General features: G+C 38.1%; 1 protein-coding gene across 2 annotated transcripts; it reads left to right on the top strand.

Annotated features, from left to right (window-relative positions):
• The first annotated feature begins 45040 nt into the window (after positions 1-45040).
• Positions 45041-52914, top strand: LOC149948165 (putative ATP-dependent RNA helicase DHX34). 2 transcript variants are annotated; one of them, XM_090173092.1, is made up of 15 exons: positions 45041-46072; positions 46135-46382; positions 46445-46649; positions 46709-46990; positions 47050-47254; positions 47313-47527; positions 47585-47779; positions 47837-48025; positions 48088-48629; positions 48699-48931; positions 49012-49173; positions 49246-49354; positions 50632-50765; positions 50826-50977; positions 51044-52914. In XM_090173092.1, the coding sequence occupies exons 1-14, from the start codon at positions 45287-45289 to the stop codon at positions 50966-50968; spliced, it is 3648 nt and encodes a 1215-aa protein (XP_090029218.1). In that variant the 5' UTR covers positions 45041-45286; the 3' UTR covers positions 50969-50977; positions 51044-52914. The 2 variants fall into 2 exon arrangements, with proteins under 2 accessions (XP_090029218.1, XP_090029217.1); XM_090173091.1 differs by lacking the exon at positions 51044-52914 and having other exon boundaries at positions 45042-46072; positions 50826-51018.
• The last annotated feature ends 19175 nt before the right edge of the window (positions 52915-72089 follow it).

Here is a 72089-nt window from a genome sequence, read left to right as displayed (position 1 = left end):
TTTTTGGATAAATATAAAAATGATCCCGTGATTTCAATTATTTATTTTTTATTTTTTTTGGATAAATATAAAAATGATCCCGTGATTTCAATTATTTATTTTTTATTTTTTTTGGATAAATATAAAAATGATCCCGTGATTTCAATTATTTATTTTTTATTTTTTTTGGGTAAATATAAAAATGATCCCGTGATTTTAATTATTTATTTTTTATTTTTTTTGGATAAATATAAAAATGATCCCGTGATTTCAATTATTTATTTTTTATTTTTTTTGGATAAATATAAAAATGATCCCGTGATTTCAATTATTTATTTTTTATTTTTTTTGGATAAATATAAAAATGATCCCGTGATTTCAATTATTTATTTTTTATTTTTTTTGGATAAATATAAAAATGATCCCGTGATTTCAATTATTTATTTTTTATTTTTTTTTGGATAAATATAAAAATGATCCCGTGATTTCCATTATTTATTTTTTATTTTTTTTTGGATAAATATAAAAATGATCCCGTGATTTCCATTATTTATTTTTTATTTTTTTTTGATAAATATAAAAATGATCCCGTGATTTCAATTATTTATTTTTTATTTTTTTTTGGATAAATATAAAAATGATCCCGTGATTTCAATTATTTATTTTTTTTGGATAAATATAAAAATGATCCCGTGATTTCCATTATTTATTTTTTATTTTTTTTGGATAAATATAAAAATGATCCCGTGATTTCCATTATTTATTTTTTATTTTTTTTTGGATAAATATAAAAATGATCCCGTGATTTCCATTATTTATTTTTTATTTTTTTTGGATAAATATAAAAATGATCCCGTGATTTCAATTATTTATTTTTTATTTTTTTTTGGATAAATATAAAAATGATCCCGTGATTTCAATTATTTATTTTTTATTTTTTTTGGATAAATATAAAAATGATCCCGTGATTTCCATTATTTATTTTTTATTTTTTTTGGATAAATATAAAAATGATCCCGTGATTTCAATTATTTATTTTTTATTTTTTTTGGATAAATATAAAAATGATCCCGTGATTTCCATTATTTATTTTTTATTTTTTTTTGGATAAATATAAAAATGATCCCGTGATTTCCATTATTTATTTTTTATTTTTTTTGGATAAATATAAAAATGATCCCGTGATTTCAATTATTTATTTTTTATTTTTTTTTGGATAAATATAAAAATGATCCCGTGATTTCCATTATTTATTTTTTATTTTTTTTGGATAAATATAAAAATGATCCCGTGATTTCAATTATTTATTTTTTATTTTTTTTGGATAAATATAAAAATGATCCCGTGATTTCAATTATTTATTTTTTATTTTTTTTGGATAAATATAAAAATGATCCCGTGATTTCCATTATTTATTTTTTATTTTTTTTGGATAAATATAAAAATGATCCCGTGATTTCAATTATTTATTTTTTTATTTTTTTTGGATAAATATAAAAATGATCCCGTGATTTCAATTATTTATTTTTTATTTTTTTTGGATAAATATAAAAATGATCCCGTGATTTCAATTATTTATTTTTTATTTTTTTTTGGATAAATATAAAAATGATCCCGTGATTTCCATTATTTATTTTTTATTTTTTTTGGATAAATATAAAAATGATCCCGTGATTTCAATTATTTATTTTTTATTTTTTTTGGATAAATATAAAAATGATCCCGTGATTTCAATTATTTATTTTTTATTTTTTTTGGATAAATATAAAAATGATCCCGTGATTTCAATTATTTATTTTTTATTTTTTTTGGATAAATATAAAAATGATCCCGTGATTTCCATTATTTATTTTTTATTTTTTTTGGATAAATATAAAAATGATCCCGTGATTTCAATTATTTATTTTTTATTTTTTTTGGATAAATATAAAAATGATCCCGTGATTTCCATTATTTATTTTTTATTTTTTTTTGGATAAATATAAAAATGATCCCGTGATTTCCATTATTTATTTTTTATTTTTTTTGGATAAATATAAAAATGATCCCGTGATTTCAATTATTTATTTTTTATTTTTTTTTGGATAAATATAAAAATGATCCCGTGATTTCCATTATTTATTTTTTATTTTTTTTGGATAAATATAAAAATGATCCCGTGATTTCAATTATTTATTTTTTATTTTTTTTGGATAAATATAAAAATGATCCCGTGATTTCAATTATTTATTTTTTATTTTTTTTGGATAAATATAAAAATGATCCCGTGATTTCCATTATTTATTTTTTATTTTTTTTGGATAAATATAAAAATGATCCCGTGATTTCAATTATTTTTTTTTTATTTTTTTTGGATAAATATAAAAATGATCCCGTGATTTCAATTATTTATTTTTTATTTTTTTTGGATAAATATAAAAATGATCCCGTGATTTCCATTATTTATTTTTTATTTTTTTTGGGTAAATATAAAAATGATCCCGTGATTTCAATTATTTATTTTTTATTTTTTTTGGATAAATATAAAAATGATCCCGTGATTTCCATTATTTATTTTTTATTTTTTTTGGATAAATATAAAAATGATCCCGTGATTTCAATTATTTATTTTTTATTTTTTTTGGATAAATATAAAAATGATCCCGTGATTTCAATTATTTATTTTTTATTTTTTTTGGATAAATATAAAAATGATCCCGTGATTTCAATTATTTATTTTTTATTTTTTTTGGATAAATATAAAAATGATCCCGTGATTTCCATTATTTATTTTTTATTTTTTTTGGATAAATATAAAAATGATCCCGTGATTTCAATTATTTATTTTTTATTTTTTTTTGGATAAATATAAAAATGATCCCGTGATTTCCATTATTTATTTTTTATTTTTTTTGGATAAATATAAAAATGATCCCGTGATTTCCATTATTTATTTTTTATTTTTTTTGGATAAATATAAAAATGATCCCGTGATTTCAATTATTTATTTTTTATTTTTTTTTGGATAAATATAAAAATGATCCCGTGATTTCAATTATTTATTTTTTATTTTTTTTGGATAAATATAAAAATGATCCCGTGATTTCAATTATTTATTTTTTATTTTTTTTTGGATAAATATAAAAATGATCCCGTGATTTCCATTTTTTTTTTCCAAATATGCAAACTATTTGGTTATTAAAAAAAAATACGTAGAATTATTTGATATTCTAAATTAAGTTTGGTATTTGATTAGTTATCTGGCTTGGATTGTTGACCTAAAAATATTCGACCAAATTATTTGACGTTTTAAATATTCGATTTGGTATTAGACGTGCCTCAAAAAAATATTTGATATTCGATTCGATCCTCAAAAATGAAAATGGTATTTGCACACCTCAAGTACTAGCTAAAAATATATTTTTCAACCAAGTCGGTCTCAATTTTAAAAAATATGTAGATTTAAAGTCGAAAATCACAAAAATCACTAAAATGGACAAACGAGCAACTTGTGGGCCCCCCTAGTGCCAAAATGAATATTGGGCTATTGAGGATCTGATATTTTCTCGCGATTCATTGACCCTTCTAGACCTAATTGTTCAAGAGTTATGTAAGATTCGGCGGCATGGGGGGGCTACTCGGTACGTGTAAGAAATTTGGATCTGAGTGAAGCCACCTTGCGCTATAATTGCTAGAAAAGTAAATTAAATGTTATCCAAAGTTTAAGTGTTGGTTGCCCGAAAAGTCTATAGTAATAAAATCGAACGAATGAGGGCTTGTTTTGAAGTCCTGGAAGTTCTCTTTGCAAAAATGTGGTGGTCGAAACAAATTTTCAAACCTAAGTGTACTAATTATGGGTCAGAAACTGACCTTTTTCGCTCCCCAAAATTCAGATATTTTGCTCGAATTTTTCTCCTCCGTAGCCCGAGTAAATCGAAGCTCTATTTTTATTCCTAAAGTTTGTTTAAAAAAGTTTTAAAAATCGAGATTGTTAATCATAATATTAGGCTTTATCGAAATAAAAATAGTTTTATGAAGAATAAAATAATAACAGTTTTACAAGGCTGGCTTCGGTTTCATATCATTTTTCTACTACGTAGCCTTGGGTATGCCTATTTCAATTACTACCGCGTAGGATTTTTCCTGCGTGTTAAATCAACCTGCTTTTAATCCCAGATGTAAAGAAATGTATTACAGACAATTAGCCAATGATACGATTCGCATTTTCTGACGTCACGGGTGCCGAAAATAATTTTAAAAATCTGGAAATTCGCCGAAAAACTCGATTTACACCATTTTGACTTCTTTACATAATTCAGAGACCGCTTAACCGATTTTGATGAATTTTTCTGTACTTGCTATAACATTTTTGCTTTTTTTAACGAATCATTAATTATCCGTAGCTAAAATTTCGTGCAACCAACACTTTAATATAACTTTTAAAATAATTTCTTCAATTGCAATTGACCCAATCCAGGTTTTAGATTAGGTTACCATTTAGTGAAGTTAGGTTTTGGTGCAGGGTACGTTAGAAAAAGTAGCCATAACCCAAAACTGAGTCAAAACATTCAAAAAGTTAAAAATCACCGTTATACTAAGGTATAGGGAATTTCCAAGCGCTATATATATATATACTTCTAAATTTTACTGAATTTAGGAAGTATTTTTTTTGTGTTTTTTGACTTATTAAATAAGTAAAATAAAGCCCAACCTACCTTTATCACGTTAGTTTGGACTAGACGACGTTAGGTTAGGTTACATTAAATTAGGTTAATTTTAGATTAGATTAAGATAGGCTATAAGTTATGGGAATATTACGCTAGCTTAGGTAACTTTTTACGTTATGTTAGATTACGGTTTGGTTAGGGAAGGTTTAAGTTATGTTAAAATAGGTTAGGCTACTATGTATTTTTATGTAAAACTGTGTTAGAGTTTAGGTAAGGTCAGATTAGGTTAGGTTTTCTGTTAGATAAGGTTAGTTTTAAGGGTTTCTAATTTCAGTTTTGATTACGTTTGCATTAATTTTTAATAAAATACTTGCTCAAATTTTCCGATTTATTTCCTTACCCCACTTCATCGAAAATACTTCGGAAATTATTGTATTAGCAATTTTCCTATTGCACAAATATACAAAAATTAACGAAATCATAAGGTCCCTTAAATGGGCCAATGCGCGGGCTTCAGTCGAATGGTGGTAGGTTAACAAAGTCAGACACAGCCAATAAATCATTGTTTGTAGGTGGGACGGGGGGGGGATGAAAAATGCCGAGTTTGAACCCTTAAGCCCTTGTCCCTCGAAAAAAAATGCAAAGAATTTAAGCCTGATTTTGAAAAGGCCTCAAAAATAAAGGAATTATTCCAGGAATTTTAGGTGAGGAGATTTTGTCCCGAGCAATGTAATAAGCGTTTGAAAATGCCCAGGCACCGATATAAAACGAGGGAGGCTTTAAAACACTATACAGAGCTGATGATTTCCTGTGACGTCGGATTTTAAAACCGTGGGAATAATCAATCAAGCCGCGCTCATGGCGCGCGACTTAACACGAAAGCGCCTTCGGAAGCCATCCGCGCCGCTGGAAAAGTCCAAGTCTAACCTGACAGTGAAGTCGAAACTTCGGAACTTCGGGCTTGGGCGCGGAAAGTACGCGCTGTAGTGTCGGGTAAGACTTAAGTATTTGTTAGGCGTTAGCGAGTTAAGATGGCGCTACTTGACGTTACCGTTTAGTCGCGGCGATATTGACGTCACGCTTTCGCCTTCTTATCTTAATGTTTGGACGCGTCTTTCCCCGCGGGAGGGAGCTTCCCCTCAAGACAAAACTTTTAAACTTACAGCCTCCGTCATTCTTGGAAGTCCGTAAAGGAATCAGCCTACGGTACGCCTTTCGAGCGCTTCGAAGTTAGCTCGTCCGCATTAAGGCTTATTCTAAAGTAGAAAAGGACACGTTAGGGTCCAAATGACGCTCCTAAAGGGAGGGGGGAATGTTAGGCTTAAAAGGACAAGTTGAAAGACGGGAACTTCAACCTGGGCTCTACCGCTGTACAAACAGACAGCTCCAAGTCGGCAACATTTTTAATAAAACCACGCTCGGTGTAATTTTAAACAGCGTAGCTATAGCTGGGGCGCTCGATACCGTATACAGGGTATTAAATTGGAGTCAGACTTACCTGGCGGAATTTATTTTAGAAGCCAATTATAGCGAAACGTTTCTATAGAGAAGTTTGCATCAAATCAAATTTAATCAATTCCACTGATATTTAGTAGGTACAAATGTAAATGAAGTTATATTATGTTAATTGAAAACCATGGTATAATAAAAAAGAACGCAAAAAATATTAGCGTATCAAAAATTACTTCAATCGCGAAAGACTCATTTAAGATAAACTTGAAAAATAGGCTTACCATTTATAAACACGTTTTCGAATAGGAAGTTTAACAATTTAATTCTACTATATAAATTAAAAGTGGGACCCTAATAGGTCGAAATACACTTCTTACGGCTAAAGATTAACCACGCGAAATTTAAATTAAAAATAAACAATTACACTGCTTAAGGATTAGCACTTCATTTTAAATAATAATAATGTATTTAGCACCCATTAATGTTTATTCCGAAACTAATTTTGAAAAAGCAACGGTATTATGGGAACCAAATTATTTTAGCAGAAAAGCAAGAATAATACTTCCCGTATGATATATATTATATACTTCTGCTCTTAGCTAAGCCTACATCAGAAGGATGCTTAGGGCTCTATCCACTATTCACTCTTTTGTTTTTCAATATTTTGGGGGCGCGTCCATGTTTATCCCACTCCCCCTCCCTTTAACCAACATTACCGATTTCCTCGAACTGAAGAGCCGAACCTAAACACCGCTAAACACCCACCGAGTGAAGGAGTTATAAGAGCGGTAAGGAAAGCCAGTGTAGAATGGCCCTTGCATTCCACATTAATAAGTATGCCACCAGGTAAGATTATAAATACGGTCCAAAATGCGTGTAGTTCTTTTATTTGATAATACCCAAAATTGAAACCTTTTTTTCTGATTTATTTATTACGTTTAAGAATGTTGGACTACAAAAGGTCCAAGGCCACTCACTCATACTTTGTAGCGGAATTCCGTCGGCTTTCACCACTCTTTCGTGACCCTCTTTCAGGCAGACGACAGCCAGCTAGGTTTGAGATTTGCTATAAAAAAAGCAGTTGAACTTTCACTGTAAGGCACGCGAGGAGGGCAGAAGAGACCCTTACTCTAAATGCATTCTTGGTGTAACCATAAGGAACGTAATAACCCTAAGTATGACACTTCCTATTTTATCAACGCTAATTTTTGAAGTGATAGACTGGAACGACGCGACGCTCAAAAATGCACCACCGTCGGCTTTTTTAGGCTTTTTAACTGATCAACCAAGGCTTACTGAAAATTGAAATGCTTGATAATTTTTTAGCATGCTCAAGCAATAGTCTCCTCCCCCTCACCAAAAATCCAATCAGCGTGGTATCTCATTGGTTCCTTAAAACTGACGCGTTTGAATCTCACGCAGGTGACCTTTTCCCTCCCCCCTCTCTGGCCGGGGGAACAGTTCCACCATGATGGCCGCCAATCGTTTCAACATAATCATTCTTCCAAAGTAGAAGCAGGGAACACTTAAGTGTTCCCTGGTAGAAGTAAAAAATATATAACTTTTTTATAGACTATTCAGTCGCTTACGATTATTTCATTTCCAGTTCAGTCGATAGGTCGAAGGTGGATCCTTATTTTGAGATGGCCCTTTGCGTTACGTCTGAGCTTATTTTGGACGAAACGGCTCGAATGAACTACTGTCTTTACTTTTGAAAGCGTTTCAGTTTTCATCGGGGCTTGGCTTCTTAAAAAGCTAGGCTGGTGGACACCGGTAGCTGGCTGTTTGTCCTTCCCTACGAATTTACTGAAAAAATATCCAAGGAATAATAATTGGTGACCAATTTTTTATAAAGTTTCAGCGGCACACTTTCCCCAGTCCATCCCTCTTGAGTTTCCAACCCTGATTAAGCTCCAACAGCTTGAGTTCCGAAAATAGAAAAACTCCTCCTTTTGAGATATGAAATCTGAGAAGTTTCGTCAGCACTTCCACCCTTCGGCTAGAGATTTCAAGTGCCCTACCATGGCCGCACTTCAGTTTTAAAGCTGAAGACGGTCTTGTTTTTTTTACCTTCTATTCGTCGGTCATCGAGGCAAAATTCAAAATTAAGGTTTGGTTTTCACTAGGGCAAAAAACGGCACGACGGCGAGCGTCGACGCAGAAATATTGTATTAGCAAGAACCGATCGACGCGACTGAGAACGACCAAACATACTTATTTTGAAAACCTCGCCTACTTCAACTTTTGTGTCGACTTCTATTGACTGATATCATATCGGGACTAATTTTCACGTGGTTTTTACATAATAATGGCGGGTGTAGAAGGAAGTACAGATTTTTCTAACTTCAGCTTGGCTCCAAATTTAGTAGAAATGATTATTAGTAACGCAATTATTAATGCAGGATTAACAGATCTGAGTGTAAAGTTAGTGTATACATGGATTAACAATAACTCACAGGGATAGTTCTCTTACATAGAACTATCATTTCCAGCCAAAAATACGTTTGCTACAAACTCTTCCCCCCTTACAGTCCTACACTCCTCACTTTCCGCCCCAAAAACGATTCAAATCCGGAAATAGTAACGCCATCTCGTGTCTGAAATCGACACTATGGTTTTTTAATATGGTTTTTAAAAATGGCGATTGTCAGTAAAATTGGTCAGCAGATTTTTTTATTCGGAATTTAATAGGATTTGTCATTGTTTATTGTTTAAGCCGTAATTTTTTATATTGCATAGGTAAATAGTAATTAGCTTTACATTAATAAAAATTCAACAGTTATTGGATTCTATTATTATTATTATAAAAAAAAATTTACCTGATGAAAACATTTTAAGTACTAAAACAGAAACGCGATGCAAAAAATTCATTAGATTTCGTGGTACCACAAAAAATGCCCGTGACCCGTCTGCTCGCAGAATTGAATCGTTTCCGCTTAGGCCTAGTTCTGATTTCACCCGCTAGGGCCGATGGCGTTTGAATCAAACTTATTTTCGAAGAAAACTATCCCTGTGAGTTATTGTTAATCCATGGTGTGTAACGCTACGGTTATACTCCCGTTAATCATACAGGCAAGTTTTCACTATAGAGCAAAAAAATATTAGACCGAACGAACCAGTTTGACATATGATGACTTATGCTACTTATACCGTAATTAAAATTACATAAAGCTTTAAATAATTTAAGATGTTTAATATGTTCGTCCTTATTTAATTTGTTTAATGTTGAAGTCTTAATTGGTTCCGATGTACGAAAAAAAAAGTACGAGTTTGAAAATTCCCCATATCTTAGGATAAGTAAAAACGATGAATTTTCAATATTATTAATATTTAACGAGTTAGTTAGGGTTTATGGCCGGCAATTCAAAATTTTGCGTACGGGATTTTGAATCTCAAAATAATTTCAGAAATCCGATTTCCAGATTTGGGAACAGATTTTCGCCCAGATTTCAGAATTTTCAAGTTGATTTCAAGAAATTATAAAAATCTTTTTTCTCTAGAGTATACGGGATTTGTACGAATGTCGGACCCCTCAGCTATGGCCACTTTATCTAAATATCAAATATTCTAAGTAGTTTAATATTAGTTTAATTACGTGGTTGGAAACTGCTTTGTTTACGAATTGATTTGGTTTATATGTAAAATGATAGAGAAGAAGACCTAATTGTAATAGTGAGCAAAGCAGTTTGAAACCAAGTAATTAGCGACATATTAAAATACTTCGAATATTTGATAAACAGAAAAAGTAACCATAACCCATAACTCACTCTCAAAATATTCATAAAAATTAAAAATCACTGTTATACTAAGCTATAGGAAATTTAAAAGCGCTACCTATAAATTGTACTGAATTTAGGTAGTATTTTTTTAGTGTTTTTTTGGCTTATTAAATAAGTAAAATAAAGCGCAACATACATTTATCGCGAAGTGCTCAGAGTTTGCCAATTCACTTGGATTTTTTTAAAATTATTTATAAATTCAGTTTTGAAGCAATTTAAAATTTAAAATATGGATTTCTAATCTTTTTCGTGATGACGAGTTTTTTCAGGTACGATGTCTTTAATATTCGCGAAACCTTATTTACGGGGCCACAAATCGTTGCCGCGAATAAAAATTAAAACTTTTTAAAATGAACAAGTTTGGGGGGGGGGTCGTTTTTTAAAGTCGTACCATTTTCGGATCATTTTCTACAACTTTGAAATATTTTTTATGACATTCTACAGTTCTAAAGCTTTAAAACGAGGTCTTCCTTGTCCACTTTGATTAAACCAATTTCAAAATTGAATTTTTAAACGAAAGGTATTCGGAGTTAGAACTGTTCAGAGTTACCCACTCTGACTATAACCAAAATTTATCCCGAATTATTTTTTATACACGGGAACCGAATTAGCGGATAAACTTTACAATTTAAAAAAAAGTGATAACCCTAATGATTCGGCATCTAAAAGTGAAACTTATACGAGTGGTCATAACCGTCTTGTTGTCGACAGTAGATTACGTGGCTGACCGAAAAGGGCATCACCCTGTCAAAGAGTGTCTGGCATCGTAAAAACCTTTGCGCAGTGAGCCAGGAATAAAAAGATAAGGGGACAGGGAAGCGATAATCTAATTAGACCACTAATTAAGGATCATCAAGGTCCGGGGGAAAAAATGGCATGTTTTCTCTATCAACTTCCCTCGTTAAATAAAAAAAGCCGGAGGTGTTCGAGGCCGGGGATTCCAAATCACTCTTTTTGGGGGTGCACTCCTTACAAATGGAGAATTTGCCGCGTGGTTTACCAAGTTATGGTACTGATTTCTAGTTTTCATTGCCAAGATGGCGCTGGTAACTGTAAATATGATATCATTGTCGTTTTGGTAATAGTAAATGTAGGGAGCTGTTGGTTCGCGTATCATGAAGGGCTTTCCACCACCCTTCTACGCGTTGTAACCGGGCAGCTAATTAAAGGCAATAAATAGGTGGTTTTTTTCGCCTATTCTGTGTTTTTTGAGCAGGTTAAAACGTGTAGCCATATGACGTCATTTTACTTCAATTCTGTCTTGACGAAAAAAACGAGTTGGAGTAAGAAGGGAGTAGTTAAAGGTTAAACGTTATTTATAAAAAGCTTGCCAGTCATGTTTTCGTGAAACGAAATTTAAGCAGACGACAAAACTAGATTACTCCATCTACAGCTCCTTTCGAGGAGGAGTAAAAAGTGTAACCTTAGAGCTCTGGAACAAGCGAACAAAATTCGGGACAGGGTAAATCTTACCCCGAGAACAGCCGAATAAAACGTCTTAGGGTAAAAAGTTTACACTTTTTGTCCCCGGACAAGCGAAAAAAACCATCTATTATGTAATATGTAGAAATATTTACCTATTAATAAACCATATTTTACCAATGAAAAATCAACGGGTAGGCAAGTGTAATAATATTAGGTAGGTGAATACTTCTCCGCAAGTATTACTTTTGGTATTATCATTAAAATATTTAACTACTAAAATGATTTCTCCAAAGTGAAATGTAGGAAAACTTGGGTAATCGTGCGATTTTATAGGCCCACGGTGTTTACGTGAAAGTAGGAAATTACTCATTTATATTTTGAGATTTGAGTTTGGGGGGCTCATCCATTTTGTAGACCTCCGATAAATATAAATCCCAAAACAAATAAAAATTCGTCCGTATTTTCGAAAGTCGCGATGGTGGAGGATAAATTTTATAAAAGCGCCCTTTCGCCGATAACTCAATTTGAATTTCGAGTGAAAAATAAACACCCGCGGGCTTCCATAAATTTCAACCGCGACGACTCCTCCGAAGCGCTTTTAAAATATTTGCCATTTCCCCAATAGGCAACTCGGTCTTACCGCCACTTCCTCACCTTGACTGTACGACCATCCAGACAAAAGGGATTCTCTCACCCCGCCAGCCGACCCCTACGCCAGCCAAAACGAGCATTTCTGCTCGCCTTCCCGCGTTGCTAATATTTATATGGCCAATTAGACCGCTAAATAGTGGCGCGTCGAGGGACCATCTCCTTTCCACTTAATTATACGGGCAAACAAAGAACTTTTAATTGTTCCACGAGCGAAGCTTATGCCAAACCCTTCCATTCCACTCGAACAAGTATAACATTCGACTCTCTTGGCTTAGGTAAGAAAAATCGACGCTGTAGGACCTTTTTTTTGTATTTTGACAAATTATTTTGCTCGAACGAGTCAGGGAGGAGATAGCGTTTTTAGATATCTTCGCTATTTTAGAGAGTTTTTGGACTAACATAGGTGTTTTCTTTAGATCTCAGCTTCTATAGGTGTTTAATTTAGGTCTCAGCTTCCATTGGTGTTTCCTTTATGTCTCAGATTCCATTGGTGTTTCCTTTAGGTCTCAGCTTCCATTGGTGTTTCCTTTAGATCTCAGCTTCTATAGGTGTTTCCTTTAGGTCTCAGCTTCCATTGGTGTTTCCTTTAGGTTTCAACTTCCATAGGTGTTTCCTTTAGGTTTAAACTTCCATTAGTGTTTCCTTTAGGTCTCAGCTTCCATTGGTGTTTCCTTTAGGTTTCAGCTTCAATACGTGTTTACTTTAGGTTTCATCTTCCGTAGGTGTTTCCTTTAGATATGAAATAGCATAGATCCACAATTTAACGAGGGGTGAGCACGAAAGTGTCAGCTAGAAGACAATCGCTAATGTCCTACACTGTTAAAAAAAATTGTTCTAATTTAAACAAATTGCCGTTCAGAAGGTTGTCCCTGTAACAGAACGCCTTTTTGTTCTAATATGAACAAAAAATATTCGTTCGATAAAGAACGATGGTTGATGGTTCAATATTGAACTTAGATGTTCTATATTGAACAAACCTTCTTTGTTCAAATTAGAACGTTTTGTCGTTCGCGGTGGAACGCTTTGTCGTTCGCCGTGGATCATTTTCTCGTTCGCCACGGAACTCTTTGTCGTTCGCCGTGGATCATTTTCTCGTTCGACTTGGAATGCTTTATCGTTATCCAATACAAAGAGTCCATGAAGTAATTGCTTTCAAAATTATAGCTCATGTCTCCTGCCGGCAGTTCATCATGCTTAATTAATAAAAGTAACCTAACCTAACCCATTGCCTACCGAAAAGGAAAACCAGGCCTAAAACTAGTTTAATTAAATTTAGTTCCAACCTCAACTATCTTATTAAGCTTAAAATATCTACCACGAAAGTGATATGCGTAACATCAGGTGACTTAAAAAAACCTTTACATAGTGCAAGAGATATTACAATCTTTTCTCAGCCGAGAGGCCGAGAACTGGTAACGAACGATTATATAATTTATTTATATGCTAAAACGTCAAACCAAATTGCAGTATATTACGAAATATTTTCTGTAAATTTTAATTCTGGAACTTGGGCAATTACATTTCCGAACGAATTTCGTCTACCTTGCCAATCAAATAAAAATATACTTAAAAAAAACTGTGCGTGTCCTAAAAAATCGGACCTTTCACAACCCTTTTTCGTTTTCACTTCGTTAGGACACGGAGGTTATTTATATCGTTATTTGTGTGAAGTTTCTTTTCAATAGGTGCGGTAGTTTCTGAGAAACAGCGTTACAGATCGAACGCCATTTGAGTCGCTAATGAAATTGAATCTTCGGTAAATTTTCAAACACACTGTACATACAGCTACAAAAACAACTTCATTACAACCTGTTCTAACTCACCCTGTAAATAAACTATTACGAGTAATAGTTTAATCAACCAGTACACTAACTTAAAACAACATAATAATGTACGAAAAAACTACCTATAACAAAGCGCACTCTAAACCACTCATTTATTACTTTATGGATGTTATACTTGTTTGTTACTTTTGGCCATACGAAGTTTTCCGCAAAATAGTGTAACACTTATTTGTTACTTTTGGCCTTACGACGTTTTCCGAAAAATAGTGTCACTTATTTGTTACTTTTGGTCATACGTTGAAAGTGTCACGCTTACATGTTAATACATGTACATGAAACCAATACAAAGAAATCCACATAGGATTGTGTGTAAAACCTGTTCTAAGGGGAACGAATCTATTCTATTGTGTAGTTTACAAGCATTCCTCCAGAGGGCGAAAGAGCATTCGTTCTTATTTGAACGAAAAAAAATATCTTGAACACACGGTTCTCTGTTATATACCTTTAGAACGCTATCGTTCATTTTTGAACAGACTGTTCTAAGTTGAACGTCTTCTGAACGAATTTTTTTAACAGTGTAGAGAGTTACGTATAAGGGCCATCTGATGGTTAACTTCCTGAGGTGATCAAAAATAATATAAAATGTCATAGTTCAGCTTGGCGGACGATTTTTTTTTTCCGAAATCTCTGGCGCTAAAAGCTCAAAATTAAATTTAATTTTAAATCCAACTTGTAAATAACTCATGAAAAAACAATAACTAAGGCAAATGAATCTTTAATTATAAATCTACTTTGTATTGATTTAAATAAGGTTTCGCTAAGGCTTAGGGGAATGAAACTTTGGAATTTGATGGGAATTAGAATGAAACAGCTGTACAAGAAATTGTGAGGAGTTATTGCCCTTTGAATAATATTAATTTTAAATATTTGTGTCTGATGGCTTCACCCTTTATTTGTAGATTCTTATCTTTTGCTATTTTGTGTAATGACGAACATTATAAAGTTGGGGATTGTGTTAGAAAATAATTCCAAATGATCTTGAGAAAACTTGTAGGTTAATAAATAACTAAAAAAAAAGGTTTTAAATTTTAATTTTCGGTTATGCTTTATCCAGATATAGATTACTTCCATTGAGGTTTTTTTTACAAAGCTATTTCTTTGAAATCTCCAACATGCAGGTAATTGAAGTGGCTAAACCTAAGGGACCGGTCTTCCGTTTGCCTTTAAGCCTAATTAGTGCCTTTTTTGTAATGTAATTAGTTTCACCATATGTAACATAATTACTCATAAGTATAATTAAAAGTTTTATAAAAGACTGATACTTCATGGAATTAAAAAAATTTTATTTACTCATAAGTATGCCACTAGCTCTATTTCTTCACTAACGGTTTGTTTGACAGATATTGCGTCATCCGTACCCTACGTAATATTTGACGTCATATTTGATGTAATATTTGACGTCATCGAATCTCAAATGCCGATTATGCCGTGGCTCAATTAGCTCTACTTCTGATAAACCGACGGCCATTATTTTAGTAAACAAACCGGTTTGAACAACCAAGGCTTAGGAGCTAAAATGAACTTGATATACTGTCAAGTGCTGTTAATGCAGTTAATAAAGTTTTCGGAGACACAGGTTCTTAAATAAATTTGCATTGTCAAATAAAAGAAGCAGGTTTATTGAAAAAATAGTTGAAATTCAAGTTGAGCCTTTATGGGGCATCTACAAGGTTGGAGTCTTTGTAGATTGGGCCTAGGCCTAACTCTGCTAGGCTTGGTATGGGTTTTAAAAACGCTGGTGGAATATCCCACTTCGACGACTTGTTCCGTTTTTGGAAAGTGATCTCTGAACCAAACCGTATTGGTCATTTTCCCCAACCTTTTCTTTTTCTAAACTACTCATTATTTAACTTTATCCGCACAAAATGAGCGAGTTTATAAATTTTAATAAAGCTACATTGGGCTGACTAAAATTCCGACGCAAAAAATTCCTTCTCAATTTAGAGGTTTTTCATTGTCTTAAATAAATATGTTAGTAGCCAATAGTGTGATTTATAAAATTACTAGGATGAATAAAAAGGTAAAAATCTAACGTAGTCCACCTTTTTACTTTTTCGTGGTGAAACAAACCGTTAGTGAAGATTTTTGAATGGAATAAAGGTACAGTGGCATACTTATGAGTAATTATGTTACATATGGTTTCACCAATAGATGGCGTTTTTAACATACTTCTCCCGGAACTCTCGATCTTCCGCTATAGTTGTCGATCCCGCGTCTTTCCGACCAGCCTATCACAGCGTAAGGGATCTTTACTATTTCATATATCTATGGTTTCAACTTCCGTAGGCGTTTCCGTTAGCTTTTGACCTCCATAGGCGTTTAATATTAATATCCGACCTTTTAGATACCTGGCCTATCATTTGATACTTCGTAACTAGTTTTCAAATCTTTCTAATATTGGCAAATTGAAACTTTGAGATATTTGAGCTGATTATATCTATTACTTTTTAAATCTAGGTAATTTAAAGACTTCAATCTCCATTTTATATTATCAGGTTTAACATCCGGTGTTCCGTAAAACGAACATCCGGATTCAGTTTAAATAAAGGTTTTTGGGTGATCTAACTTATTAGTATCTGATTTTACTTTCATTTCATTTCCAAGTTTACATTTCGTAAGTTTGAATTAATATAAATCCAAAAAGGTAAAAGATTTCGTACAATAGACATGGATGGAATTTACGAGAAACTGTACTACAAAATTGTTGAATTTTGTCTAAGAGTAAATAAATTTATCTCAGCAAAATCGGGTATAGCCCTCTCAACCGCCCCCGTAGAGTAGTAACTTTAATTAGAGCCTTCTCCGCTATCAAAACAGATTCAAAGTTCGAAAACGCATCAAATGTAAAGAGGTTATTGGTAGACTATCACCCCCCCCCCCGGAGTAGGGCTAAGCCTGAGCCTACTCCCGCGGGTATCAGTCAGAGTTCCCCCCTCCCCGGCCCTTTATTTGCCCATCTCTCCGGCATTATGTCAGAGAGCAACAACTTATTCAAATTGTCCATCTCGGTCGGAGTGTGTTATTGTTAAAATCTAAAGAGAATCCAACGGGAGTGTTATTCTTAGCCTCACGCGCCCGATAATCCGCTTCGGTTTGCAGGTCGTGCTGGTTGCCCCCCTTTGCCCTTCCCCCAAACAGTCCCAACTTCAAAGGAGAGCGCTTTAATTCGCAAACAAAACGCTTATCCGGAATGTCACGCGCGCCTACCAGGACAACGTCAGCCTAATGCGCCTCGCGACGTTTTCGAGTACAATGCAAAACAAACAAGCCCGTCACCAATATTCGCCGAATAAAAGACTATTTCGAGTTGAGATTTTATTAGTCTGCTTAATCCTATACTGGAAAGTGCGAGGTTTGCACTTCAGTTAGTATTTTGGTCTAAAACGCGAAAGATTTCGTCCAAGATTCCCCCTTTAACCTCAAAAGAAATTAAAGTTTTAGCGGTTACAGGGAATTTCTACTACATTGTCAAATTCAAAATTTAAAATCTTTAAATTAATTCGGTAAGTTTTGGGGATTAGCGAGCGTTAATGGCACGGGTTAGATTCAGTTCTATTTTTGCTCAACAAGTGCCTGTAGAAGTGTTCCACACTCGCAACGTTTGTGTTCGGGGAGCAGCAAAACTACAGGGTTAGGACTACTAACGCCATCTGCACGGGAACATCAATACCATTATAAGGAATTAGCTTATTTTCGATGGTAGCTGACGGACAGAGCAGTCCTATAAACCTTACTCTCAAACTACACTAAAACATTCGTTACTGCGTATAAGAAAATGAAACAGGAAATGGACGGGGGGGGGGGGGGACTACAGGCAAAAAGGAGAAAAAAAAATTGTAAGCGAATACGTGAGAGGAGTTGGGAAATATAAGGCTTCTTTCAGAGGGCGGGTGCAGCATCTCTCCGTGAGAATCGCATCTCGCAACGCCTTTCTACAACAACGAGTTAGCTCTCTTTCACTCTTTGGCCCGCGATACTAGAGACTCCACTCGGTGGCCAACGGTGGCATAAAAATTCCGACCACGACGAAATATAAAAAAAGAGAAAGTTTCTACTTGTCAGTTTTATTTTTTCCTGATCAGTTCACCCGCCCGGGTTCCCCCCTCGAAACATTTCTAGCTCCTAAACAACTTAGGCTTAAAGTTTGTACAGGTAGTCTCACCTCCACCCCTGCCTAAAATGAAATACCAATAACTACTAGCCCGAATATAATCCCGTTGACGCGACCGATCGTCGAAATAATAATAAAAAAGTCTCCGAGAAAACTACAGCGAAATAATATTGTCCGCGTGTCGTGCGATTGGGCTCTCCTTGAGACGTTGCTAATACGTGGAAAGTGAAAAATTACCAAGTTCGAGTTTTAATATTGCGCTTTTTTATTATAAGGTACGCGAATTTGGAGATAAACATCGTTAAAAGCGCTTTTAATTCAGTGGCGTAAATAGCGCCCCCACAGACCCCGCGGCGCGGGGGGGGGGCGAGAACTAGGGGCCCCCAAACGTTTATGATTAAAATCGGTGCTATTTAAAAGGGCTCCGAGACGTTTTTGGCGGGAGGCCCCGGAGTTCTTAGTTACGCCACTGGCTTTTATGGTCTTTTAAAAAATTATCGGGCCGAAAATCGTGACGTCATGGGAAACTAGAGATAGAACCTTTAACGTCTACACACGAATTTCTCTGAACCTTTAGAAACAAGAGCTGTTTTGAATACAGTACTGTATCGGAATATATATGTATAAAATATATAGTCGCTAGAAAGAGCCAGGCAATCGAATGGCGTCAAATACTGTAGCGGGGTCTCGCAACACATTGAATAATGAAACAACCAATGAGAAGAGGTCACTGACACAGTCTTCCGTTTTCGGGTGATGACGTCGAGCGGCTGGATTTTTCTCATCCGCCGTTGCCATGGTGACGGTTCATCCCCAGCCGTTTCTCTCTCCCTCTCTCTCTCTCTCTCTCTCTCTCTCTCTCTCTCTCTCTCTCTCTCTCTCTCTCTGACGCTTTTTCTTTCTGGTGGATTCGAAACTCGCAACTGCCAAAAGCGACCCGAGTTCCAGTAATTATTAAACTTGCGCGCAACTCCGAGAGCTCGGTTTGGGCCTCCCCCCCCCCCCCCCCCCAATCCACACCCGCTTCTTTTTTACATCCCCCTCAACGCTCGCTGGAGCCTCCGCTGCCTAACGGGGAAAAAAATGTAATAGGTGGAAATACACTCGCGGCCACCATGAACCGACTATAATCGTTTTCACTGACACTCTATAAAACGCGTAGAAATGAAACTACTTTCGAGGAACTAAAGTCCTACGCGGCCAAATCCCGCTCGCCAAATCCAGGTTCATTTCTCAATTTTTCCAAAACCGCGGTAGAACTACTGAAATAATGAATACATTTCCGAGAGAGAGAGAGAGAAAGAGAGAGAAAGGTTCGTATAAGCGCTAAAAGCACTAGCAAACGCCATCTGGTTATAAAAACGTTAAATGCAATAATTTAAATAATTGTAAAGAGAAATATACAACATATCTCTTATTACATTATTATTATAATGAGTTTTTTAAACTACTTCATCTAGACGATTTTTCAAACTACGTTTTCAATTAAAAAATTTAGAAGGACGAAAGTTATTTTTTTAAATAATAAATAGGAAAAATATTTTTAACAAACGGGAGATATCGCTATGAATCGAAATTTTTTTATATTTTGCGTTGTCAGGCGCAGTATTACGCGCTGAAATTTGGAGCCGTCGTTCGGTGTATCCTTCCGCGATTTTATGGGAATATAGACGCCCTTTGTAAACTGTTTCATGATTCTCGGAAGATATTATCCGCCTACATGGAGAGAGAGAGCCTGCTATTGGAGGCGGAGAGGCGCCATTGTAAAGTGTTTCATGATTCTCGGAAGATATTATCCGCCTACATGGAGAGAGAGAGCCTGCTATTGGAGGCGGAGAGGCGCCATTGTAAAGTGTTTCATGATTCTCGGAAGATATTATCCGCCTACACGGAGAGAGAGAGAGAGAGAGAGAGAGAGAGCCTGCTATTGGAGGCGGAGAGGCGCCATTGTAAAGTGTTTCATGATTCTCGGAAGATATTATCCGCCTACATGGAGAGAGAGAGCCTGCTATTGGAGGCGGAGAGGCGCCCATTGTAAAGTGTTTCATGATTCTCGGAAGATATTATCCGCCTACACGGAGAGAGAGAGAGAGAGCCTGCTATTGGAGGCGGAAAGGCGCCCATTGTAAACTGTTTCATGATCCTCGGAAGATATTATCCGCCTACACGGAGAGAGAGAGAGCCTGCTATTGGAGGCGGAAAGGCGCCCATTGTAAACTGTTTCATGATTCTCGGAAGATATTATCCGCCTACATGGAGAGAGAGAGCCTGCTATTGGAGGCGGAGAGGCGCCATTGTAAAGTGTTTCATGATTCTCGGAAGATATTATCCGCCTACACGGAGAGAGAGAGAGAGCCTGCTATTGGAGGCGGAGAGGCGCCATTGTAAAGTGTTTCATGATTCTCGGAAGATATTATCCGCCTACACGGAGAGAGAGAGAGAGAGCCTGCTATTGGAGGCGGAAAGGCGCCCATTGTAAACTGTTTCATGATTCTCGGAAGATATTATCCGCCTACATGGAGAGAGAGAGCCTGCTATTGGAGGCGGAGAGGCGCCCATTGTAAAGTGTTTCATGATTATCGGAAGATATTATCCGCCTACATGGAGAGAGAGAGCCTGCTATTGGAGGCGGAGAGGCGCCCATTGTAAAGTGTTTCATGATTCTCGGAAGATATTATCCGCCTACACGGAGAGAGAGAGAGAGAGCCTGCTATTGGAGGCGGAGAGGCGCCATTGTAAAGTGTTTCATGATTCTCGGAAGATATTATCCGCCTACACGGAGAGAGAGAGAGAGCCTGCTATTGGAGGCGGAGAGGCGCCCATTGTAAAGTGTTTCATGATTCTCGGAAGATATTATCCGCCTACATGGAGAGAGAGAGCCTGCTATTGGAGGCGGAGAGGCGCCCATTGTAAAGTGTTTCATGATTCTCGGAAGATATTATCCGCCTACACGGAGAGAGAGAGAGCCTGCTATTGGAGGCGGAAAGGCGCCCATTGTAAACTGTTTCATGATTCTCGGAAGATATTATCCGCCTACATGGAGAGAGAGAGAGCCTGCTTTTGGAGGCGGAGAGGCGCCCATTGTAAAGTGTTTCATGATTCTCGGAAGATATTATCCGCCTACACGGAGAGAGAGAGAGCCTGCTATTGGAGGCGGAAAGGCGCCCATTGTAAAGTGTTTCATGATTCTCGGAAGATATTATCCGCCTACACGGAGAGAGAGAGAGAGAGAGAGAGAGCCTGCTATTGGAGGCGGAGAGGCGCCATTGTAAAGTGTTTCATGATTCTCGGAAGATATTATCCGCCTACACGGAGAGAGAGAGAGAGAGCCTGCTATTGGAGGCGGAGAGGCGCCATTGTAAAGTGTTTCATGATTCTCGGAAGATATTATCCGCCTACATGGAGAGAGAGAGCCTGCTATTGGAGGCGGAGAGGCGCCCATTGTAAAGTGTTTCATGATTCTCGGAAGATATTATCCGCCTACACGGAGAGAGAGAGAGCCTGCTATTGGAGGCGGAAAGGCGCCCATTGTAAACTGTTTCATGATTCTCGGAAGATATTATCCGCCTACATGGAGAGAGAGAGCCTGCTATTGGAGGCGGAGAGGCGCCCATTGTAAAGTGTTTCATGATTCTCGGAAGATATTATCCGCCTACACGGAGAGAGAGAGAGCCTGCTATTGGAAGCGGAAAGGCGCCCATTGTAAACTGTTTCGTGATTCTCGGAAGATATTATCCGCCTACACGGAGAGAGAGAGAGAGAGAACCTGCTATTGGAGGCGGAGAGGCGCCCATTGTAAAGTGTTTCATGATTCTCGGAAGATATTATCCGCCTACACGGAGAGAGAGAGCCTGCTATTGGAGGCGGAAAGGCGCCCATTGTAAACTGTTTCATGATTCTCGGAAGATATTATCCGCCTACATGGAGAGAGAGAGCCTGCTATTGGAGGCGGAGAGGCGCCCATTGTAAAGTGTTTCATGATTCTCGGAAGATATTATCCGCCTACACGGAGAGAGAGAGAGCCTGCTATTGGAAGCGGAAAGGCGCCCATTGTAAACTGTTTCGTGATTCTCGGAAGATATTATCCGCCTACACGGAGAGAGAGAGAGAGCCTGCTATTGGAGGCGAAGAGGCGCCATTGTAAAGTGTTTCATGATTCTCGGAAGATATTATCCGCCTACATGGAGAGAGAGAGCCTGCTATTGGAGGCGGAGAGGCGCCCATTGTAAAGTGTTTCATGATTCTCGGAAGATATTATCCGCCTACACGGAGAGAGAGAGAGCCTGCTATTGGAGGCGGAAAGGCGCCCATTGTAAACTGTTTCATGATTCTCGGAAGATATTATCCGCCTACATGGAGAGAGAGAGAGCCTGCTTTTGGAGGCGGAGAGGCGCCCATTGTAAAGTGTTTCATGATTCTCGGAAGATATTATCCGCCTACACGGAGAGAGAGAGAGCCTGCTATTGGAGGCGGAAAGGCGCCCATTGTAAAGTGTTTCATGATTCTCGGAAGATATTATCCGCCTACACGGAGAGAGAGAGAGAGAGAGAGAGAGCCTGCTATTGGAGGCGGAGAGGCGCCATTGTAAAGTGTTTCATGATTCTCGGAAGATATTATCCGCCTACACGGAGAGAGAGAGAGAGAGAGAGAGAGAGAGAGAGCCTGCTATTGGAGGCGGAGAGGTGCCCATTGTAAAGTGTTTCATGATTCTCGGAAGATATTATCCGCCTACACGGAGAGAGAGAGAGCCTGCTATTGGAGGCGGAAAGGCGCCCATTGTAAACTGTTTCATGATTCTCGGAAGATATTATCCGCCTACATGGAGAGAGAGAGAGCCTGCTTTTGGAGGCGGAGAGGCGCCCATTGTAAAGTGTTTCATGATTCTCGGAAGATATTATCCGCCTACACGGAGAGAGAGAGAGCCTGCTATTGGAAGCGGAAAGGCGCCCATTGTAAACTGTTTCGTGATTCTCGGAAGATATTATCCGCCTACACGGAGAGAGAGAGAGAGAACCTGCTATTGGAGGCGGAGAGGCGCCATTGTAAAGTGTTTCGTGATTCTCGGAAGATATTATCCGCCTACACGGAGAGAGAGAGAGCCTGCTTTTGGAGGCGGAGAGGCGCCCATTGTAAAGTGTTTCATGATTCTCGGAAGATATTATCCGCCTACACGGAGAGAGAGAGAGCCTGCTATTGGAGGCGGAAAGGCGCCCATTGTAAACTGTTTCATGATTCTCGGAAGATATTATCCGCCTACATGGAGAGAGAGAGCCTGCTATTGGAGGCGGAGAGGCGCCCATTGTAAAGTGTTTCATGATTCTCGGAAGATATTATCCGCCTACACGGAGAGAGAGAGAGCCTGCTATTGGAGGCGGAAAGGCGCCCATTGTAAACTGTTTCATGATTCTCGGAAGATATTATCCGCCTACATGGAGAGAGAGAGCCTGCTATTGGAGGCGGAGAGGCGCCCATTGTAAAGTGTTTCATGATTCTCGGAAGATATTATCCGCCTACACGGAGAGAGAGAGAGCCTGCTATTGGAGGCGGAAAGGCGCCCATTGTAAACTGTTTCATGATTCTCGGAAGATATTATCCGCCTACATGGAGAGAGAGAGCCTGCTATTGGAGGCGGAGAGGCGCCCATTGTAAAGTGTTTCATGATTCTCGGAAGATATTATCCGCCTACACGGAGAGAGAGAGAGCCTGCTATTGGAAGCGGAAAGGCGCCCATTGTAAACTGTTTCGTGATTCTCGGAAGATATTATCCGCCTACACGGAGAGAGAGAGAGAGAGAGCCTGCTATTGGAGGCGGAGAGGCGCCATTGTAAAGTGTTTCATGATTCTCGGAAGATATTATCCGCCTACATGGAGAGAGAGAGCCTGCTATTGGAGGCGGAGAGGCGCCCATTGTAAAGTGTTTCATGATTATCGGAAGATATTATCCGCCTACATGGAGAGAGAGAGCCTGCTATTGGAGGCGGAGAGGCGCCCATTGTAAAGTGTTTCATGATTCTCGGAAGATATTATCCGCCTACACGGAGAGAGAGAGAGAGAGCCTGCTATTGGAGGCGGAGAGGCGCCATTGTAAAGTGTTTCATGATTCTCGGAAGATATTATCCGCCTACACGGAGAGAGAGAGAGAGCCTGCTATTGGAGGCGGAGAGGCGCCCATTGTAAAGTGTTTCATGATTCTCGGAAGATATTATCCGCCTACATGGAGAGAGAGAGCCTGCTATTGGAGGCGGAGAGGCGCCCATTGTAAAGTGTTTCATGATTCTCGGAAGATATTATCCGCCTACACGGAGAGAGAGAGAGCCTGCTATTGGAGGCGGAAAGGCGCCCATTGTAAACTGTTTCATGATTCTCGGAAGATATTATCCGCCTACATGGAGAGAGAGAGAGCCTGCTTTTGGAGGCGGAGAGGCGCCCATTGTAAAGTGTTTCATGATTCTCGGAAGATATTATCCGCCTACACGGAGAGAGAGAGAGCCTGCTATTGGAGGCGGAAAGGCGCCCATTGTAAAGTGTTTCATGATTCTCGGAAGATATTATCCGCCTACACGGAGAGAGAGAGAGAGAGAGAGCCTGCTATTGGAGGCGGAGAGGCGCCATTGTAAAGTGTTTCATGATTCTCGGAAGATATTATCCGCCTACACGGAGAGAGAGAGAGAGAGAGAGCCTGCTATTGGAGGCGGAGAGGCGCCATTGTAAAGTGTTTCATGATTCTCGGAAGATATTATCCGCCTACATGGAGAGAGAGAGCCTGCTATTGGAGGCGGAGAGGCGCCCATTGTAAAGTGTTTCATGATTCTCGGAAGATATTATCCGCCTACACGGAGAGAGAGAGAGCCTGCTATTGGAGGCGGAAAGGCGCCCATTGTAAACTGTTTCATGATTCTCGGAAGATATTATCCGCCTACATGGAGAGAGAGAGCCTGCTATTGGAGGCGGAGAGGCGCCCATTGTAAAGTGTTTCATGATTCTCGGAAGATATTATCCGCCTACACGGAGAGAGAGAGAGCCTGCTATTGGAAGCGGAAAGGCGCCCATTGTAAACTGTTTCGTGATTCTCGGAAGATATTATCCGCCTACACGGAGAGAGAGAGAGAGAGAACCTGCTATTGGAGGCGGAGAGGCGCCCATTGTAAAGTGTTTCATGATTCTCGGAAGATATTATCCGCCTACACGGAGAGAGAGAGCCTGCTATTGGAGGCGGAAAGGCGCCCATTGTAAACTGTTTCATGATTCTCGGAAGATATTATCCGCCTACATGGAGAGAGAGAGCCTGCTATTGGAGGCGGAGAGGCGCCCATTGTAAAGTGTTTCATGATTCTCGGAAGATATTATCCGCCTACACGGAGAGAGAGAGAGCCTGCTATTGGAAGCGGAAAGGCGCCCATTGTAAACTGTTTCGTGATTCTCGGAAGATATTATCCGCCTACACGGAGAGAGAGAGAGAGCCTGCTATTGGAGGCGAAGAGGCGCCATTGTAAAGTGTTTCATGATTCTCGGAAGATATTATCCGCCTACATGGAGAGAGAGAGCCTGCTATTGGAGGCGGAGAGGCGCCCATTGTAAAGTGTTTCATGATTCTCGGAAGATATTATCCGCCTACACGGAGAGAGAGAGAGCCTGCTATTGGAGGCGGAAAGGCGCCCATTGTAAACTGTTTCATGATTCTCGGAAGATATTATCCGCCTACATGGAGAGAGAGAGAGCCTGCTTTTGGAGGCGGAGAGGCGCCCATTGTAAAGTGTTTCATGATTCTCGGAAGATATTATCCGCCTACACGGAGAGAGAGAGAGCCTGCTATTGGAGGCGGAAAGGCGCCCATTGTAAAGTGTTTCATGATTCTCGGAAGATATTATCCGCCTACACGGAGAGAGAGAGAGCCTGCTATTGGAGGCGGAAAGGCGCCCATTGTAAACTGTTTCATGATTCTCGGAAGATATTATCCGCCTACATGGAGAGAGAGAGCCTGCTATTGGAGGCGGAGAGGCGCCCATTGTAAAGTGTTTCATGATTCTCGGAAGATATTATCCGCCTACACGGAGAGAGAGAGAGCCTGCTATTGGAAGCGGAAAGGCGCCCATTGTAAACTGTTTCGTGATTCTCGGAAGATATTATCCGCCTACACGGAGAGAGAGAGAGAGAACCTGCTATTGGAGGCGGAGAGGCGCCATTGTAAAGTGTTTCGTGATTCTCGGAAGATATTATCCGCCTACACGGAGAGAGAGAGAGCCTGCTTTTGGAGGCGGAAAGGCGCCCATTGTAAACTGTTTCATGATTCTCGGAAAATATTATCCGCCTACATGGAGAGAGAGAGAGCCTGCTTTTGGAGGCGGAGAGGCGCCCATTGTAAAGTGTTTCATGATTCTCGGAAGATATTATCCGCCTACACGGAGAGAGAGAGAGCCTGCTATTGGAGGCGGAAAGGCGCCCATTGTAAAGTGTTTCATGATTCTCGGAAGATATTATCCGCCTACACGGAGAGAGAGAGAGAGAGAGAGAGAGAGAGAGAGAGAGAGAGAGAGAGAGAGAGAGAGCCTGCTATTGGAGGCGGAGAGGCGCCATTGTAAAGTGTTTCATGATTCTCGGAAGATATTATCCGCCTACACGGAGAGAGAGAGAGAGAGAGAGCCTGCTATTGGAGGCGGAGAGGCGCCATTGTAAAGTGTTTCATGATTATCGGAAGATATTATCCGCCTACATGGAGAGAGAGAGCCTGCTATTGGAGGCGGAGAGGCGCCCATTGTAAAGTGTTTCATGATTCTCGGAAGATATTATCCGCCTACACGGAGAGAGAGAGAGCCTGCTATTGGAGGCGGAAAGGCGCCCATTGTAAACTGTTTCATGATTCTCGGAAGATATTATCCGCCTACATGGAGAGAGAGAGCCTGCTATTGGAGGCGGAGAGGCGCCCATTGTAAAGTGTTTCATGATTCTCGGAAGATATTATCCGCCTACACGGAGAGAGAGAGAGCCTGCTATTGGAAGCGGAAAGGCGCCCATTGTAAACTGTTTCGTGATTCTCGGAAGATATTATCCGCCTACACGGAGAGAGAGAGAGAGAACCTGCTATTGGAGGCGGAGAGGCGCCATTGTAAACTGTTTCGTGATTCTCGGAAGATATTATCCGCCTACACGGAGAGAGAGAGAGAACCTGCTATTGGAGGTGGAGAGGCGCCATTGTAAACTTGTTCATGATTCCTGGAAGATATTGAACAGGCTGCTGCACACATATTATCTGGTTACCCGAATACTCTCTTTAATTCGCGCTGAAAATAATTGGCACTAAGCACGATACGTATCTGAAGATTTTTTATCTTCAGTTCGCGACTATACACTAAGATTTATCCGTGGTTTTTTTAGCCTCACTTCTTTCGGGGGGGGGGTGGCGGCGGCAGAGGTGAAAGATGGAAGGAGGCTGCTCTCGGCCAGTGGAGCTGGTCATTGTGACTCTATGCATGGACGGGGAAATCTTTTCTCATCCATAACTGGGAGAGACTCGAGAAAAGATGGATGCGGTTAGTCTTAATGATACCGTTGTCATGGCAACCACGGCGTTTCTCTTAACTTCCCCATCTTTTCGCACGCTCCTTTTTAGATATTGGCCAGTTTTGAGAGTGAGAAGAAATAGAGCGTGCCCGGAAATCTACCGTATTTACATTTCTACATAACAGATGCCTCCCCCTTCAAACCCCCACCCCCGATTCGTCGTTCCAAAAGGGGGGATCGCTATTGCTATCCAATTTTAAGTTTACCCGTTCCAGTTTGCGCTGGAAATATATATAAAGATACATTTTACTGGCGATAGTGTTCTATAAATGCAATCAGTCTGAACAAAAGTATTTAACAGACCTCTTACGGGATTTAGAATCCATCTAAGTCATTCAATGGAAGCATGAACCTTCGCAGGCTCGAGGCAGTTTTCAATGCGAGTAGTTTCCCGTTCAAACCGCGGAAGCGTACACCGCATAATTACTCGAAATTTAACGCGTATATTATTCCTCCACGAATAACATAACCAATAATTTAACGAGGTGAATAATTATTTCTGAGATATGTATATAATTATAAAATTTTATTGTCTCGGTATATTTATCACCATTTAATGGTAGCGGACGACGTTACAAATTAAAGTGTGTGTTTTTCACTCTGATGTAAAAGGTATGATTTGGAGAGTTCAAGTCGTACAATTTTGAGTTAAAATGTTTTACCAAATATCTGTTTTTCAACCTTAAATTCGTGTTAGCAAATTTTAAGTAAAACGGTAAGAAATGGTCCGTAGCTCGTGATAATAGGCGAAAACTATTCGCTATGACGTCACCAAAACGTTCTGGACAGTTCAGAACTTGTGGTACAAATAGTCTGAAATTCCATCTTAAAAGCACATATTGACTAATCTAAAAATTATTGCAGACGAATTTAAGAGAGCTCAGCCTCGAGTTCTTGGTGGTACCTGCTCTCGAGCACGTACGGTTTCAACAGTCCCGAAAAGTTCGAGCGAATAGTTGGCGTTAGTACGGTTGAAGAATTTTTCACCAGCGAATAGTTTACGCGAGGACTCATCGAACGGTTCCGGACTGGTGTATAGTTTTCACCTATTAGACCGACCCTATTGGCGACCGAAACGAGTCTAGGCGCCGAATTGCCAGATGGGCGGTTTCCCGCCCAAATTGGGCTCCTTTTCGAAGGGAGTTCCGGGGAAAAATTCGTTGGACGTAAGGCGGGTTTCAATTTCAATTTTTCGTCAAGGTTTTAATTTTTTATTCCCCTTGATAATTTATTTGATTGATAACTACACAATTTTTTCTGTATATTGATAATTCACGATCGCTTTTTTATCAATAGAAGGTCCCACGGGGGAGAAATACGCTCAATTAATAAAATAAGGAAATATAATCTACCTATATCGCGCAGATTTCTAGCATTGTTTAGTGCGGTCTAAATTGTAAAGGTCACAAGCCCTTGAGAACTAGAATATTTATATTGTCACTTCATCTCTCAACTTAGCTCGAGTATTCTCCTGTTCCCTTTCAAAAATTTCACTTTAATTTAATATTATCAGGGAACATGGGAAAATTGTCGAAATATATTAATGTAAAAACTCTCTTGTTAGCACGAGTTTAAAGGACTGCAGCGCCATTTTGCCTTGGGCGATTTCGTAAAATCCCCGATTTTGGTTTGGGCGGAAATTGGGCTGGTTTTTCACATACTTTGGGCGTGATTCTAAAACGTTTTCTAGAAACTCTGTCTAGGTGGTGTGGTAGCTTCTCCGAGATTGCGTCTATGATAAAGCATAAGAACGTTTTTTCTCAAATAAACTTATCAAAATATAAGCAAACGATGCAAAAATTAGATTAAATTGCAAGTATCATTATTTATAAAATCAAATTTACCAATAACGATGAGGAAAAACTAATAGCGTCTGCTTTAGCCGCTACCTATCTAGGTTTTAATGGCGAACCAAAGGGGGCGTAGCGATAGTTTTCGGTCGTGAATTTCCGGAGTTCACGAAATAAATTTTGAAAATTCATATAGTTTATTAATTAAATCTTAAGCCTAATAATAAGGTCCCCATAAGTAAAGGTCTACCATAGGGGCCCATGGTAACGGCGTTGTCCTGGAGAGAAGAAAATGAACTTACGACGATAGGGCAGTAGCGCCATCTTCTTTTTCAAAATTTCTACATCTAAAATATTGTCTTACTTGGTAGAGCCGCCACGCTCTTGTTGATGCCACACAAAACGCGTCAAAAGGCCTTTTCACACGAGCCAACTTTTTGACCCAACTAGATGAGTCAACTTGAGTTGAGTCAACTAGTTGGTTCGTGTGAATAAAAGTTCGATGAGTTGATCCACCAAAAAAGTACGCGAGTAAAAAATGGATCACTGATCCATTTTTGCTGACTCAGCATTTTGATTTGAAAAGTTGGCTCGTGTGAAAAGGCCTTAAATCTCCAATTTGAAAAATAAATACCTTCAGAAACACAACTCTTATTTCTAATAGCCAGAATTATGTTCAGATAAATAATTTTGCAAAGATAAGCGTTAATTTTAAGTTTTAAAGCGATAAAATTGCTAATAAGCCTTGGCTACGGTGCTATAGGACTAGCGGACCAGTGGCGGAGATTTCTCCCGCTTGGTTCCAAAGATACCCTAGATTCGAATACTGAGAGCTTTCCCATTGACGGTTTTGTTATGAAGCGTTTATCGGGCTCCATCGGTTGCGGCACGGCCAACTTCGATCATGCGCTGCCACGCTATATAGCGCGACAGCGCGTGATCGAAGTTGGCCGTGGTTGCGGTAAGGCGCAAACCATGGAGCGAATTTTTTCTGAGTTCCGGCGGGAAGTGGGTAAACGCTATCGGCAACGCGCGAGAGAGTGATTTCGAATCTAGGGTACGAGTTTAAATTATCTTTGTTGGTTCTAAGTTTAAAAACGTTCGCGCACGGCTTGTGCGCATTCATAATGATTTTCGCGAAATTTATTTCAGAAATGCATAGTTGAGGACGTGCAGATTTTGAACACCTATATCTTAATAACTGGTATGTGATCGTAAAAAATTTGTCTTAGACCTTTGCTTATGGGGACCTTATGATAGGCTTATAAAATATAGTTAAGCCAACAATACTGTTAATACTAAAGTTTATCGTAAAAATGTCTCTGGTGTAATCGGTAACGTGTTCGGGATAAATAATATAAAACCAGTATACAAACCCTTTAATAAATTAAACGCTCATTTAAAACACATCAAAGACCCTATAACCTAGGAGCAATAAACACCCACACAAGGAGAACGCAACCCGTCAAAAGTCGTGGATTTTCTTGCGTACGTTTTTCATTGGTTAGACGCTTTAGCGCCTGCTGCCGTCGGAAGGGGAAAATTCGGAAATTGTCTCCCCCCCCTGCCCGTAAAACGTTCAACGTAAAGGCTCGTGACGCTCGTCCAATGAAATTCGTACACAACCCTTCGTTAGCGTGTTTAAAGGCTAGCTGCGTTCTCCTTGTGTTTGTTGCTCCTAGCTATAACTAACTTGGAAAACTATGGGGTCTACAAAATATCATGTAGTTGTAACCATGTGTACATTGGAAAAAACAAAACGGAATTTGAAATTTAGAATAAATGAACACAAATTAGCAGTTCGGAACCAAAAAACTGCGACATCTGCGCTAGCCGAACACGTTATATTAATAAAATTAAAATAAAAAATAATTGTTATAAAAAAACAATGTAGCTGTGTGAGGGCTATATAAAGCTCTGTATCGCGAGCGACGGCGTCCGAATTTTAAAGATTTAAATAAACTTTTTATTGTACAAGAAGTGGTTTTGGCAATTTTTAATCTTTATCAATAGTTAAGGAGTTGTAATCGAATTTTTTTTTTACAAATCGGTAGTTTAGTTATCTAGCTATTCGTAGCTTGCTCGTAGCGAAATAATCACGTGACTGCCATGGGCGGAAAAAAGTCATGGTCGACCTATACGCGTTACCATGGCAACGAACACAAGTCACACCCACGATCAAGCTACGAATTTAACTATTTAAAGTAAATTTAAGAGTAGAAGAAGAGAAATTCGTTAACCAATAAAATTAGTATTCCGAGAACAAACGTAAAAATTGAAATAGCGATACTGCAATTAAGAATTCGATAAGGTACCACTTAAATAGCTGAGGTGAGCTAATTTCGATCAAAGGCGCCCTTTTCCAGTGTGTTAGTCAGTTAAGCAGACCACACTCTTCCTCAGTTTGATTTCTAGGGCTGTGCGAGTACTCGAACATCATCGAGTACTCAGCCTTCGAAAAAGTAATTGGAGAATAAGCTACTCTCTAAACTCTTCGAGTATTTGTTTTTTCTTTCCTCGTTGCCTCAAAGTTCAAAGAGGGGTTTTTACAACTTTTGGGGGGGGGGGGGGAATAAATGCGACCTACAAAGTAGTGGAAACTGTTGTTCAATTAAATTAAAAGAAAATTTTCAGCATTGAAAATTACTTTGTACTCCTTTTAAATTTAATTTCATAATTACTTATATAAAACCAGCTCGACTCGAATTCAATATTACTCGACTCGAATACTCGATGAAAAATATTTGATACTCGATAACCAACTCGATTGTCTAAAACCACTAATCGCACAGTCCTACTGTTTTTCCTCGGCAACATCGAAGACGAGGGGAGGGTTAATAGTACCCCGAGAGAGGATAGCACTAGAGACAGACAACTCTTAGCTTTTTCTGTTTTTATCGGAGCTAAACGTACTTTTAGCGTACTACTCTCCTCGTTAACTATATATTATCAGCGTTGGAGCTTCTGTTTTAGCTTTTAGTTGTAAAGGAGGAAGGAGCCAACGACTCTATTTTTTCGCCATCGATGGCTTCTGATCTGAGCGGCTTATAACACTCCCGTTCCATTCTGTCCATTGCCGTTGCTATTTCTTTTATCAACTGTTTCAATCTGAATTCAAATAATAAAAGATCCACAGAATCGTTTGAATTTTGAAGGTGGGGATACAGAATCACCCGTTTTGGGGAATCGGACAAATATAACTGAGTCACCATTTAAATTATTTATAACTGGATCACTTGATGGAAGGGGCGGAGTTACCTGAATTTTTAAACGTTAATACGTTAATGTTAAATTTTGACGCTATCTCTATATCCAATATATTCGGTAATCTCAATTAATGGGGATCTAAGAGTATAGTTTCACCACTAATGGCGTGACCGAGCTGAAGGTCGTCCAAAATTTGTTCGTGAGTGACAGCAAGTATTTATTTCATTGATAGCTTTGACGAAGCGTGTTTCTCAAACGAAGAACACGCGTCGTCTGCTTAGAGGAGGACCTCTAGTGTATTTTTCTAGACGGACCTTACTCTAGCTCGTTCACGCCACTAGTGGCAAAAGTTAATTCTTACATCCCCGTTCATTTTATGAAAACTAGCCTGACAAAAGACCCGGCAGTGAATTGAAACCAATTTAGCAATTCGCCAGCGAGTATTAATACATAGAGCCTGGATGGGCGAGTTACATTTTATATGGTCCTTCCCGCTTGGCTTTAAAGTATTTCGATGTGTTAGGCCTAACGGAGATTTTTCACGTAGATTCTCGCCATTGAGGCTATTTTATCCATGTGCAAAATTGTCTTAAAGAAACAATTGCGGCTTTAAAAGGATTGTAGAACAGGAAGTTGAAGTGATTTGACTTGACTATGGACTGTAAATTTCTTCTTTGACTAGCCATCTTAATTGGATAACCAACCAGACAAAGTATTTCCTCTTTGGCTACGGAGGGTTTAAAAGAAAGAGAGATTTACTGAAGGCTGGACACATAAAAGATTATCCAGGATAACTAAAATTGGTGTCTCCTCAACGTAATCCTCCATTTGTTGGTGGTGAAGGAGTGCTAAATCTGTAATCGATTACGTAATCACTTTAGTACAGTCAAAGCTACGGCCTTGTACACCCTTTACAGATAGTGATCATAGTGGTCAGCACTTCGGGCGTAGGTCGTACCCAAAGTGACGTAATTCCGCTTTTGCGACATTTTTTCAAAAGGTGGCGATAGTAGTCGATAGTTACGTCGAGAGATAGGATAGCTACCCTGGATAATCTTTTCTTTGTCTATGATAGAAGCATATATTCTCCGATAACAACGAATTGGTCATAAAGATTCCCATCAAAAATTCATTTTCTTAAACTTTCGACGCGAAATCGTCAATTAGTTCCGTACTGGTAATATTCTCTTTGGAGCATCAGATTTGGGACTAGCTGTTTCCGTAGTAGGCGTCCGGCGGCACCTTCCGGGGGCCGCTCACGCACCTTGATGAAGACTAAGTATTGGTGGCTAGATTTGACCAAAAGTACCGAAAGGCCTACATCATTCTGTCCCGTAAAGATACAAATGGGCGGCGAAGGAAGGGGGCCGCCTCGAAATCTTCCAACGCCATCGAGAGATGGCGCTTTCGAACGGCCGCCGCTGGAAGAATTAAGGATTGGCCGCTTTAGGGACGATCCCTCAATATCAAATTGTAAATGGAAAACGCTAGAGCGAAAATGGGGTAAAGGCGCCTGGGGAGTCAAGCGGGCCTTTTCTCAGCGCCGAGTTATAAAACAAGCCTTTTCCCACGAGAGGGCCGCCCGGGTATTCTTAGACGCGCCCTTCTATCGCGAAGTGGGGCCCTTACTACACGCCGCCGTCTATAGGGCCGTCCACGTTTCCGAAACCATCAAGGAAACTGATGCTAAATTACCCAACTTTCTCGCTCTGCCTTTTCTTTTAAACGCTTTTAGGAAATTCTGACGGCTCCGAATAGTTAATTAAAACACCGAAAAAGTAAGAACAGCGAGAAAAAAAGAAATAGTTTGGAAACTCATTAAAAATTAATTAATATTAAAACTCCTTAGTTTGAGGAAAAGGTCCTTTTGATTGACGTTTAATTTGATATTTTTTCCATCGCGCTTTCGCGACGGTTTGCCATAAAAATTTAAAACTTCAGTCCGTCATATTTTTTTTTTTTTCAAAGAAGAGTGAGGGTAGAGAAAAAGAGCAAATTTCTCTTCCACGTGGCGCCATCTACAGTTTACATATTTTTATTAAATAAACGACGGCGTCGTTGTACCTGCTAAAATTATTTTAATCTTCCTCGATTGTTTGTTTAGCGGTGATGGTCAACTATAAAGTCACGGTGCACGTATCGTAATGAAAAAGTCCATTATTGGGTAGTCTACCTATGAGGACAGATAATTCCCATAGAATTTGGAAGGGTTTGCTTTCAAGATTTTCTTTCGCGCCAAAGTACACTCATCTCGTCGACGATTCAAGATTAAACCTCACCTGCTCTTTTTTAGTTTCACATCGAATATATAGATGGAGCTACACATCGAGCAGTTTGTTTGGCGGGAAGTTTGAATTAAACAATGTCGTCGGCGTTGTCTTTATAAGTGTTGTATGTTTGTTGGTCGTTGTGTCGGGCAGTGGTGTAGTCCTCAAAAAAAAAAAGAACCGGGGCGCTACCTGGGTACGGGCAACTTCGATTTCGCGCGTAATCGAAGTTGGCTATACCTGGGACCCTATTCTGTAAGCACTTCTCGATCGAGATCTCTCTCGATCTCGAATCGCTCTCACGAGATGTCGAAAAACGCTATTCTATAAAATATTTGTCGAAAAATGCTACTCGAATTCGATGGAGTTCTCGAAGTCGATCTCGTCGTGTCCGAAGCTTACGAGATCGCTTTCGCCAGAGGTTTCAACCAATCATCGAGCTGGTAGTTCTTTTTAACAACCTCCCCCCCCCCCTTCTCCCGTGTTGCCAAAAAGCTACCACTACCCAAACCGTCTTTCTTAGGGAAAAAAGCAATGGCGCTTGCTATAGCTCGGCTTGTATTGTTAAATATAGCCTTAGAAATCGATAATAGGCGTAATTTTCAAAGATAAAGAGTTATAAGAGACCAAACAATAAATCCTTTGGACTTAGAGCTCGGCGTTTGGATAAGAAATAATTCATATTCATAATATTCATTTTTATCCACAAACGAAAATTATCCGAAAAAAAACCGATTATTTGACATGTTAAATTGCTATATAGCCGTGGATAATATCCATGGATAAACAGTTAATCGTGATTTTTATGGTTAATCAAAACTTTAGCGGTTAATTTAGCTGTTTCGCCGAGCTCTATTTGGACTTTAAAGTATTACAATGAAAATAAATATCCTTTCTCTAAACTATAAAACATGGGCGTTTGTAATCAGCTGTTTTTGTGATGGTGTATTCTTATTGGTCGGAAAATAGAGAGCCTATGCGCGATTACAACCGGAAATATGTAGAACCCACGTGGTCTACTCGCTTGTCGAGAGTCGAGATGTATCACTTCGAAGTCGATTTCGATGAAGTATAGAATAGCGTTTATCGAGAAAAGACTTCTCGATCGAAGTGATCGCCTTCGAGATCGACTTCGAGTCGACATCGAGAGTGAGAGAATAGCCTCCCAGCCGCTATTAATGTACGTCCAACTTCGATTTTTAGCGTGATCGAAGCTGGCCGTACATAGGTAACGATTTGAAATTCTGGAAAGTTGAAAAAAAAGAGGCAGGGCGCGCCCTGGCAAAATGGAAAAACCAAGGTGGGGCGACGCCCTGGCCCAACTACACCACTAGTGTCGGGAAATTTGGAAGTTGGAATTAGACAACATCGAGCAGTTAGTTTGGCGGCAAGTTTGAATTAAACAATGTCGTCGGCGTTGTGGAAAGCGACGACATTGTATGTGGAGCTACATATCGGGAAGTTTGCAAGTTTGAATTAGACAATTTCTTTCGATATGTTATAATAGGAATATTTCTCGACGTTGTAAATTAATTATAATTACTTATTTTTTAAACTTTGTCAATAATTAAAAGAAAAATAATTAAAAATGTAATAGGCCTAGGATTAGTTTGGCGGGAAGTTTGAATTAGTCAATTTCTTTCGATATGCTAGAATAGGATTATAATTGGCGGGTGGCGGGAAGTTTGAATTAGTCAATTTCTTTCGATATGCTAGAATAGGATTATAATTAGCGGGTGGCGGGAAGTTTGAATTAGTCAATTTCTTTCGATATGCTAGAATAGGATTATAATTGGCGGGTGGCGGGAAGTTTGAATTAGTCAATTTCTTTCGATATGCTAGAATAGGATTATAATTGGCGGGTGGCGGGAAGTTTGAATTAGTCAATTTCTTTCGATATGCTAGAATAGGATTATAATTGGCGGGTGGCGGGAAGTTTGAATTAGTCAATTTCTTTCGATATGCTAGAATAGGATTATAATTGGCGGGTGGCGGGAAGTTTGAATTAGTCAATTTCTTTCGATATGCTAGAATAGGATTATAATTGGCGGGTGGCGGGAAGTTTGAATTATACAATTTCTTTCGATATGCTAGATTAGGATTATAATTGGCGGGTGGCGGGAAGTTTGAATTAGGCAATTTCTTTCGATATGCTAGAATATGATTATAATTGGCGGGTGGCGGGAAGTTTGAATTAGTCAATTTCTTTCGATATGCGAGAATAGGATTATAATTGGCGGCTGGCGGGAAGTTTCAATTATACAATTTCTTTCGATATGCTAGAATAGGATTATAATTGGCGGGTGGCGGAAAGTTTGAATTAGACAAATTCTTTCGATATGCTAGAATAGGATTATAATTGGCGGGTGGCGGAAAGTTTGAATTAGACCATTTCTTTCGATATGCTAGAATAGGATTATAATTGGCGGGTGGCGGGAAGTTTGTATTAGACAATTTCTTTCGATATGCTAGAATAGGATTATAATTGGCGGGTGGCGGGAAATTTGAATTAGTCAATTTCTTTCGATATGCTAGAATAGGATTATAATTGGCGGGTGTCGGGAAGTTTGAATTAGTCAATTTCTTTCGATATGCTAGAATAGGATTATAATTGGCGGGTGTCGGGAAGTTTGAATTAGTCAATATCTTTCGATATGCTAGAATAGGATTATAATTGGCGGCTGGCGGGAAGTTTGAATTAGACAATTTCTTTCGATATGCTTGAATAGGATTATAATTGGCGGGTGGCGGGAAGTTTGAATTATACAATTTCTTTCGATATGCTAGAATAGGATTATAATTGGCGGCTGGCGGGAAGTTTGAATTAGACAATTTCTTTCGATATGCTAGAATAGGAATATGTTTCGACGTTGTAAATTAATTATATTGGATTATTATTGCACGTCGTAAGATATCGAAGGTAGCTTAACTATTTAACCTTTGATACTTTGCGTCGATGTGAAACTAATATTCATTGTAAATTTCCAAAAAAAATGTAATTAAAAAAAATATGAGCCGTGCTATGTTCAATGCTATAAGAGATTAACAAGAGGTCACGGTCATTTGGATACACACAATATTACATTTAAATTTGAAAAACAAATCAATCATATTGTACATTAATTTAATAAACCTACAATAATAACCCAAGAGGAATTTGGTCGAAAATTAGCGTATTTAAGCCAACCGGTATATTAAAAACAATATCTCAATCACCCTGCTCGTTAACGTAACTAACGCCCAAAGCATTCACAACCAAAAACATTTTTACTCAAAGAAAAATCTCTGACCACGCTATATTAATCACCATGTCCATTAATTATAAACAATACTTCAATCACCCTTTAATGAATAAGCGCACTACAAGTGTAATTTTCACCAAAATGTCAATCACCCTGTCCTTCAACATAATCAGGGCACTAATCTTTGACCACCGAAAAGAAACTTTACCACAAAAAAATTATTACAACGCTTTGGGAGCAATATTTCCATTACCCTATACGTTAACTTGATAAGCACAATATCAAAAAGGAATTTTTACCAAAAGCAGAACTTTCTCAACAACCTAAAGCATTAACAACTAGAGCAAAAATCCTCGGTGGCGTTAATTTTTACCGGTGCGCGGCACGAAGGGCTAAAAATATATCCCCGTTTTGAAAATTTGGAAAAAATAAATTCTAAAATATTTTGAAAAAAAATAAAGTAATGTAGAAAAACTCAAAATATTTTCGGCGGTGGGATTCAAATTTATATATTGAATGTCCGTGCTCTAGCGGGCGTGCAAATCGCCCGTGCGAAGAAAATACTTGACCAATTTTTATTTAATAAAATCAACTATTAATTAGTATCGCGCAAAGGTTATGGGATAGACAATATGAAATATAAAAATGTTTACCTTTCTACAGTTTTCAGCCGAATTAAATTAAATGGAACCGAATAATACACTAAATAAGAAAAAAGAGAGAAAAATTATCCTGCAACTGATATAGGAACAGTAATATCAATATAAATTAATAACAATAAAGAGAGAGAAAAGTATATTATACATGTATGAAGAATAACTTTAGGTTGCGTCATATAAGTAGGTCCACAGCATGCTTTTGAATGTGGAATATGATTTTTTGTTTACAATAACAATAGGGGAGAGTATTCCAGTGACTGATCACGCTGTGCGAGAAGTGGTTGTGCCGAATAGAGGTATTTGCTCTGGGTTTAGATCACTTAAGAGTATACCCGACCGAATTGAAAGAGAAAAAATCCGAAAAGTGAAGCTCGAGGCCATTGTTGGTCAGTTTGTGGCGAGTAGCTATCGGTTGAATTAGTAATTTCGGAAGCACCGGGGTGTCAGAGCGTCTTTAGCGCAAAGAAAACGAGACCAGGTGACAGTCTTAAATTGTCTACTACGAGACACGAAGGTTAGGCTGAGGAATACTAGGAGGCTTGCGAATAGGGACAAAGGAGGCAATAAGCCCTTCAATAAAACATCTTCAAGGAAATTGCCAAAAAGTAATATTTCCAAAAGCCACAGGACATTTTTCATTGGTTAGACGCTTTAGCGCCTGCTGCGGCCGGAAGGCGAAAATTCGGAAATTGTCTTCCCCCTTTCCGTCAAACGTTCAGCGTAAAGGTTCGTCCAATGAAATTTGTACACAACACTGCGTTAGCGTGTTTAAAGGCTAGCTGCGTTATCCTTGTGTTTGTTGCTCCTAGCTGCCAGAGCCTTGCTCCGCTTCATATCGAAGAACACATGTTAGGTGACTTTAATACGCCAGCCATAAATTGGTCCTCTTTCCCTGCGAGGAAAGGGGTGCGTTCTGTCGAGAAGAGACTTTTAGACTCTGCTTTTAAACTGCAACAGCATGTCCTGTATCCCACTCGACTGGGATACCGTACATGATCTATCCCACCTGCCTCCTCTTGGGAAGGGTGACCAGTAGCCCCGCCAGGAATTTTATGCACGTAGGCCCAGCCTGAATTAGAGTCCCCATCTATAATGTTTATTTAAAAAATTCCCGAGTTTCAAGGATTTTTTTTATTTAAATGTTTTAAATTTTTACATGATTTCTATTTTCCCATTGAATTTTTTAAAGGCATTTTAATCAAGGAATGACACTCTTCGATTAGGTTTTTTTTCCAAATTCGTCGACTACTAACTTTGGGTTTTCTTTTAAACAATTCGACAAATCACGATTTATCGACAGTGTAGCCAGATTTGAAAGCCTAAATTCTCCCATAGTTGTCCGTAGACGTGTTTCAATTCTTTTGAGTGAACTGAAACTTCTTTCTGAGATTGTATTTGCCACAGGAATGCAAGAAACAATTTTGTAGTATTTCACTAGGTCGTGGAACCCATCTGCCATTTTAATTAAATAGTGGAAGCAGTCGATTACGCTGGTAAATTTCTTGGGGATAATTAAATTTCTGGCTATTTTAATTTGGCTTTTTAACGAATTCAGGTCGAATTGAAACCGATTATAAGTGTTACAATGGGTTACGATATCGTTTTCGTTAAGAAAGTTTTCCGAGTTAGGGTCAGATGGCATTATACCTTTGAATAAGCCAGAGTTTTCCAATAGTCGAATTTTCATTTCTGAAATAAATTTATCAACTAATTTATCAACTGGTCAATCAGGGTTTTTGCTTCCGTTTCCCTGCTACCCGTTGTACTCGTTACCACACTATGTTTTAATCTCTTGTTAGGGATTATTTTACGTTTCCGTAAAGCTATCGGTTCGCTGTTACGATCAGGTATTGCAATAAAAGCAGATTCTGCGATTTTAGTAGCTTCTACCCAAATTAAATCAAAACGTTCCGAGTTCCTACATTCTTCTAAGGTCTTAACGGTAGCTTGTCAAATGGCAACGGCTTCCGTTAAAATAACTTTCGAACTTTGCAAGTATTCCGACAGGGAATTCGTTACGTCTAATACTTCGTCTAGTGCGACAATTAATATTAAGTTGTTAAAGTTATGTAATTGGGATATATACCCACGACACTCAGCAGCTTCCTCTGGTTTTCCGTTTTCAATTAGATTCTCTAACGTTAAAACTACGGAATCGAGTCTATTTCTAAAATAACTAACACCTTTTTTTTTACTATCCCACCGAGTGTTGCAGCTTTGTGGCATTTTAAGTATCTCATAGCCCAGATATTTTTGGGAGTTTTCAAAATATTCGCTTCTAATAACCGAATTGCTTTGAAAATTGTATATGGCCTGAACCAAACCAAGTAGTTCCCTAACTGACAATATTTTGGAGCAACAGTCAACTAAAACTAAATTTAAGCGGTGCGCGTAGCAATGCACGTACGGACAATGTCCACCTACTGCCTCTCCTACTTTCACCCTCACTCCTTTTACGTGTCCGCTCATTACACTTGCCCCGTCATATGTCTGTCCAGTTTTAAACCACCCTCTGTCAAAAGATTTATAATTGCCAAGCTGATATTCTCAGAATCAAACTTATGTAAATCAGTGAAACCTAGAAATCTTTCTACGACACCTATTTCTATTCTAGTATATCGAATACAAACGCTTAGCTGCTCCACCCCTGCATTGTCTCGGGTTTCATCGGCAATTACAGAGTAAAACCCACCGGATTCGATGACCTCTTCGACAATCATTTTCCTTACTAAATTTGCACAAATGTCAATTATTTCATTTTGTACAGTGCTGTGAATATATTTTGCATTATTGGGCATACTCTCGCATTTGGCTTTCAAATCAGGACATTTTCTTTTCAGAAGTTCTAAAATTTCAATAAAATTTCCTCTGTTTCCAATTTTATCGGCAGATGTATTCCCCTGAAGTGCTAAATCTTGTTGAGAACAGAAAATTATGACTTCCACGTGTGCATATAATACCTCTCTATTTCTAATTACGTCAAGTCTATGGTGGCCATTAACCTGACACGCTATTGATCCACGAGATTTTAATTCAGTGTAGTCTAAATACATTCTATAGGCTAGTTGGTGGGAAGATTTATTCGAAGTGAAATGTTCTTCGAATTTTTTCGCCATATTTTTCCAATCCGAAAATCCGTTCACAAATCCAGTATTTCTACTGCCTAGAAAATGACGGCAACAAAAGCAGTAAACTGCATTTTTTGCAACTGAATACTCAAGCATTCGATATTTGTCGTACCAAGAAGAAATGAAACCACGATTTTTACCACCCATTAAAGTTTTAGGAAAAGGATTGAGTTTAGGCTGAACTGGAAGGCAATCTTTATCTAAACTAATATCCAATTCGTGTAAGCGCACTTCTGTTAAATTAGTTAAATCTTGCACATCGGCCGATATAGTAGGGTTTCTAATAATTTCGGCTTCATTACTTAGTGCAATGTCTAAAGCAGAACTGACGTTTGGAAGAACCTCAGAAATATTACCACCTTCGAATTCTAAACCCTCTTTATTTCCCAAGCTTTCCCCGGGACTATCATTATGACTCTTGCCTGACGATTTCAAAAAACGTTCCATTGCGCCTTTCTGACTACTAACAACACCATCTTCTCTCTTGCGCTTCTGGCGTTTTTGGGCCCCAGATAAAAACTTTCGGGTGGTCATATTTTAAAACTTAATTTAAAACCTATTCTAAACGAAGCTTGTAATAGTTTAGTAGTCTCGAAAAGACTGTTTGGATAAAGCAGAGCTATAGTATATGTAAATATAATAGCTAATTAGGTTTCAACAAGGCAGTGGGAAAATCAGCTATAAATAGCAAATTAGCCTTGAAAAAGGCTGTTTGGAAAATTAAGCTACAAATAGCTTATTAGCCTTGAAAAAGGCTGTTTGGAAAATTAAGCTACAATAGCTTATTAGTCTTGAAAAAGGCTGTTTGGAAAATTAAGCTACAATAGCTTATTAGCCTTGAAAAAGGCTGTTTGGAAAATTAAGCTACAATAGCTTATTAGCCTTGAAAAAGGCTGTTTGGAAAATTAAGCTACAATAGCTTATTAGCCTTGAAAAAGGATGTTTGGAAAATTAAGCTACAATAGCTTATTAGCCTTGAAAAGGGATGTTTGGAAAATTAAGCTACAATAGCTTATTAGCCTTGAAAAAGGCTGTTTGGAAAATTAAGCTACAATAGCTTATTAGCCTTGAAAAAGGCTGTTTGGAAAATTAAGCTACAATAGCTTATTAGCCTTGAAAAAGGCTGTTTGGAAAATTAAGCTACAATAGCTTATTAGCCTTGAAAAAGGCTGTTGAAAAATCAACTATTAAATCTAGTTAAATTCTGGCCAAAAGAGACTCGAAATTGAGAACTATCTTGCTCAGGAGACGAAAACGAAATGACGATTGACGAAACGCGAGGCCCTAATCACTGACGGACCCCGTTCGATGGTCACTGAAATCACGTGACTTCGCAAAAGAGGGAAAAAGGGGAAACCCAAATTCCTCAATATTTGAAAGAATAACCCCTTCCTATCAAAGCAATAGGCTTGGGCTTTACCTCTGCTGGGACGAGAAAGAGAGCAATCCAGTTTTGGCAATCCCCCCTCCGGTCCTCTTCACTGACGTCGTCAAATTCCAAGAAACTAAATGTCTTTGTTGTGTGTATTGTAGCTTCTCACTGACACCGAGGCAAAAAGACAGGTGTCCCTGCACTTTGCGGCCTAGCATGACGTATTTCCCCCTCCCGGCGTCACCATCTCTTATCAGTCAATTCAAAAGAAAAAGTTTTTTCAAGGGGAAAATCTATAATCACGGACAGCGTTGCCAACCGTACTCTAATTATAGTACATTTCGATAAAATTAACTTTCGATTTTCTTCGTTTCCAATCTGTTATATTACTCTCAGTAGGCTAAAAATGGAAATATCAAATCTTATTTTACAAACTAGTAACTAAAAATATTGAGGGTTATAATAGGCACCGTTTCAAAAATTTAGAGGCCACCAAAGTAGGCCTACACTTTTTCAACGTAGGCACTTGCCTACTTGTGCCTAATGCTGGCGGGGAGCCTGAGGGTGACCAGGATGTCCTCTCTTTTTTATTCAACTGCAGAACGCTATTCCAGACCCGCCTGCTCCTCTTGTTCGGCATTCGTATCACCGTGGTGATTTATGATCTCTTTCGTGCTGCTCTATTGACTATGAATTGGTGCAGTGTTCAGTTGGCTGATTATCTGATGTGGTTAACCTGTTCCTCTCTCTGGTCAATGAAGCTAGGGATATCAGCATTCCCTTGGTCCACAATACTGACACTAAGAAGTCTGGATTGCGCAATATTCCGTGGTGGTATAGGGAAAGGGAGGCTCTTATCTGGGCCAAACGTGCCGCTTTTCGAACGTTTCGGGTATCCCCATCCCTGGAGTCTCGTCATGACTTTGTTAAACAGCATAACAAACTAAGCTCTCACATCCGCTCCGCAAAATAAAAACATGAAGCCTCCCTTGTGGATGACATCCATAATAATCCGAAAGCTCTCTACTCGCATGTGGCTCGCACTCTAAATCGGAAGAAATCTCTATAGTGGTGGTTGTCAATCAAACTGGGGAAAATCTTCGGGATCCCGCCGCGATTATTGGGACATTCAATGACTTTTTCCGTTCAGTCTTCAATGATGATCCTCATAAGGAGGTGGTTTACCAGTGTGATTTTATTTCACAACTCTATGCTACTAACTCACCCGCTCTTGATGACTTGTCCCCTTGGACAATGGCTTAACATATACTAATGTTCGTAACTATCTTGGGCGACTGAAAATGCACAAGTCACCGGGAAATTGCCCAGCTCCAGTGCGTACGACACCCTTGTAAGGAATTGGAAACTAACGTTCGGGGAACTTCGGGACACCCTGGTTTCATTCCTCGCTAAGCGAACATTCTTCTCCAATGACCAACACGGTTTTCTTTTAAAGCGGACGTGTTTCACCAACTTACTCGCTACTCTGAAAGAGGTCACTCAGTGGCTAGACAATGGAGACTGTCGATCTCAGTTATATCGTCTTACCATATGTAACATAATTACTCATAAGTATGCCACTGTACCTTTATTCCATTCAAAAATCTTCACTAACGGTTTGTTTCACCACGAACCAGTAAAAAGGTGGACTACGTTAGATTTTACCCAAGCTTTATATAGTCTTTGATTTTACCCTTTTTATTCATCCTAGTAATTTTGGGAGTCACACTATTGGCTAGTAACATATTTATTTAAGCCAATGGAAAACCTCTTTTTTTGCGTCGGAATCATAGAGATAGAAAATAAATAGAGGGAAGATTACCGCGTTAAGGCACCCATGTTTTTGACCGGGAAAATTAACCCCCCCCCCCCCCACCCACGCATGTATGAAAGCGGAGATCGGCAGAATTTGCATCAAATGACAGTTGATGTTCCAAAAGGCATAATGTATTTCATTTCACCGCGCGTCGATGGCGCCACGTAATCTGCCCATCTCATGGCTTTCTACATTGGCGAAAAGGGGGTCGGCACTCGCGGTCAACTTCGCCAGATACAATAGTGCCTCTATTTCTTTTCTATCTCTATGATGCCGACCTGCGGTCGCTTGATAAGTTGATCATGGACTGAGTTGATTGAGGTTAATGAGGTAGCGATTACAGTTATTTTCTTACTTAATATGGACAAAATGAGTAGTCGCAAAAAGCACGGAAAAAATAAAAGAAAGCGTTCGTCATCATCTGACAGTGATTTCGTTACTAGGAAACATAAAATAAAATCAGATACAGATCATACAGTACGATCAAATAAGAGTGATCATCATAGAGTTAAGACTTCCTCCATCATTGGATTTGCTGCATCAACTAGTTATAAGTATCGCGAATATGAGGAACCAAATATATCCAGGTATCATAAACATTCGGGTAAAAATTCCAGAAGAAATTCTGCTTCCAATAATGATTCAGAAAGTGAGGAATACAAGCCGGAACAAACTATAACACCCAAAATGTTTCCTTGGACTAAACATCGTTATGCATTAAATAAAATGTTCTTTGGTGACAGAGACCTTATAAAACGAGGATCACAGGAATATGATGACTTCTGGATATTTTTGAATAAATACCAGAAACTCAATCAGTCTAAAGGTGCTCAAAATAGTGAAGAAGTTAAAAAAAGTGAACTTAATTTGCCATCTGGGTATTGTCGTGACCATAAAATTAACTTCAAACTTAGTGGGAGCAATAACATTAATGACCTTATGGTACAAGGTTGTATATTTAAAGATGAGAGTGAGGACCAACTTAGTAAAGAAAATGTTGTGGAATTTTCTTCTATTTTACATTTGTACATAGACTTTTTGCAAAGGCAAAAATTTTCCAAATTACGGAAAATTAGACAAGCTCAATCTAACTTACCAATTGCTAATTATTGTGAAGAGATAGTCAGAACTGTTAAAGACAACCAGGTTTAAAAAATTTTCATAAACACATAAATTTACACTTGTATAAATCTAAATTTTTCTTTCAGATAATTCTAGTAGCAGGTGATACTGGCTGTGGAAAATCCACTCAAGTTCCACAATATTTACTAGCCGCAGGATTTTCTAAGATAGCATGCACTCAACCCCGGCGAATAGCGTGCATAGCTCTATGTAAAAGAGTCGCTTTTGAAACATTAAATGAATATGGAACTGAAATTGGCTACCAAATTCGATTTGAAAAGAACAAAACCAAACATTCGCGAATCATTTTCTTAACTGAAGGGTTATTATTAAGGTAGTTTGTTGGATATGTTATATAATGAAATATCAGTTAATCTTTGAATTTTTTATTTATAGACAAGTTTCAACTGATTCTCTTCTATCTACATATGATGTTCTAATATTGGACGAAGTACATGAACGCCATTTATCATGTGACTTTCTTTTGGGTGTTGTGAAGTGCTTATTACATCAACGGAAAGATTTGAAAGTAGTGTTAATGTCCGCTACTATCAATATTAAACTATTTTCAGAATACTTCAATAACTGCCCTATTGTTCAGGTACTTTTTTTTCAATCTTATAAGTGAAAATATGACAATAATATTTACAAATTTCTCAGGTTCCAGGTCGATTATATCCTATACAAGTTTTATACCAGCCCATTCCACTTGTGGAGAAAAGCAGTAAAAGTTCCAGAATTAATCCTAGCCCGTACGTCCGAATATTGCATCAGATTGACAATAAATACTCAGTGGAAGAACGTGGAGATTTACTAATATTTCTAAGTGGTATTACGGAAATCACAGCTGTGTCAGAGGCAGCCAAGCTGTATGCAGAGAAATCAAAACGTTGGATAATTTTACCACTTCACAGTACATTGTCTCTTGCTGAACAGGACAAGGTATTTAATTTACTTAATTTTGGAAAGTCAAACTTAATTAAACTTTTCTCTTTTTATAGGTCTTTGACTATGCGCCAGATGGAACTCGTAAATGCATTGTTTCAACAAATATAGCAGAAACCTCAGTCACCATTGATGGTATTAGATTTGTGGTTGATTCTGGGAAAGTGAAAGAAATGAGTTTTGATCAAACATGTCGTATGCAAAGATTAAAAGAGTTTTGGATTAGTAAAGCTAGTGCCGAACAACGAAAAGGAAGAGCGGGTATATATATTTTCAATCAATGAAATTGATTTCTACCATATACTTAGGTTTTTGTTAGGTAGAACTGGACCTGGAATTTGCTATCGTCTTTATTCCCAAGGAGAATATGAGGAATTAACGCCTTATTCCACTCCAGAGATTCAAAGGGTGCCCCTAGATTCTACATTACTTCAAATGATAGCCATGGGACTTCCAGATGCTCGTTTATTTCCATTTTTAGAAGCACCACCACCTGATGCTATTGAAGAATCCATTCAAGGACTAAAAGCACAGGTATTATATTTAAGAATACATATTATTACTATTGGTTTTTTAAAACTTTTTTAATAGGGTGCACTTACGGAAATGGAGACCTTAACTTCTATGGGTCAAATGCTTTCCAAACTTCCAGTTGATGTCACTTTTGGAAAAATGTTAATTCAAGGATCGGTTTTTCAACAATTAGAAGCTGTTTTGGTCCTAGCTGCTGCAATGAGTGTTCAGTCACCTTTCACAAATAGATCGTATCGAGACTTGGAAATAATGGTTTGTTTATAAAATATTTTGGCAATGATCAATCTCTGAACTATTTTCAATGTTTAGGCGGCTCGTAAAAGTTTGGAATCAGATCATGGTGATCCATTTACACTATTGAATGCTTACCATGAATGGGCTACAATGAAAGCGGAACGTAATTATGACACTAGAAAGTGGTGTAAACGACACGGACTGGAAGAGCAACGTTTTTACGAAATGACAAAATTAAGAAGGCAGTTTAAAGAGCTATTAGCTGTATGTGCATATATTCTCTACTCCTATAGTTTTGTACTGATAATTTTTTTGTCAAACACTAGGATTCAAAACTTATTGAATCAAACAAATCTGAAGCATCCAGTAGTAACGAACGCATGCAACGACACGGTGAATTGATGAAGTTAAAAAACATAAAGAAACAACTTCGTCGCGCTCCTCATTCGCGAAAGTATCTTAAACTTGATTCTGAGATCGAAGGAGTGGAATTCGATGAGGAAAGTGAACATGATGATACAGTAGATTTTCATGATGTCGAATTTCGTATATCAAATGATAGAAAACAAATTAAGGAACTCTCTCTAATTAGCGAAGCTAGATCGTACAACACACTTTCTTTGTTAAAGGCGATTCTCTGCTCTGGATTGTATCCCCAATTAGCTATTCCTGATGAGCATAACCCTTACAAATCAGATGCGGAACAGTTATTTCATACCAAAGAGAAACCATTTGTGGCGTTACACCCAATGGGATGTTTTTCAATGAAGCCTGATCTCCTGAAACTAAGAGAGCTGGATTGTCAACAATATCCTGGATTTGTTACAAGATTGGCCCTCAGTACAAAACACCAATTACTCTGTTACACGTAAGTTCATTTTACAAATAATTAACTTGTTTTATCACTTAAAATGAGAACTTTGTTTGATATTTGCAGATCATTGCTAGAAACCACAAAACCTTATTTAATGAATTGCATGCAAGTTCCAGCGGCTCATACCCTTCTTCTATTATCACATAATTTGGATACCAATGGAACTCTGACAAGAATTATATGTGATAAGTGGCTGGAGTTATGCTTTCCTAATATGGAAGAGGCTCAACAGTTAGTAGCTCAAGTCATAGTAATTCGAGATCTGTGGCAAAAATTTCTCGAAACTGTTTTTCAGTGTAAGTATGATAACCTTGGTTTTCAACAATGAAATTGATACTTTAGATCACCATTTTAAATTTTGATGTAATTTAATCAGTGAGTCAGGAAATTGATACTGAGACTGTAACCATTGAAACAAGAAGTATGCGACAGAAATTGACAAAATTCATCAGCCAGTTTCATAGAACTGAAATTTTACATACAATTAGGCGATTACTAGCGGCTGATTTGAAAGATGTATATGTTGGACCTGATTCTGGTAAAAAAAACATTTCTAAAATTTAATAACTAATTTCCAAATTCCATTTGAAGTACTTTTTTTTTTTTTAAGTTTTTGACATTGGTTCTGATGCATTGGGAATTAATGTAGACATAAACAATTATGAGAAACATGCTTTTAAAGGAGGAATTCTTGTTCGAGACTATTTGGTTTATAATTGGTATGTACAAATGTTTACAAAAGAGGAATTATAAATTGTGAGATAAAATTTGACAATGTAATGATGTTTCTAACTTAAACACTGTCTAAACACATTTAATAATATCACTCACTTCACATAACTATGTGACAAGATCTACATAGTAGGCATGTGCGAGTACTCGACTCGAAGCTCAAAAATCATTTTTTGAAAAGCTCGAAAATGGTTCGAGCCTCAAATCGAGGCCTAGGCCTAAATTTCGAGTACTCGAAACTATTATTCTTACCAAGGCACTACTCGCGAGCTTGTAAAAATGGCGGAAAAAGCTACAAAAAATATTCTAGAGTCCCGCCTTAAGATTTCTTATTGGGTGAGGTACAAGTCCTAGTTGTTTCTGATTGGTCATCAATTTTAAATGTAGAAAACGAAACTAAAACCGTAATTTACGTATATTGCCCTAACTGTTAATTGTTAGTTTTTTGGCGGTTCATCAGTCCACTATTTTATTGTTGTAATCCCTTGTATGGCCAGTTATTAATTTAGACTTCTCAAATATGGCTTCAAATAAACGTAAAAGCTCTGGCAGTAATTAATAATTATAGTTTATTTTTGAAAAATATTTTACTTAATAAACCCAATTATTCAGAGCCTTTTTAAGCTAAATCTATCACGGAGTACTCGAAACCCCCTTTATAAAGCTAGGTCTTAGTAATTATTCAAGTACTCGAAACCCTCTTTTTAAGCTAAGCCTAATTCTTCGAGTACTCGAAACTACATTTTAAGCTATGCCTAAAAGCTCGAAAGCTCGGTAAGATTTTAAAGCTCAGCTCGATACTTGAAAAGTGAAATTTTTAATACTCTAAGCTCGACTCGAAACCCAAAAATCAAGGCTCGCACATGCCTACTACATAGTTTTTCTGTGAAGAACAAAGTTCTTAAATGTGTAAAATACCTAGGCAAAAAGTCCTGGACTAAACTGAGAACCAAATTTAATTAACTTATCTCAATATGCAAATAGAGCTGTTTTAGGTAGAATATTAACTCCTTATATTCGGGTTTGCACCCCAATGTCTCTTAACATTAATTACTACATTTAGATATTGATGGTGTAGGCCTGAGGTGTTAGAGTTAGTAGTTAGTTTCAGTTCTACCCTTTAAGTAGAGTGATTTTTCACAACTGACCTATAAAATATATGCATTATGTGATCTTTAATTGAAATTCATTAATTCATTGCACTGTTAAATCAATTAATTTCTAAATTTGTGTTGATATTCAATTAAAAAAGTTACCTTTTTAGTTTGGTTGGAGCAGAAATTGATAAGCCTGAGAAAGGTAAAAAATCTTGGATATGCCCGGGTTGCCAAGAAGAATTTGTATGCTCACTTTTAGAGCAAGTTCGCCATCGTGAAAAGTGTGCAGTGTTAAATAAAGGTAAGTCTTTCTTATTTCACTGATATTTTAAATTTAAATATAATTAAATTTCAAATACAGCTGAAGTAGATCCAACTGCCACTACAACAAATTCTAGAAGACTGCAAAAGTATTATTGCCATGATTGCCAAAAGGAGTTAAGGTTAACTTCAACTGATATTTTGAGACACAAGAAATCTCATGCAAATGCAGCCATAATTTAGCATACTGATGTATGGAAACCACTGTAGATAAAATTCTCTAGCCAGGTTTTTATCAGAAAGTAATTTCTTCAATAGGTTAAGAACACAGCCATGAGTATAATGGAATGAAAATTTTAGGAAAAGACAGATAACCTTCGCTTTTGGAGAGTAGATCATGGGCCAAATAATGATAAATCCAGGACATGACTCTATGCGAAAAACCCGTCCAACAGCGCTAACACCCGATCACTATTGCCCCCTATTGGGAAAAACGCGCGATCGCGGACCTACGTCATTTTGGGAGCAAATTTTTTAGGGACAGTTTTCAAAAATAATACACGTGGTCGTCGTAGTAAATACTAGGACGTTGCAAAAACCGAAAACGGAATTTTCAACAAATACTTGAGCGGAGCGAGATGCAAATCCGGTGGTTAATTAGGCTTAGATTAATTAAACTCAAGTAGAGAAAGAAAAGCGAGATAAATAATTTAGTTTTTAAAGATTACTCTTTATTTCAATTCGTTTGCATTAATGAGTGGAGAAACAGTTATAAGATGCGGGGAACGACTTGCCGGTGTGGAATCTGAGGTCGACGTCGACGTGGCCCATTGTTTAAATGTTCTTTTACGTAAAATTTCAAAATAAATTTTTAAACGTGTTGTTTTTTTTAAATAAAAATATAAATTTCAAAACTCATTTAAACGTTTTGTTTTTTTCGGTCAATAAAAATATAAATTTAAAAATTCATTTAAACGTTTTGTGTTTTTCGGTCATTGTCAGCTGTTGAGTCTTTTTAGTTTTACACGAGCCTAGTATAGGCTAGAGTAAAACTCCCGTAGCCGCTACGGTCCCCGCCGCCGCCGTTCGCAAACACGCCGTTTTCGAACGCCACGGTAGGATTCCCACCGTCCGCAATAACGTCGTTCTCTTACGCCACGGTAGAATCCTCCTACGCTCGCGCTTTAAACCAGAGAGGGAAAGGCCGTAGAAAGCTAGCCATATGCTGCTATAGTTACACCAGCTTTTCATCCCTAAAATTCACGCGGTTTAGACAACCAACAACCTTGCAAGTCAGGCAATCGGGATTCGGCGATCTTCTGGCGTTTCCGTCTCAGGCGTTTTGGCGTTTTCGTTCGCACATGGTTTCCGCAACAGCGCTTGCCTCTCGCTTCCATTCGGGTGGGGGAGGGTAAGATATGGCGACTCTCCCACCGAGCGCTCCTATCTATTGTTGGCGACTCTTCGGAGCCCAGCCATTCTGTGGAATTTGGGAACTATGCTATCACCTTCCCTGAGCCCCTAGGTGTGAAGGGAGGGGAGGGGGTGGCATGGGTTTTCGTAAGTGCATCTCTAAACGTGGTGAAATCGCTTCTGTTGGTTTTTTAACCCTTTAGCCCAACCACTCTGGGTAATTTTTGAAATTGTCACCCCTATATTTCCCACAAACATATTTCGAGCGGTTCCCATATTACCCACAAAAATATTTCGAGCGGTTTTTCTCGACCGTTTATTTTATTTGTTCATGTTTCCGTTACCGGTTATACTACTATTCGTGTGTTCGTAAAGCTTGGCTCGTGTGAAACTATTATTTGGGACTGCCGGGCCCACTTGTTTCCCCTCTCGTGGCTCCGTCAGACAGCAATTTTCTGGCGACGGGTCATCTGGAGTCGTTTTCCCCCCAACACGACCGATTAACCACTCTTTCCCTTTCGACTCGTTTTCCGAAACCCCACTTTTTTTCCCCCCAATTCATCGCAGTGAGAGAATACCAATTTTTTTTAAAGCGCGGAACAATCACCCGTTTTTCCCTCTCGAGTCGTTTTCCGAAACGCCCCTTTTCGTTTCATCCAATAGCTTCTCTAGGACCGGACAGCCACTTTTTCTGCCAGTTTCCACAGTGAGAGCTACGCTCGCTCGCTTCGCTCACTCGCTCCGCTCAATAATGGAATATTTATTCACAGTTATCATATATAGTGTGGTTATTAAAGGAAGTACTTATTTTTATACGTACTAAGTTCATAATTAGTATAATATATATAATTATTTAATATTAAACATATACTTTCCTAGAATCGTTAAAATTTATCAAAACATGAGGGGCCAAATATGGCAGGATTTTCGAATTACAACCGCCACTTATTTCCGAATTCCGACTCAGTCATCACTAGATGGCGTTCGGGAAACCGGAAACTTGCTTGATTTTGCCCCCAATTTTTTTTATTTTTTCCTCCTTTTCCCCCCTACTAAAATGGCCGCCTGTGTCTTTTAGTGGACGGCCGATTTAGTACGCGTGAAGGTACCAGAGTCATGTCCTGGATTTATCATTATTTGGCCCATGAGTAGATTAAGCCCAGTCAGGAATTCATGCCTCGAACTTGGAATGGTTATCCGGCCGTATTCCCTATGGTAAGATCTCGGGGACCGTTTTCAGTGACGTGTATGAGAAAAAAAAATCGCCCCCTCGCACGCGTCTCCCCTCTTTAGGAGTTTTTACCCCGCGCAATCTCCCGGTTTTACAACTGTAGTTTTTTGTTGTTCGACTCCCCGGCCATTTCGAAATTTAGGGTTTGAAACCCCACCATTGATAGCGACGGGTCAGCTCGCTCTCCCGACCTCTCCATGTGGAAGGATTAAGTCCGGCATTGTTAGCGCTGTCAAAATTGTCAGCAGTTACAATGCCCTTGAGAACCGCGAAGTCCAAATTACGAGGTGACCGTCGCTATCAATACGGGGAAAGCAAAAAGATGTTTGAACCCTTTTTCGACACAGGGGGATGAAATTATCTGAAACTAGGATTTAATACCATTTAAAATCGTATGAGAAAACACGTATGCTCTGACGTCAAAATGATGGAAAAAAAACGGTCCCCTAGATAGAGACGGAAATCGGGCGAGATAACCATTCCAAGTTCGATGTATGAATTCCTGGCCCAGTACCTACCAACTTACTGGGATCCAACAAAACCCAAGTCTGTACTAAAGTGTTTAGGTGGGCTGTACAAGTATTCGTCATTATTGGATTTGACCAAATTATTTGGTCATTTTTATGCTAAACTATTCGCACCGACGAATCGAATTCTAGTTTTTAAATTTCTAGAATACCAAATAGTGAAAAACCGACTATTCTATTTAAAAAAAAATTAATTTGATTTTGTCGATTTTAATCCAAATTTATCAAATTATTTGGTATTTGAATAAAATCTTTACCGCCAGAGGGCACTAAGTTACTAAATAAAAAAACCTAGCATTATTTTCTGCGCGACGAAACCGAAGGTCACGAGTGACGGAGCTGCCTCGAGGCGGTCGATCACAGGGAGCACGTGGATGACATTGCCGCCTGGATCAGCGGCTTTGACTGGGGGAGTCTATTCAGGACTATGCAAGTCGCTCTTGACAGGATCACCGACTACGGCGGAAACTAGGACTAAACTTTCAACCTCTCTTCGATGAAAAGACAACCTCCTGCGAGCGGTTTCGGGTACGCAGTGGGGTGCAGGTCGTAAGGTTTTGTGGCTTCTGGTACGCTCCAGACTGGATTACTCTAGCCAAGAACAGTAGTAGTATCTATTGTCCTTGCTCTAGCCCCCTTTGCGCGTCGGCGCCAGCTTGTGCCCTCAAGAAACTGGATAAAGTTCAAAATGCGGCCCTTCGAGTCATCCTCGGGACTCCACCTTCTCCTATCATTTTAATGGAGGCCGAAGCGGCCATTCCGCCCTTAAAGGCCGGATTTTTCTTGGCCGTTGTGGATGAAGTGTGGGGGGGGGGTCAGAACGGAGACCTAGCCGTGAAAGTTTCACGCGTCGTGCGGGTCCCAGCGAAGGGGGACCCCTGGAGTGCTTTTTCGGGTCGCGGAGCCTAACAAAGGGCAACCATGCCCTCGCTTCGTCCCCCTCCAGATTATGTATGTTTCTGGCCAAAGGGTTGGGGCAAGGACAGTAGATACTACTGTCCTTGGTTGGGGTTCGTGGAAAAGTCAATATGGCATAGCGTATTATTTATATTTCATTTTTGCTTCCGTGTTGGACATTGACTACGGTTACATGGGGCTCTGAGCGTCGATGTTCCGAAAAGGGCAGCGGTTACATGATCGTCGTTTCAAAAAAATACTACGGATTTTTCCCTCCAAAACAGGGTATTTTGGCGCTAATAAAAATATGCTTTACTTGCGTTTTATTAGTATATAATTTTAGGTAAGTTTCTATTGCTATTCAAATATAAAATAATACATTTTTAAATATAAATATATCAAATATTTCATATAATAATAATATATAAAATGACATCTTTCATACGTTGATTAATTTATTATTTATATTAATTATAAATATGTTCATTATATTTTCAGTATAATTTAAAAAGTTTCATAAATTATAAATTGCAATTTGTAGTTAATAAATTGTTTCGAAATATTTGAAATTATTTATAAATTAATAGGAAATAAAATTAAGTATATAAAATAATATTTATATAATTATTATATAAAAATAAATATAAATAGTAAATAATATAAAAAAAAACTCAAATTAAAACGAATTTATTTCGGAACAGTCGGATATGCGGTAGGAAAAATCCCTACTGGCCAAGGAAACGTTGTCGTAAAGAGGTTAAATGCAGCGCCGAACGTCGACGTAAGGCGTTAAATCGACGGTTCGAGGTAGTTTTCGTTAAGTCGACGTATCTCTCCGAACGTCGGACGTTCTTGCGGTTACATGAGAGAAATAAACGTCGACGTTTCCTTACGTCGACTCTCCGAGCTCCATGTAACCGTAGTCTATGTTTTCATGGAGGTAGGAAATGCGGATTTGAGGAAATCCCGATTTTGTTCTCAGCGGGGAGCTTCTTAAGAAACACGTATTTGGGCGTTTTCATGGAAGTCCACTCTCGACTTTCAACCTCTACACTTGGAATGTTCTTACTACTCTCTCGACTTTCTTCGGATAAGGGCAGCTGGCCAGTCGTTTCATTTTGCAGTAGCGCGTGATTAGTGTAAACTAAAAGCAAATGGATCCCAGTTTAATGCTACAAACCGCTTTAGCTTTATTAATTTCCCAATTTATTAGCTTAGGAAAATTAATATGTAAACGAACACAAAAATCAATCCTAAGAAGGAGAAGAATTCTTTCGTTGGCCCATGGACACTGTATCTCTAACCGGACGGGAAAAGCTGTAGCTTCCACTATACAAAATCCCCAATGTATAGATAGACACCTAAGCGGAAATATTTTTTGGCGCGTTGAAACGTAGTTGCTAGTTACGTGTAAGTGTTTTTCTTACTAAAGCTTTGCTCATCTTTTAAAACACAAATAAGCCTTTAAAAACTAAAGAAATTGGAATTGCACTATTTATCTCAAAAACCCTTTCTTTTGATATCAGAATAAGCCGCTTATAAAGCTCAAAATGCCTGCAGCCAAAGGGTTCCTTATAAGTGGCCACTACTGTATATTCATTGGCAATTTAATTCCTTTGCAAAAACTATTTGCATTTTTTGCAAATATAATACGTTTTAGAAGTTTCTTTTCTTCTAAGCCTTCACATTTTAAGGGAAGCCACCGACGACAAGAAACGTAGAAAACTTGACGATTGTTCCTGCTACTAACACATGTCGTCTCTGATTCGCAGGTATTCCAAGCCTGTTGGTTTAAGCCCTTGATCCACTCGCTCATTTCGAGATCCGTATCACTTCGTTCTATAGGGCACACACTCTTTGATACTTCGATAATTAGCTGGGGATCGCGCAGGCACGCGTTTCTTGATAAGCTTTTTCTCTCGTAGTCTATTTTTCGGTCGTATTCCTTGGCCAACAAATACAACCATTTGCGACCTCGCAAGCTACTTACTTCTAGTTTTTTAGTTCGTTTTCCCGTTACAACGCTATAAAGGTATAGTTGGCCGAATAAAGCGCAATCGTAATAATTTGGTTGCTTCTTGCAATCCGTGCTCTTAACGAACTTCCATTCTTCAGGCTTAAATGGTACGTTCGCAGTTTGATGACACATGTGTACTATCGTACGAAGGGTTTTGAAATGGAAATCTGTTGGTGAGCAATCGCCCAACGGATCTAGTATGAAAATCTTCTTGGTCATGAAATGTACGATACCAAATAGCATATGGACTTTCTTTTCGAAAGGCTTATCTGGAATTACGGCAGCGATTATATCTTTGTTAAACGCGAAGGTAAGTGGCTACACGCTGGAGGTTAGCCGAAGAATTAGTCGCCACCATGAAAAGATCGCTGTAAACGTATTCGTAATGGTACGAAAATAACGGCATGATATTCATTTTTTTGTCAAATTTTCTAATCAAGACGGCCATTGCTTCATTTATCACACTCGAGGAGATCCATTCGCCAGCTTTCAAAGTCTTGAAGTTTTCGTCATCGAAATCGCTTCTTAAAACATTTCTAACGAGGATATTATCTAAACGACCATCGAAGTCTAGTGTCTCATCGTTACATACGAACGCTTCGGTTTTGTTAATTGACGTTATTGGCGCAATTTTAGTAACACCCTCGAACGGCTTTGTTACTTGCGTCGACATTTTGTGGCTTTTTTTTCCGACAGTTTCTACATGGGATGCTTTGAGAATAAGCTTTTCGTTTTTCTCCGTTTCTTCGTTTGGTCCATTTTCACATTGACCGTCGACCGCTTTTTGTACTTCTGTTCGGTCATAGATCGTCAGTTTGTTATCTTCAGTTAAGACATAGCCTTGATCGATTATCGGGTTGGACATTTTTTCAATTAATTCTTCATATTCTAATCGTCTTCGACATGGCGAGAGACCCCTAACTTTAGGGACGTCTTCAACGGTAACCTCGTAGTGCTTTATGTTCCTTAGCATATCCTCTGGTATATCTAACAATGCATAAGCTTCTCCGCGAGATAATTACGGGTTTTGTCTCTGCTCGCATTTAATCCAAACTTCTAAATGGTTTTTCAAGCGGATATGCTCTTTAAGAAAATGAAACTCGGCCTGTAGCCCGTGCTTTCCGTAAGCAACCCATCTTTCATCAGCAGTTTGAATTGGGCTTTTCAACACTAACTCAAAACCCGTAGGGCTAGACACTTCGGGCCATCGACTTCCAGTATTACACCAATGGTAGTATTGTTCTTTGGCCCACCGGTAATTTGCGTCTCGGTCTTCTTTGTTCCTGTCTTTGGGCTCCAAACCATTTTGGTCAGCACGATATCCCAACATTTCTAATAAATCTACGGGTAAATAGTGCTTTCCCAGAGAGTTGAAGGCGTCCCTTACGTCTGATTCGAAAAGTAGCACCTCATCACTATCAGAGCAGTCATAATAGCTATCAATCTCCATCAATCGTTTTAATATTTCTTTCAAATCTAACCCAGCATCACTAATCATTTTTAAAACAATATTTTTCCTTTTCTCGGTTCCAAGAGAATCGTTTTCAAACACAACCAGTTTTATTGGTTTACTGAAAATTTTGGTAAGATAATCGGGGTCAATGGGGTCTTTATTTTCCTCAATGACATTGCCCTGATCTTTATCCTCTTCAGATGCAATCGTTTTTGACGTCTTTTCACTCGTCAATTTTATTATGTGATGTAGCCAATTGCGTCCTTTTTCGCTATCGATGTAGCCGTACCTCGGACATAACGTGTCTGCGTGCACCAAATTATTCAAAACGCAATAAAGATTGGCGGCGACGTACAGTCCACAATCGAAACCGTTCGTTTGGGTAGGGACGTTGTCGGGATAAACGTGTTTCTAATTACCCGTCTTATCGTCAAAAGCGGCTACGGCTATTTTCTCCAGAACGATGAAACAATTCGACAATATTTCATGTTTCGCGTCGTCTTCCGATAATTTCACCGAAAGCGAGTCCAAAATAACTATTTCATTCCTGCCTTTAGAAATAAGTCCTAATAGCCAATGCGACCCGCTATCAATGTTTGTTGTAACTAAAACAACGATATTTTCTTTGCTACTTAAATTTTCTTTGAGAAAATTTTGTACCTGCTCAAAAGATTCCACTTCGAACTCTCTTGTCGCGGCTAACGCGTACAAATTTGAGCTGATAAACAGAGTCGTACCACTGCGTTCGCTGTTTCCTATTAAGTTTTCCATACACTGGTTAAGAATGACGTCTTCTATGTACTCTGTCGGTTTCAGACTAGAAAAATCTTTATTTTCAAGAAGATCTCGTTGACATTCTGGAGAACAATCCCAAGGATCGTGCAAGTTTAACTCTCCAAAACCGTCGAACCTGTGTCCGCCGGTTCCTCTTTTCGTAATCTTTGGGCTTAAGGTTGCACCATTATCGGCGATCTTTCTTTTCGGAACGCGTACATTTATTCCTTCGGTCGCCGTACTTCTGTTTTCCGTTTCAGTAGTTTTCACCACTTCAGTTTTCTGTAACTTTTTAATCGGTGTTGACGTCTTTCTTTTAGCTGGCGTCTTAAAAGTTACCGTTTTCTTTGGGGTACTAGAAATGGAATTTGGCGTCGGTAAACCGTCGCTCTCATCGTTGGAACCCAGCTTTGACGTATTCAAAGGCGTCAATTCACTTTCCCTACTTACGATAGAATCATTCGACGGTAAATACGAATCTAATTTCTCGAACCTTTCTTTACCGTCCGGTTTGGGGTTCCTAAAATTCTTTTTCCCAGAACCTTTCCTTCTCATTATCGCTGCCAGTGTTGGAACATTCGGAATCTGATCGGAAACTTCCTTTCTCTGAATCATTTCTACCGCCAACACGTGAAAGCAGCGGCTGTTTCCAAATCTGCAGCTACAAGGCTTTTTCTTAATATTAGGATTTACATTGTGCCACTCCTCTGTACACGGATTTCTCACAAGGTACAAAAGCGGATTAGAAACGAGTGTTACTAAATTATCTCTGACGCAAAGCTTCGCTAATATTTTCTGAGACCATCTACCCGTATCTTTCTCTTTGTCGGCTTCGGAGTCAGCTGGAATGATACCCTTCCGAGCTGCTTCAATTATGTCGAATTTAGTGGTCAAGGCTACGTTGAGTTGTAACGTCCTATTATAAATGCCTTGGTATTCAGGTTTCAGTTCGTACTGACCTTCTCCGTGAAAACCACGATTGGCTTCATTCAAAAGATTGTTTTGGTGCAAAGAGACGCACATAACTGCGTTGTCGAAAGCGGCCTGTTTTCCTTCGAACGCCCGTTTGTAATCTCGGTTCAAACTCTCGGCGGCATTATTAGTCGGGCCTTCATTTACATTTTGAAACGCCGCGTATTTGAGGAATCGTTCGGCGATACCTCGCTCTTTAAAATCATTGTCTAAATGATCATCAAAGTAATCAACAAATCCGGATGGCCAAGTAGGTCGATATTCGGATAATTTAGCTCCGTATTCTTCTCTAGTTCGGGATTTAAGTAACACGCGAATATGACTTGGGAAAATGCGCGTATTATCTTTCGTGGTTTTTGCTTTTTCGAGCCAGCGCTTAACGTTCTGTTTCAAATGGTTGTGACAAAACAGTAGGTTTTGGCCACCCATTTCGCAACTTCCCGTTATAGCCTCGGAAATCGCCGTTTCTCGGTCGGTAACGATTGGGCAATTTGCACCCAGTTCGTCCAATTCTAGTTCTTTAGCTACGTAATCGCGCCAAAACGAGCGTGTACCTCTTTCGATTTAGTTTGGTGAATGAGGTGTAATATGGGAACAATGGGATTGTCAATGAAAAAGGTATTTCGCATTAGGACGCTGGTCAAAAAGAAATTTCCCAGCTTGAAAGTGGTGTCGCAATGAATGGATTGTTTTAGATTCCAATCATCCTTTGAAGCTAGCAATAGCCGCTTAGCGAGTGAAATGGCTTCCGGTTGTCCAAAAACTATACATAAACCGTCAGTTAAGTCAATTTGTCGAATAATATCTTTAAAAACCGTTTCCTTCAAGGCAAGTACGGACGAGAGAGAATCGGGACAAATCCTGTTCTTCAAGCCGATGACATGCTTCAAGATTCGAGACTGTTTGGGATTTCTCGGTAGAACCATTGGCTTTAATGAGTTTACGTCTTCCGGGATTTCAGATTCCCTGATTTCATCTAACTCTTTATTTCCATCAATTTGCGCGTTTGTATACGCCGATTGCGGAGTTTCCTTGTTTGTCCTTATCATATTCTTCATACTTCCCAATCTAGAGGGAATAGTACGGACAAATGGTCGTCGAAGCCTATCGGTCTTGCAATTTCCGTGTGCTCTGGGCACCCAAAGCGATACGTCACCCTTGTAGAACTTGATTACTGGGAAAACTGTCCCGTCCGAATTTGTAAACGTTATGATTTCTCTTTGAATATTTTTGGCAATTTCAATATCACCGTCCTTTCCAAGGTTTATGTAGTAATATCGCTTGGTCAAATTGAAAGGCTTGACTTGTCTCGTACCATTTGATACCCACATCATTTTGTCACAAAACAGGTTGGTTATTTTCGACTTTTCGTTAGTGGAAAGCACGTATACATTGCCTCCTTTGATGTTGGAACACTGCAGAGACAACACATTTCCGTCAAATGATCCGTCCACCACAGCGGATAAAATATCGCGAGCTTGGGTGTTACTCAGCTTAGACACGTCAGTCATATATGGCAAACCGTCTTCAGTTTCGGAACTTTCGTTTTCAGAACCACTAAGTCTTAGATTACTATCGTTAGCGTTTATCAAAGAGGAAGATTCAACGATTGAATGGTTTTCACTAGCGGCCGACGAAGAAAGCTCGGATCGAAACTCCAAGCTGCCATAATGGGGTGACTCCCCATATTGACGGAAAATATCGGAATCATTATCAAAATTTAATGATTATCTTCCGGATTCACCGTTTTCTCCGGAATCAGTCGACTCATTTAAATTAGAATTATTATCGGTTAATTTTTTATCCATGGTGCTCATATAGCCTATGTTAAGAGACTAATGGCAACGATCAACTTTAATTCAGATCTAGTTGTACGTTACGAAACTTGTAACTCAACTTTAATTCAGATCTAGTTGTACGTTACGAAACTTGTAACTCAACTTTAATTCAGATCTAGTTGTACGTTACGAAACTTGTAACTCAACTTTAATTCAGATCTAGTTGTACGTTACGAAACTTGTAACTCAACTTTAATTCAGATCTAGTTGTACGTTACGAAACTTGTAACTCAACTTTATTTCAGATCTAGTTGTACGTTACGAAACTTGTAACTCAACTTTAATTCAGATCTAGTTGTACGTTACGAAACTTGTAACTCAACTTTATTTCAGATCTAGTTGTACGTTACGAAACTTGTAACTCAACTTTATTTCGATCTAGTTGTACGTTACGAAACTTGTAACTCAACTTTATTTCGATCTAGTTGTACGTTACGAAACTTGTAACTCAACTTTAATTCAGATCTAGTTGTACGTTACGAAACTTGTAACTCAACTTTAAATCAGATCTAGTTGTACGTTACGAAACTTGTAACTCAACTTTATTTCAGATCTAGTTGTACGTTACGAAACTTGTAACTCAACTTTAATCGTTTTGACCTAAGCCCAAAATTTACAAAATAGGGCGAAAGTAATAAAACTAAAGCGTTAATTGCTCAGTTTCTAGGTCAAAGGAAAAATATAATTCTGTAACAGTAAAATCTGCACATAATCTTAATAAAATAAGATATCTTACCACAATGGCAAAGCACAGCAAATAATTCAAAATTGATGTGATTGTAATCTAACAATTAGATCAAAATCGACCAACAAAGAACGTAGCACTGTACTCTATAGCAACTCTTAGTAGAGTGAAATGCAGTTTTGCCAGATTCGGAAAGTGAAATTTCACTTTTAACACCAAAATGTTTCTTGTTTTTTCAAATAATACTCTCTGAATTGCGCAGGAATATGAAATATGGTACACAGTACCATGGTAAAACTCAATCTGTCTGAGTAAACTGAGTATTTGAAACCGGCGGGGTGGTTAAAAACTCATTTGAGTCACAGCCAAATCAGGGAGTAAGAAAATCCCTCGCTACCGGAAAATCGTATGCTACTAGCCCTCTATCGGGAAATATAGTCGTATCAACGTTTGTGCATGCCAAAAAAACGGGGGCACACTTTATTTCCTTTTTGAATCTATTTCATGCCCCATTTTTCGCACTTTAGCAGACATAACTTAATTAAGTTTATTTTACTTTTCTAGTTTGTGAATATTTGCTTCATTAAACCCTTTATAACTTTTCTCGACAATTTTAAGATTATTCGAATCAAAAGTTAGGAGGGGGCAAATACAATAGTTTCCCCCTCCAGTAAAATGTTTGGGAGGGACATTGCCCTCCTCCCTGGGTTTCTACACCCGTGTACTTCAAATAAAATGTTAAAAATAATTAATATTTTTTTCTAACTATCGATGGTGCTTAGGCAAATTTTTTTACAGGGTTGGCAGTCAGCAAGGGTCCCTACTTTTAATTATTAACACGTACGACAGAGATGCCAGATCGAGGGAAATTCTGACCCTGAAAAACGGAAAAAGGGAGAAAGGAAATGAGATCGGAAATTCATGAAATCTAGTGAAATTTGAGTGGATATCATATTATATTAAAGAGAACTAATAATCAAAATATTAGAATTACCTTTATCATCTTCTCATTATCTTATATTTAAGGACTTCAATATAATAAATAAAAACTGAAAAAGGGAAACATTATTGATAAATTAAAATTAAATAGTTCAATATTGCAAATGTAGATGGCGCTATTTTCTATTCTAGATGAATTATTAATCCAAAGACAACGAAACCCACTTTTTCTCATGGGTACTATATGAAAATGGTACGTTAATATGTTTGTGTTTAGGGTTTGGAATATAAGGGAAATATGAGTTCAAATTATAAATTTTAATGGCCCAAAAGGAAATTTTAATTTTAACGCTCTGGCATCACTGCTAATTTGGTTTTTCGACCATAGGAAACATCTTGGAGATATGAGTATAAGCAGCAGTGCTTCCACATACGGGGAATTGTTTCCTTTTCCGGGATTTTTCAACCTTCCAAAACGCTCTAATTTATGGAATTTAAGAGGGAAAATGGGCTTTCGAGGGGGGGAAATGAGGGAAAGTGTTCATTGCACGGAGAAAAAGGGAATTTTTAGCTTTTCTGATAAGTTGTAGTCTATTCTAATTGTATATTTAGTCCATGAATATGTTATGAGTCACAGTCAGATGTAAGAAATATTTTTAATACGTTCTTAAAATGGTGGTCATCTTGATGGTAAGAAATTTTATGATCTAAATATCCATTTGCGACTTATATATTTGGGCAAAATTATTCAAATGTAAGTAATTTTGAAATAAATAAAACCTTATATTTGGAATTATTTTCACAATTAAACTGAATGTTAATATAAATTAGTATTAAACGCTCCAAAATATAGCAAGGGATAAAAAATGGGAATTTCCAAGAAAAAAAAGGGAAAAAAGTGATTTTTCGTTTAATGCAATTATCGCAAAAGGGAAATTTTATATATCAAATGTGGAAGCCCCGATAAGCAGTTTTTAGTACCGTGTCATCCCCCCTGGAATTCGTAGGGTAAAGGGGCTCTTTTTTACATTTCATGTCGCTATCACGTGTCAGTGAATCATTTCGTCCTTGAAACCATTTTAAGAGACGCCAAAAACAAAGTACTATAATTTTCCCTAAATTTTTAAGGTTCAACAAATATATAGAGTTTGTATACTCTTTATTATTTTGTTGTAACTGCCAAGAATCTGTCTTGTGCAGTATTTAACCTGTAGTTGACAGGTTATCTATTATTTGAACAGTTCAAGTCAAATAATTTAATAATTCGTGGCTTACACGACATTATAACCTCCTTTCTGTACCTGAATTTAACCTGTAGTTGACAGGTTATCTATTATTTGAACAGTTCAAGTCAAATAATTTAATAATTCGTGGCTTACACGACATTATAACCTCCTTTCTGTACTTGAATTTAACCTGTAGTTGACAGGTTATCTATTATTTGAACAGTTCAAGTCAAATAATTTAATAATTCGTGGCTTACACGACATTATAACCTCCTTTCTGTACTTGAATTTAACCTGTAGTTGACAGGTTAACTATTATTTGAGCAGTTCGAGTCAAATAATTTAAAGAGAGGCAATCTTTGTGATACACAATACTGTACGGCCACATATAAGCTTACGCTAGCTTAGTGACCGATTTCTATACTAAATAAATTATTAAAATAAATCATTATACCTTCTATTATGTACCTGAGTTGAACAGTTCGAGTCAAATAGTTTTAAGAGAATTTTCCAAGTAAATCGATTCCACCCGCAAATATTTTTCAACTACATTCTGTGTTGCTCAAAAACCTTTGTTGGGACTGGTAATCTAATAGTGAAAGTGTAAAATGGTTTTCAAAAAAAACCCAAAAGATTATCGCTTTTTAAGAAATGAAGATATTGCATTACTTGTTTGCAAAACTTTGGAAAGGGATTATAAAGATGAAGGTTTTAAAGTATGCGAAAAAATGTGTTTCTGGAGAGCGATCGCCACTGAATTAAATGTGCCTAAAAAAGACATCGAACAAGCTGGGCGAAGATTTTATGCGCGTTTTAAAGGAGATGAAACTTCCGTAGAACCTGAAACTGAAATTGGTTTGCGTTCTCAAATCGAAAAAATAACAGCTTCTAGTAAATTAGAGACATCAAACGAAAATGAAAAAGCTTATATTACGGCTGAAACAATCAGTGGCAATGAGATTATAAAATCAACTTTAGAGCCGAAATATGTTAAATATACTAAATTGAGTCGCAAATTTGAAAATAATAAAACTTCTTGTGGGAAACCAAATCCGTTTAACTGTATTTGTTACTGGCCTACTAGAACTCGCCTTTGCGTCCGATGCGAATTGTGCAACAACGACTTTCACGAGGAATGCATGCGTTTTCCAAACACTGATGGTAAAATAACGCAATGTTTGTTTTGTCAAAATATAATACGAAGGGGTATAGTTAATAGATATCAAAATTGTTGGTTTTCGTCCACGATTCAAGCAGTTTTAGAAGTTAAATTAATATCACCCGAATCCGTGCTCGATGAAAACTTAAAAACATTCTTGTTGGAATTTAGTTTTAAACAGACTAAAGCGGTTGAAGAAGCTAAAGTAAAGCATATTTTAGGTGTAATAGAATGGAAAACAAACTCATTATCTGTAGGCGAACAACATGATCCATTTGAATTCCTACAGTTATATCTACAAAATTCAATTCGAGATGCAAGTTTAACAAACACGGCCATTATAAGTAGTTGTCTCACTTGCGATTCTGAGATAGAAATTAACCAAGTTTTTTCCCGTGGATTTATTGTTCAGCCAAATGCTACCCAACCAACAGTAATTGATCATATAAATTATCAAATTATAGGGAAAATAGAGGAGAAAATCTGTGGTACGTGTGATCAGCTGACAAAACACGAAGAAAAAATAAAACCCTCTTTAAAAAGAGTTCTTTTATGTTTTTGCCAACGAAATGAGAACCGTGAATTTTTAAATGACTTATCGTGCCATTTAAATGATGAAATTAGCGTAGTAGGTTCTAAATACGCTTTGAAAAGTTGTATTATCCGAAAAGGTCATCGTGCTAAAATTGGCCATTATATAACATACGTAAGAAAGACTGAAGGTTGGATTTGTTATGACGACCATTCAATTACAGTAGAGAAAGAATTTGAATTCCATAATCAGTGGACTTTAGCATTTTACGAAATGGTTAACTATACCTGTAATGAAATGAAAGAAAAGGAGGCTGGCAGCTTTCTCCGAACAGATTAAATTTTGTATACTGAAATGCTGCTCCCAGAAATACATACTACAATGCAAAGTCGCTTTACAATCTTTTTAAATCTCACACTTATGTTTGAATCTCCCGCCTCTACAGCCTATATTATATACTTAAAGAGTATGTACATTGTTCCTACAAAATATGTTACTCCTTGCTGTCGCGAGGCACTGAGAAAAAAAACCCATGTAAGAACAGTTGCTAGAGGTTGTCAATAAACGCAGTTAGTTGTGTCATAAGTTTAGAATATTCTTCAATATAAGTTTGTCTCTTTGGGAAATATTTTACTGATTGCTATTAACGGAGTGACGTCATCACTGTAAGTAAAGGCCATGGTAAAGGCTGCGCGAGACACGAGAGCGAGCGGACGCCAAACGGTGCCGAAGCCCGTTACATTCTATCTTTTGTGACTAGCTCTCTGTAAACGTTTTACAAGTGAAGAATAAGGTGCCATACTTATGTAAAAATATTGTAAACTTATGGTTATGTTGATCCTAATAAAACAGGAGATTTGAAAAAGAGAATTCTATTTACATAAAGTTAATTTTTTTTTTCTTTTAAGACGAATTTTACATATTTGTTAATAGGGTTTTTTGTTTCCACCTCCTCGCCCACCACGTCGCCCACCTCCACGGACACCTCGGCGCCCACCTCCGCGTGAACCTCCGCGCCCATGCGAATCCCGGCCACTGGCCAGATGTTGTGTCTAAAAAAATTCGAACAAATATTGTAATAACATTTTTAAGCAGTGCCACTTTTGGCGCTTACCAATAATTGGAGCCGGCTCATGTTTCGTAGAATTGCATCTAATGACGGCCCAAAAAGTTCCGGGCCCGCTCCATATTCCCCAGCCAATAATGCCGCTCTGGCATCTCTGCTCAGAGCTTTACCATCCACAGATAACGAGCTAATTATGTTCGCTCTACGTTCCTGTGTTAGCACCTCTAACTTTTCTAAACTTTCCTTAACGAGTTTTTGGGCGGCAGCCCTAACTTCGTTTTCTTCGGCCTAATTAAAGAGGCAAACGATAAAATTACAATAGCCTTATCGAGGGACTGATCACTCCGCGTAATCGGTGTACAGAGCCGTACCTTTGACTGTACTAATGGGACTACGCGTAATCTTAGAAGTCCCTGCCTTTGGTAGTGGTAATCTAAGCGTAGTCCGGTGTACAGACTTTCTAAGAGTGGTTAGCCCCTCGAGCCTTATTAACCTAGCTTTATACTCTATGTAACATAATAACTCATAATGCCGCTCACTGCGAATCAATGCGGTAAATGTTTTCGGCTTTGAATAGTTAGGTAGGCTATGTTTCATGGCATATAAAAAAAAATATTTATACTAACGTAGTAGAACGATTAAAAAATGCGCCGATTTGAAAGAAGCCCGCGCTAGCCTTTGAGCAGGGGTTTCGTTTGGAGGGAGTAGCCTTTGAGCTGTAAATTCTAAATTTTGTTCTTTCCAAACTCATGCAATGCTCAAAGGCTAGCGCGTGCTTCCTTTTCTGGCAAAATTATGATTGATTTTGTTACTATCATAAGTTGATAACATATCTTTGATAAGTACGCCACTTCTATGGTTTTCCATAGATTTTTTCTAATGAGAGCTATGAGCTATGTCAGAGAACGACCACATAATTATATGGACTACCACCTATTGTCTAAACCGAGTCTGAAATAAAAATCTATATGAAGGTTTTTATTGGCCATGTGGTATTTGTTCGTGAATTTCAGCCAATAGAAACTATTTGAGTAATTATCGCGTTCCCATAATTGGCTATTGCATAATATATTATGTATCCATGGTTTCTTATTCTGGACGCTAAGGTGGCTATGACATCATAAGGTCGTCTACTCTTTGACAAGCTCTCATTAAGGAATTAAGCTAATTGGCTTACTTATAGAAGATAAGGTATGAATTTATGTTACTATGTATATAATTAAAACCAATTTACGATCGCTGTAATTATTTCTCCAGTAAATTGAGCCAAAGCCAAAATGTGCTTTTGGAGGCCAAAAAAAGTGATTTCCCTTTTCTTATATATAGAGCGTCTGCTAGCTCCGTTTTCCAATCAGTGCTTTGCGCTATAAACTCATCCAAGGATGGCAAAACGAATTCTTTAACTGCTTTTAACTGTAATTAAAAATATATTCGGCGTAATAAACAAAAAATTATTTTAAGAGAACATAAAATAATTATCGCAACTAATTAATAGAACTACGGCATCGACAATAGTTTACATGACATTTCGCGATTTACTGCTTATAACGTAATGAGTTTTCTCGTAATACTGAGAAATATCCGAGGGACAGATCACTTCCATTTTGGGTGCACTTAATCATAGTAAAATTATTAAATCAGGGTAATCGTGTTGGCTCGCGTGGCATGAAGGGCTTGCCACCACCCTCCTACGCATTGTAACCCGGCCACCTGAATTAATGGCTTTAAAAGCCGCATGATGACTTAGGCCTAAGGTGGTGCCTTGGGTATTAGCCTAGCTGATTATTATTATTATTATTATTATTAATCAGATTTAATCATTCTAATCATGATCTAATCTTTTTAATCGGGATTTAATCTTTTTAATCACGATTTAATCTTTTTAATCAGGATTTTATCAGATTTAATCATTTTAATCAGATTTTATCATTTTATTAACGATTTTATCATTTTACTCACGATTTAATCATTTTAATCACGATTTAATCGTTTCAATCAGGATTTAATAATTTTTAATCATGATTAATGATTTAAACATTCTACTCGTGATTAAACGTGATTTTATCAACATAATGAAGATTAAATGGAATTTAATTAATATAATAACGATTAAATCGGATTTAATCTTTCGAGGGGTGCGTCGTTAATCAAGGATGTTACCTGCCCCTCGGAAATATCTATCGACATGATTTTCCTTAGTTACTTCAGAAAAACTCGGGGATAAACAAAACAATTGTACGTCCACCCTCAAAATGGTATCGAGTGCCATTTCCATTTCGAGCGACTTACGTCTTTAAATTGAACCATCAAGTAAAAAACAGACTTTTGGATGTAGTATTAGGGCCTAGGAAGAAAATAATTATCAAATTACCATTGCGGCTTCCTCTCCTTTCTCCATTTCAATACACCAGTCGGTCAAAGAAACTTCTTTCAGTTGCTCTGCTATTTTTTCTAATCGTTTCGAAACGTCAGTTCCGGCGTCACCTAACTTCTCCATTTGTTGAACAACTTTGATTACCATGGTAACACTTGATCATAGCTGGCCGTACTCACATATTTATAATGCACCCACTTCCTATTTCGTTCCCACAACACGCTTCATTAGTCGGCTGTATTTGCGAGTCTAAGAAGGTACAAACCAAACACTCCAAGGAGTATCATATTTACATTCTTAGCCTACTAGGAGTAATATAACATACTGGAAACAGCATTTTTAAGTTAACAGAGATACTTCCTAAAATTTCTTTAATTATCGCGCAAATATTGGAAATATAGTAAATTTATCGCAAAGAGCGTAAGAGTGCGCGGTGGAAATTAAAGTACGGAGAAAATTGAAAGGTTATATTATCGAAATGTACTATAATTTGTAATTTTGTTTTGTTTAGTGTTATTTACTTTTGATACTATATTTACCCCCCCCCCCTCCCCGCACTCTTGACTCATACCCTAGCTACATAATATAAAATTAAGTTAATTAAACAGTTATCTTAAAATAAATTATAAACTAAATCCCTGCCTTCAGCAAAGCTAAAATTAAATCCCTCACATTGTAGTGCTAATTAAAGTGTTTTTCTCTCGGTCATATGACCAAGTAACAAGACTCCAACCAAAGCTCGATTTTCCAATCCTGCAAGGTCAAGAACACGTCACTCGCTACAGCGATAGATACTACCGTCTTCAGCGTTGTCCCCCGCTTGTACTCCGTACGAGTTTCTGCTTGGAAACGAACTAAAAGTAATCCCGAGACCCTCTAAGCCCCCCCTTCCCCGCAACCACGAGCTAATTTTCCTAGATAAGACGAAATAATTATTTCTGGAAATCTAGAAATGCATAAGAAATGCATTAAGGAAATATTAGAAATATTTAAGAAATATCGAAAATATTTGTAAATCAGAAATCTGGTGTACATTTTTTCTCCAAGTGGCTACCCCCTCGAAGACCGAGCGCAAAAACTTCAGAATTCTAATTTTCAAGATTCTGACTGTCCAAGTGCCATGTCTAAGCCAATACGACAGTAAAAGAATGCGCGATGAAGCCGCTATCGAATATCACTATTAACTTAACCAAGAATCCATAAGTAACGTTATGGATTCCTGGTCAACTTAAAAGAAAAGACCCCTCGCTGAATCCCTCGCGCCAAGTCGTGAACGAGATTTTCATCGCCAGATGATATCCATCCAGGGCATTCCGATCAGAAGACAATGGTCAAAGCAGTAGAAGATCCACGAAGAGTAATGTCATGGCCATCCTTATGCAGCCTGATGGACACCGATTACCTAACAATCCCGAGAGAGGAAAATAGGCCTATTATATATAAAAAACACTCTTTTCGTTTTATTCCGCACATGAATCACTTTTAAAAATAATCTCGAACATAACCCGCTGCTTAAATATAATCAATAGAACTTTTCCGTGTTGTATCAACAATTCCGCGTTTTTCTCGCTATGTATTTTTCTTAGTTTTCAGTGTTTTATAAAAAACAAATTATTGTTTTATTATTTTCGGCAATTTCAAAGAAAATGGTTTTAGTATCGTAAATATGAGAGTGTCAAAAAATACTTAAATGTTTAATAAATAGCTTTAGTTATTCTCAAAGTCGTATAATTTCATTTTTCCTCGTTTTACTCTTTTACGCGATACTTTTGATCTGAGACGTCGATATTGACCAAACTTGTCGAGGATACGGAACTGTTAAAAGGCTACGTGGCAGCGTTAAGAAAACCCAGGTTTTCGATTATATAGGACGGAAAAGTCCGGGATTTTGTCAATTCCTCGATTTTTAAAAGAATGGTCCGTAATAAGCGTTTAAATGAACGTAGTGTAGGTTTGAGAGATAAAATTTAACATTAAAATGTTCAATAAATAAATAATTTCATTTTTCCTCGTTTTAATATTTGCCGTGATTTAGCAACCAAATGTTATAATTACAAATTTCTGATTTTATATTTAAAGTTTCGTAGGGACGAGAACGCAAAATTTAGCATTTAGAATCTTAAAAAGCAAACTTAATTACTCGTATACACTTGTAATTTAATTTTTTCCGTAGTTTCTCCATTTGCAGGACTAGCGGCATCTATCGCCCAACGCGACGGCGATTGTATATGATTTAAAAAAATCCTCGTTTTAGTCGCTTG

The sequence above is a fragment of the Leiobunum rupestre genome, chromosome 4, assembly GCF_980474605.1.
Source record: "Leiobunum rupestre chromosome 4, qqLeiRupe1.1.hap1, whole genome shotgun sequence".
NCBI lineage: Eukaryota > Metazoa > Arthropoda > Arachnida > Opiliones > Sclerosomatidae > Leiobunum > Leiobunum rupestre.
This window is presented reverse-complemented; position numbering and strand designations above follow the sequence as displayed.

Bases quoted from the DNA above. Each gene is read 5' to 3' on its own strand.
- LOC149948165 (XM_090173092.1), top strand. From the start codon at position 45,287: ATGGACAAAATGAGTAGTCGCAAAAAGCACGGAAAAAATAAAAGAAAG. The intron at 48,932-49,011 runs GTAAGTATGATA...TAATTTAATCAG, and splicing joins TCTCGAAACTGTTTTTCAGT to TGAGTCAGGAAATTGATACT. The intron at 49,355-50,631 runs GTATGTACAAAT...TTACCTTTTTAG, and splicing joins GACTATTTGGTTTATAATTG to TTTGGTTGGAGCAGAAATTG.